The 72,089-nt window shown below is 43.8% G+C and overlaps 5 protein-coding genes across 7 annotated transcripts in view; 2 read left to right on the top strand and 3 right to left on the bottom strand.

The window, feature by feature from the left end:
* Positions 1-35,450, top strand: part of lclat1 (lysocardiolipin acyltransferase 1) — a 36,061-nt gene extending 611 nt beyond the window's left edge. Inside the window, exons 2-6 of one of the 2 annotated variants that reach the window (XM_082153462.1) lie at positions 23,227-23,405; positions 23,787-23,985; positions 26,728-26,874; positions 30,424-30,540; positions 33,614-35,450. In XM_082153462.1, coding sequence (XP_082009588.1) covers positions 23,235-23,405; positions 23,787-23,985; positions 26,728-26,874; positions 30,424-30,540; positions 33,614-34,116 — 1,137 coding nt within the window. In that variant the 5' untranslated portion in view covers positions 23,227-23,234 and the 3' untranslated portion in view covers positions 34,117-35,450. Of the gene's footprint in view, positions 1-23,210; positions 23,406-23,786; positions 23,986-26,727; positions 26,875-30,423; positions 30,541-33,613 lie in introns of those variants that run through there. The other variant, XM_082153463.1, reaches the window with a different exon arrangement.
* Positions 1,725-3,092, top strand: LOC309486218 (uncharacterized protein). Its single transcript, XM_082153476.1, has 2 exons — positions 1,725-1,992; positions 2,070-3,092. Exon 2 carries the CDS (start codon positions 2,140-2,142, stop codon positions 3,058-3,060), a length of 921 nt encoding a protein of 306 aa, XP_082009602.1. The 5' UTR covers positions 1,725-1,992; positions 2,070-2,139; the 3' UTR covers positions 3,061-3,092.
* Positions 35,451-39,189: 3,739 nt separating the features above from the next.
* On the bottom strand, positions 39,190-46,409 carry slc30a10 (solute carrier family 30 member 10). The gene is made up of 5 exons (XM_082153430.1): positions 44,622-46,409; positions 43,113-43,163; positions 42,793-43,032; positions 40,605-42,148; positions 39,190-40,499 (listed from the first exon to the last, which is right to left on the bottom strand). The coding sequence occupies exons 1-4, from the start codon at positions 45,106-45,108 to the stop codon at positions 41,628-41,630; spliced, it is 1,299 nt and encodes a 432-aa protein (XP_082009556.1). The 5' UTR covers positions 45,109-46,409; the 3' UTR covers positions 39,190-40,499; positions 40,605-41,627.
* Positions 46,410-48,680: 2,271 nt separating this feature from the next.
* ypel5 (yippee-like 5) lies at positions 48,681-63,308 on the bottom strand. Of its 2 annotated transcripts, none has more exons than XM_082153520.1 (3): positions 63,176-63,308; positions 62,277-62,422; positions 48,681-50,568 (listed from the first exon to the last, which is right to left on the bottom strand). In XM_082153520.1, exons 2-3 carry the CDS (start codon positions 62,415-62,417, stop codon positions 50,344-50,346), a joined length of 366 nt encoding a protein of 121 aa, XP_082009646.1. In that variant the 5' UTR covers positions 62,418-62,422; positions 63,176-63,308; the 3' UTR covers positions 48,681-50,343. The 2 variants fall into 2 exon arrangements, with proteins under 2 accessions (XP_082009646.1, XP_082009647.1); XM_082153521.1 differs by having other exon boundaries at positions 62,277-62,459; positions 63,176-63,245.
* LOC309486316 (uncharacterized protein) lies at positions 53,849-56,871 on the bottom strand (the record flags this gene model as incomplete). Its single annotated transcript, XM_082153560.1, has 3 exons — positions 56,749-56,871; positions 55,971-56,716; positions 53,849-53,864 (listed from the first exon to the last, which is right to left on the bottom strand). Exons 2-3 carry the CDS (start codon positions 56,555-56,557, stop codon positions 53,849-53,851), a joined length of 603 nt encoding a protein of 200 aa, XP_082009686.1. The 5' UTR covers positions 56,558-56,716; positions 56,749-56,871.
* Positions 63,309-72,089: the final 8,781 nt, after the last annotated feature.

Genomic DNA, 72,089 nt, shown 5'->3' with positions numbered 1-72,089 from the left:
TATTATCCATATATCATATAAGCTGTTCATGATTCTGTGCTCGATCTGATTCAGCATTGATGATCCAGACTGTAGTTTATGATGTTGTACAGTATTATTCTCTTCTGGTTTGTGTTCTGGGCCTCTGTAATAGAATATCATATCAACGACATTAAAGGCCACTTAAGTGCACTTACATCGACTAAGTTACACTTGTTTCTTAACACACTTAACTACACTTTTTAAAAGTGCACTTTGCAATAATATCAAATTAATAGTATTTTAATAAGAAATATTTTGTCATGCTTTAGAGAAGTGCACTTGTTTTGATGTGTTGACTAACGTACATGATTAACTGTATATCACAATTAAAGTTAATATATTTAAACTCCACTAAATTGCTTCATTACAAATGTCTAATTACAAATATGTTTACAAGTTTAAGTAGAAATGACAATAAAGTATATATTATTTCACCATAAATGCTAGTCAGGACATTCTGTACACTTCAGTAATATTTCACAAGACAATACATGTAATAATTAACTGACTTATTGTATTATATGCTGATGTGTTGCTGTAACTGATGCCTGTGATTCTGCTCTTCTTCATCCGGCTGAAATATTCATTATTTATTTCTTGGTTAAAAGCATTTCGTATAGGAAGATGTGTTGAGGGTTTGATTTCTCAATAATCATGATTGAATCTGTAGAATTATAGACACATTTGTTCCCTTCTAATGGTTCAGAGTCTCTTCAGGTACAAATGTTTTCGCAATTGGCAATTCACAATTAATTACACTTATGAAAGTCCACTTGTCAGTGTTCACTAATGTATGATCCTTGAGAAGTGGCATATAGTAGATCTGTGAAGGAATGCAAGAAACAGACCTGATCACAGAAACACTGATCTCATGGAGTCTTTAGCCTGGTAATCTTCTTTAATGTCTTTAAATCCCAAGCTTGTTGTCAGGCTAGCATTGATGCTAGCACCGTAGAGCCGTACTCCTGATGCTTTGGCTGATGGATCATATTTTCATTAATACTTTTTGATACCGACTGATATCAGTCTCTTCATTACATTGAACACTCATGAGATATTTCATATTCCTGCGACACAGAATAGATAGTTAGATCTAAATCTGGAGGATCGTTCATATTATTACAATATTCCCAGCAAACACTGAGCTCTGGTTCCACAGACAGGGTTTAGATTAACCCAGGATTAGCTCTGGTTTCACAGACAGGGTTTAGATTAACCCAGGATTAGTTTTAGATATTTAAGGTTAGGCTTTTATAAACATGTCTAGGGACGCACCGATATTAACATTTTGGCCGATACCGATAACCGATAATTCTTTACATTTGAAAGCCAATAACCGATATATTGACCGATAAATCTGAATCCAAATTTTTATTTAATATTTGCGAGCCTGATTACAGAAACAGGAGTCTCACCATTAACAGCCTCGACCCAAACACACATCTATGATGTTCTCATTATAATTCTATGTAGGCTACAGTGGGGAGAACCAGTATTTGATACACTGCAGATTTTGCAGGTTTTCCCACTTACAAAGCATGTAGAAGTCTGTAATGTTTATCATAGGTACTCTTCAACTGTGAGTGACGAAATCTAGAACAAAAATCCAGAAAATCACATTTGTATGATTTTTAAATAATTAATTTGCATTTTATTGCATGACATAAGTATTTGATACATCAAAATACTGATGTATCTGAACGCGTTGTCGTTTTTGGAGCTCTATCGATTTGATTTATAATTCTTGATTTTTCTCTTTAAACTCACTTACAACGAACATTTTCTACTTTTCCTCACTGAGAAGCACTAACGTTACTGCTCAAACCTCATAGTTACAACGCGGACTGTTGAGCAGACGCGTCTCAAGCCTATTAGTGATCCAACGCTGCATACTCTTAAAGGTTACGTCCGTGGATCACGGCTGAACGCGTCTTCTCCACACTCACTTACAAACAAACGGTTTTTTTTTTTGTTTTTTTTTTGCCTATCGTGCGTCTACTCTACACTCCTACCACAAAAAAAAAACCGGATTATATCCAAGACTTCAGTCATAAATTAGTATTAATATTGATAGCATCACTGGTAGCTTCGTTGCTAACTCACTGTCCATCTGTTAAAATGGCGAATATATCAGATGTAAGTAGTCTACCGCTTGGTGCAGGTGAGGACACATTTGAGCTGCACGCACTGCAGTCTGAGCTGGAAGCTGTTGAGAAACAGATCCACAACCTTTTATTGAGACAGGCCGAGCTGAGAGACCGGTGTTTGGCTCTTGAAACATCACGCGCCGATGCACACAAATCAGTGTTTAACGTTACTAACCCGCTGACTCCGACCGCGTCTACTCCGTGCGTTCCTCAGCATCGGTCGCGATCAGCCATGGTCTCGTTCACTCCGGCTCCAACACGCCACCACGAAGCCTGGGTGGTTCCGCAGCGGAAGACGCGAGTCAGGTTTAGACCAAGACTTTCTCCGACCCTCCCGGTTTTCGAGTTATCCACACAAAACCGCTTCTCCCCTCTTCGCGAAACAGAACGTGATGCTGTGATCCTCGGCGATTCCATCGTTCGGCACGTACACGCTACGTTAGGTAAAAGTAAGGTGCAAAGTCACTGCTTTCCTGGTGCTCGTGTTTCTGAAATCGCTGCTCGCGTTCCCGAGATCCTGAATGGTGACGAGCGCGTCGGAACTGTGGTCCTGCACGCGGGAGTGAACGACATCAGGCTGCACCAGACGGAGATTCTGAAGAAAGACTTCAGGAATCTGATCGATACGGTACGCAGCACATCGCCTGAAACAACGATCATTGTGTCAGGACCGCTTCCCACGTACCGACTAGGGCATGAAAAGTTCAGCAGATTATTTGCGCTAAATGAATGGTTAATGTCATGGTGCAATGAGCAGAAACTGCTCTTTGTAAATAATTGGAATCTGTTTTGGGAGCGTCCTAGGCTTTTCCGTGCTGATGGCTTACACCCAAGCAGATTCGGAGCGGATATTCTGTCCGATAACATCTCCAAAATGTTAAATACCCTTTGACTAGTAACCAAAAGTCCAAATCATAGTCTCTGCTGCACCAATTCAACTGATATAAATATTAGTGTAGAACATTGAATAGAAACCGTGTCTATTCCTCGTTTAGTGAGATCAAATAATAAATCTAATGCAGGATCTAGGAAAAATCTAATTGTTATTAAAACAGAAAATGTTGCTATTAGTAAACAAAAACTATTTCTAAAGCTTCTAAACATTAGATCACTCACATCTAAGGCAGTTATTGTAAATGAAATAGTCACAGATAATAGCTTCGATGTACTTTGCCTTACTGAAACCTGGCTTAAACCAAATGATTATTTCGGTATTAATGAGTCTACTCCTCCTGGATACTGTTATAAGCATGAGCCCCGTCTGATTGGTCGTGGCGGCGGTGTTGCAACCATCTATAGAGATATTCTCAAAGTTACTCAGAAAACGGGTTATAAGTTTATTTCATTTGAAGTACTTGTACTAAATGTTACGCTCTTAGATGTTAGAAAAACATCCCTATTATCTCTAGCCTTGGCTACCGTATATAGACCGCCAGGGCCTTACGCTGATTTCCTAAAAGAGTTTGCAGATTTTCTCTCAGACCTATTAGTCAATGTCGATAAAGCATTAATTGTTGGAGATTTTAACATACACGTAGATAATCCAAATGATGCGTTAGGAGCTGCGTTTACAGATTTATTAAATTCATTTGGGGTCAAGCAAAACATCACCGGACCAACTCATCGTCTTAATCATACACTCGATTTAATTATATCACATGGAACCGATCCAACCGATATAGATATCATTCCACGAAGTGATGATGTCACTGATCACTACATGGTAACTTGCATATTACGTACTGCTGTAATATGTCATGCGGCGTCGCGTTATCAACCAGGCAGAACAATCCTTCCATCCACCATAGATAATTTCTCAAATTGCTTATCTAATCTGTCTCAGCTGCTGCCTGAACCCAAACAAACAGATGAACTAGAAGAACTAACTAGCACTATGAGCACCATTCTCTCTAGAACATTGGATGTGGTTGCACCTATTAAATTAAAAAAGGTCAGAGAGAAAAATAAAGCACCATGGTATAACAATACTACGCATGTTTTAAAGAGAGAAACCCGTATTTTAGAGCGTAAATGGAAACAAACTAATTTAGAGGTCTTTAGAATCGCGTGGAAAGACAGTATGTCGCGTTATAAAAAGTCCCTAAAAGTTGCCAGGGCTGAGCACCTCCGCAAACTAATAGAAAACAACCAAAACAATCCAAGGTTTCTATTTAACACCGTGGCTAGACTAACAAATAAACAGACGTCACCCGAACAAAATATCCCGTTACAGTTCAGTAGTAATGATTTCATGAACTTCTTCACTGAGAAAATAGAAAGCATCAGAACTAGGGATGGGCATTCGATTAAATTTTCTTAGTCGATCGTCGGGAGAATTAACGATCGACTATCGATTAATCATTAATATTTTTATATTGAAATTCATTATTTCTTTAACTTTTTATAAATTAAAAATGCAATGAAAATACAAAAATACAGTTTGTTTGTCCTCGATGAGATCTTTATTACAAGAAGATCAACTTGTGGCAGTGAAACTGGACGTTCGGTAGACTTGAAGATTCCTGCGGTGCTCTAAACCAGCGGAACCTGCAGCTGCGAGCCGGCGTTCTTAAACAGAGACCCATGGCCACTTCATCCGCTTTCTGTGATCGGATAGCTATCCGGTCGTGAAAAGACCAAATCTACCCATAGATAGATCCAAGATGGCGCCGCGGATGGCTGCCTCGGTGTTGAGCTCTCCAGTTGTTACACTGTTTTTGTTAGTTTGTCCTGTTTTATGTTTGTCATTCGCTATCAGTTATACCAGGGACGAACTGCTGAACATTCGGCAGTGCACACCAACTGATCACCAACCAGTTTTTGATTCTTCTGGCGTTTTGCGGAACATTGTCGTCGGTTGCGCCGCTGCACTGTGGAAACAGTATAAGACGCGCAGGCGTGGGAAGCGAGCCGGCACACTCGTGAAGCTCAGGCAGCGCGGATTCAGAACGGCGCTGCCTAGCATCCATCTGGCGAATGTCCGCTCTCTCCCTAACAAAATGGACGAACTACTTCTGCTCTCACGCAAAAACAAGGACTTTACCAACTCTGCTGCTCTGTGTTTCACGGAAACCTGGCTGAACGAAGCCATTCCGGACAGCGCGTTACATCTACCGGACTTTCAGCTGTTCAGAGCGGATCGCGATATGGAGTCAACGGGGAAAACGCGCGGTGGTGGGACATGCTTTTACATCAACAGAAGGTGGTGTACTGATGTAACTGTGTTAAGGAAGATGTGCTGTCCTGATGTGGAAGTGCTTTTCATTAACTGTAAGCCGTTCTACTCGCCGCGGGAGTTTTCCTCGCTCGTTCTCATCAGTGTTTACATTCCACCGCAAGCACACGTGAGTACGGCGCTGCAACAGCTGGCTGATCTGATCACAGAAACAGAACAACAACACCCGGACTCTGTTCTTATCATTCTCGGAGACTTTAATCAGGCAAAACTCACACGTGAACTGCCTAAATTCAAACAGCACATTACATGCCCCACCAGAGACAATAATATTTTGGACCATTGCTACACCACAACAAAGGATGCATATCGCTCCGTCGCCAGAGCAGCTCTAGGACTTTCCGATCACTGCCTGGTTCATCTTCTACCAACTTACAGGCAAAAACTTAAAACTGCTAAGCCAGTAATAAGGACTGTAAAGAGATGGACCAACGACACAGAGCAGGTCTTACAAGCCTGTTTTGAATGCACTGACTGGAGTGTTTTTGAAGCTGCTGCCAGCGATCTGGACGAGCTCACAGAGACTGTAACATCATACATCAGTTTCTGTGAGGATTTATGCATCCCTACCAGGACTTACTTATCATTCAACAATGATAAACCATGGTTCACACCAAAACTCAGACAGCTTCGTCAGGTCAAAGAAGATGCCTACAGGAGTGGGGATAGGATCTTGTATAATCAGGCCAGGAACACATTGACAAAGGAGATTGAAGTGGCTAAGAAGAGCTATGCCAAAAAGCTGGAAAACCAGTTTTCCTCCAACGACCCTGCATCAGTGTGGAAAGGCCTGAAAGACATTACCAACTACAAGACACCATCCCCCAGCATCGACAGCAACAAGCATCTTGCGAACGAGCTGAATGTCTTTTACTGTAGATTTGAGACCCCCGATCAGACACCCCATACCCGCCCTGACCATCTCTCTACACAGCCATCAACACCTCCAGCCATCCCCCTCCCCTCCCCCCCTGCACTTCAGATCAGTGAGGATAATGTGCGTCAGATCTTCAGGAAACAGAAGAGAAGGAAAGCACCAGGCCCAGACGGTGTTTCACCAGCCTGTCTGAAAACCTGCGCTGACCAGCTGGCCTCTATCTTCTCACTGATCTTCAACAGATCACTGGAGCAGTGCAAAGTCCCTCTCTGCTTTAAACGCTCCACCATCATCCCAATCCCGAAGAAACCAAAGATCACAGGACTCAATGACTACAGACCTGTTGCCTTAACATCTGTGGCCATGAAGTCATTCGAAAGACTGGTGTTAGCATATCTGAAGGACATCACTGGACCCTTGCTGGACCCCCTGCAGTTTGCCTACAGAGCAAACCGGTCTGTGGATGATGTGGTCAATATGGGACTGCATTACACCCTACAACATCTGGACAAACCAGGGACCTATGCAAGGATTCTGTTCGTGGACTTTAGTTCTGCCTTCAACACCATCGTCCCATCACTGCTCCAGACCAAACTGACCCAGCTCTCTGTCCCTAGCTCCATCTGTCAATGGATCACCAGCTTTCTGACAGACAGACAACAGCTAGTCAGAATGGGCAAAATCACGTCCGACAGCCGCACCATCAGCACCGGTGCTCCACAGGGATGTGTTCTCTCACCACTGCTCTTCTCCCTCTACACAAATGACTGCACCTCTAAAGACACCTCTGTCAAGCTCCTGAAGTTTGCGGACGACACTACTGTTATCGGACTCATCCGGAACGGTGACGAGTCTGCGTACAGACAGGAGGTGGAGCAGCTGGCTCTTTGGTGCAGTTATAACAACCTGGAGCTGAACACGCTCAAAACAGTGGAGATGATCGTGGACTTCAGGAGAAACCCCCCTGCACTCCCTTCACTCACCATCATGGACAGCACTGTGACTGCAGTAGAGTCATTCAGGTTCCTGGGCACCACCATCTCTCAGGATCTGAAGTGGGACACTCACATAGACTCTATTGTGAAGAAAGCCCAACAGAGACTGTACTTCCTGCGTCAGCTGAGGAAATTCAACCTGCCACAGGAGCTGCTCGTACAGTTCTACTCAGCTGTCATCCAGTCCATCCTCTGCACTTCCATCACCGTCTGGTTCGGCTCTGCTACCAAAACCGACCTCCGTAGACTACAGCGGATAGTTCGGACTGCTGAGCGAATCACTGGCACTACCCTTCCCACACTCAAAGTACTGCACTCATCCAGAGTGAGTAAAAGGGCTCGCAAAATCACTCTGGACCCGTCACACCCAGCACACTTTCTGTTTGAACTGTTACCGTCTGGTCGACGCTACAGAGCACCGAGCACAAAAACAACCAGACACAGGAAAAGTTTCTTTCCCCAGGCCATCTACCTCATGAACACTTAAATGTTCCCCTACTGTGGAACAAACATGTGCAATACTTCCCTCAGACATTTCATTATAGCACCTTATAACTTTATATATATTTATAATTTATAATCTTTTATTTTTATTTTATTTTTATTTTTTCTATTTTTTATTTATACCTATGTTACTTGTCACTTGTCTTGTCACTTTATATTGTATGTGTACTGGAAGCTACTGTCACCAAGACAAATTCCTCGTATGCGCAAGCATACTTGGCAATAAAGCTCTTTCTGATTCTGATTCTGATTCTGATCTAAATGCCCTCCGAAACGCATTCGAGACGGATTTAAATCCGATCGCTCAAACCACTTCAGGAGGAGATCTGAGACGTATTCCAGACGAGACTGGACAAGAGTAAATGCATCTGGTTGTTGAAACCACATATGTAAATTTGACTTATCCCAAAAATGATAAGAAATAAACGTGTGAGAGCGTGTTATAGGCTATATGTCATGTTATATCCAGATATGACGACGCTACTTCAACACGCATCACCACAGATGAGCATCTATTCATCAAGCCAACGTGCAAACTATCGCAAATCAAAGTGAAAGTCATTCATCAACACACAATCATCTTCATTAAAAGTAAAGAACCGAAATGATCTTACCAGGGCTGTTGCCGCAATATCTTGTTGCGGTCTTTGATTTAGAAATTTTCGCTGATGATCAATAAAATGCAGCTCATATCAGTTGCTTTCGATTCGATGACGTGCAACAATTTAAATCTGCATATAGCGCGGGAATTCAAGATCGGATTTATATCCGTTTTGCAAAAACACATTTATGTGACCAGGTGTAAATGGAATCGTTTTGATAAATCAGATAGCTATCCGATCTGAGAAAACGCATGAAGTTCCCATAGAACTTCTGCACCAGTCTACTGATTTCTGTTGAGAAAGATAAGCATGTTGACATGATCTGGGATCAGACGCGACCGCAACCTGGTGACAGCCAGTCCAGCCGCCGAAAACATCCGCTCTGAGGGGACTGACGTTGCCGGGATGCACAGGTACCTCCGCGCTAAAATTAATTCCATTGCTTCAAGACTCACACTACGCAACGCAACCTGCATTAGTTTAATCGATAACAAATAAACGTGATCGACGAAATTCTTAACGATCAATTATCGATCGTCGATTAATCATGCCCATCCCTAATCAGAACCACAATTATAAACGTTCAATCTTCAATCGCGCCTTATAATTCAGCTTCAATTATCACCCCGAAAGAACAATTACAGTGCTTTACAACTATAGAACAAAAAGAGTTAAATAAACTTATCACTTCATCTAAAACAACAACATGTTTATTAGATCCTATACCAACTAAACTACTGAAAGAAGTGTTACCTGTAGTGGAAGAGCCTCTCCTCAATATTATTAACTCGTCTTTATCTCTAGGTCATGTTCCAAGAACATTTAAACTGGCAGTTATAAAACCTCTCATTAAGAAACCGCAATTAGATCATAATAATCTAGCAAATTATAGACCCATTTCAAATCTTCCATTTATGTCTAAAATATTAGAAAAAGTGGTGTCCGCTCAACTGGGCTCTTTCTTGCAACAAAATGATATCTATGAAAAGTTTCAGTCTGGATTCAGACCGCATCATAGCACTGAAACTGCGCTCGTTAAAATCACAAATGATTTACTTTTAGCTTCTGACCAAGGCTGTATCTCAATACTAGTTTTACTTGATCTTAGTGCTGCGTTCGATACTATAGATCACACATTACTCTTAGATCGACTACAAAATTATACTGGTGTTCAAGGACAAGCACTAAGCTGGTTCAAATCATACCTATCTGACCGCTACCATTATAGGAAATGCAAAGGGAAACAATAATTCTCTCTGGAAATACTTAAATAACTTGACTAATAAAACAACTAAACACAAAGGAATTCGGGGACTTACTCTGGATGGAAAAAATATAAATGACGCTGCCATAATGGCAAACGAATTTAACTCATATTTTGTGCAATCAGTAGAAGACTTGTGTAAAGATTTTTCAACAACTGAAAACTTAAATCGTCCAGCTCCTTCTGCTTCTGCAGATTGTTTCTACATCCAAACAGTTGATGAAACAAAAGTGACATCAATTATTGCAAAATTAGTTGATTCTAAATCAAATGACATTTTTAATATTGATTGTTGCTTTCTGAAAAAATACAGCAGTGTCCTGATAAGACCATTGACACATCTAGTTAATCTGTCAATAAGAACGTGTAAATTTCCCTCAGATTGGAAAAAGTCTGTTATCATACCAATATTCAAATCAGGAAGTTTGGACAGTATGTGCAATTATCGGCCTATATCCATTTTGCCTATTTTATCAAAAGTACTTGAGAAAGTAGTAGCTGCACAATTGATTGACCACTTGGAAACCAATCAGCTCCTCCACCCACAGCAGTTTGGTTTTAGACCAGGTTATTCAACCGAAATTGCAAACTGCTGTTTGATTGAAAATCTAAAACAGTCCATGGACAGGAGTCAGGTGGTAGGAGCGGTGTTTTTAGATCTAAAAAAGGCTTTCGAAACGGTCAGTCATAGCCTACTACTATCCAAGATGACATCCTTTAACTTTTCTGCCGAGACAGTTAGCTGGTTCACATCTTATCTTCAAGACAGGCATCAGTGTGTTAAAGTTGGTCAGGATAAGTCACCACTCTTACGCATTCAAAGGGGTATACCACAGGGCTCTATGCTGGGACCTTTGATGTTTAGTCTTTTTATAAATGATTTGCCACAAATCTGTCCAGATGTAAATTGCCAACTTTATGCGGACGATGCTGTTTTTTATGCACCCGCTAAGTCACCGGAACAGTCAGCAGAGGTTTTGACCACTTGTATGGCTGAGGTCAGTAAATGGCTCATTCAAAATCAGTTGGTGCTAAATTCAACTAAAACTGTAGCAATGTGTTTTTCTATTAAAAGACAAGATGTGGAACAAAATTTTCTGATTAATTTGCAAGATACAACTATAAAATTGGTAACAGATTTTAAATACCTTGGATTGATCCTTGACCCCCAATTAAAATTTGACAAACATCTTAAGAAAATCTCAAAAACTATACAAAGTAACCTAAACTGTTTCAAACTAATTAGACAATATATTCCAAAGCAAGCCGCCCTCCTGTACTTGCACGCTATGATATTCTCTCATATATCATACTGGATGACAGCTTGGGCACAGGCCACGCTCGCAGCAACTAAACATATCAGGTCATTATATAATCAAACTATAAAGATTATGGACAAGAAGCCAATTCGCTACCATCATTGCAATATTCTCCAGAAGTATAGATTGTTAAGCTTTGAAAGCTTTAGTGATTTATGTTTTCTCAAACTAACTTTCAAATGTCTCAATAATATAGCACCTGAGCCACTCAGTTCATTTGTGCAGAGACAAAACATCAACAGAGTCACCAGAGGTTCTATCAATAACAACTGTATAGTTCCGTACCGTAAGACTTCATTTGGTCAGTCTGCTTTTTCATATAAAAGTGCAAAGTTGTGGAATTCATTACCCACTGAATTTAAAACCATGACTGAGTTTAAAATGTTCACTTCTCGAGTTAAGTCTTGGATGAAAACGAAACAGGAATGTACCCATTTGTAGATAGCTGGTTTGTGTATGTAAGTGATTTATATGGTGTGTCTGTAGATATGTTTTTAAGATGAAATAGAAAATGTTGTAGTGTAAAGGCCCAACCATGGACTGGAGTTGAAAATTAGCAAGCGCTATAAACTCTTTTTGCATAGCATTAGTTACAAACTTGTTTTGTACTATGTTTAATTGCAATGTCCATGTCAAATAAATGAATAAATAAATAAAAAATACAATTTTGTCTATTTAAATGGAGAAAAATCGATCATAACTCCAGTAAACTATGGAGTGCCGCAGGGATCTGTATTAGGCCCTCTGTTATTTTCCATATATATATGATGCCACTTGGAAATATTATAAGGAAACATGGAATTAGTTTCCATTGTTATGCTGATGACACTCAAATATATATTTCATCACGGCCGGATGAAAACGCTAAATTTTCCAAATTGACAGAGTGTGTTAAAGATATAAAAGATTGGATGACGCGTAATTTTCTTTTATTAAATCCAGACAAGACAGAGGTAATACTTATCGGTTCAAAAAACCGCCCACAAAACCTCTCACAATACAACTTTAACATCATAGGATGTCCTGTTACTTTATCCTCTACAGTAAAAGACCTGGGTGTTATACTCGATTGCAACCTGTCTTTTGAAAATCATATTTCATATGTTACAAAAACAGCCTTTTTCCACCTTAGAAACATTGCTAAGCTACGTAATATGCTATCAGTTTCTGATGCAGAAAAGTTAGTTCATGCATTCATGACCTCAAGACTGGATTACTCTAATGCTTTATTAACTGGTTGTCCTGCATCCTCAATAAACAAGCTACAGTTAGTCCAAAATGCCGCCGCTAGAGTTCTTACGAGATCAAGAAAATATGATCATATAACACCGATTTTATCATCACTGCATTGGTTACCTATAAAGTTCCGTATTAATTACAAGGTATTGCTACTGACTTATAAAGCCCTAAACGGCTTAGCTCCAGTCTATTTAACGGATCTTCTATCGCCCTATAATCCATCGCGCTCTTTAAGATCACTAAATTCAAGGCTTTTGGTCATACCTAGGATATCCAGAACCACCAAAGGAGGGAGAGCATTTTCACATTTGGCTCCAAAACTCTGGAATAGTCTTCCTGATACTGTTCGTTGCTCAGACTCGCTCTCCCAGTTTAAAACTAGATTAAAGTCGCATCTCTTCAGCCAGGCATTCATATAATCCTACAGATCAAACTACAATCCGGCCTCTAGCTCATAAATGCCAGAGGAGAACTGGCCCCCGACTGAGCCTGGGTTCTCCCAAGGTTTTTTTTCTCCATTAGGTCACCTGATGGAGTTTTAGGACACCATTAGGTCACTTGATGGAGTTTTTCGGTTCCTTGCCACTGTTGCCTTTGGCTTGCTCAGTTGGGGATATTTTGGGGATATTTAATTTAATTTTATCAATCAATAAATTCCTCTTGAAACAAACTTTGTTGTATTATTTTAATTTAATACTGTGAAGCTGCTTTGATACAATCTGTATTGTGAAAAGCGCTATACAAATAAACTTGACTTGACTTGACTTGACATCAGAAAAGCAGAACTTAATATTTGGTACAGAAACCTTTGTTTGCAATTACAGAGATGCACACACTGCAGCAGGGCTTCTGGCCCACTCCTCCATACAGACCTTCTCCAGATCCTTCAGGTTTCGGGGCTGTCGCTGGGCAATACGGACTTTCAGCTCCCTCCAAAGATTTTCTATTGGGTTCAGGTCTGGAGACTGGCTAGGCCACTCCAGGACCTTGAGATGCTTCTTACGGAGCCACTCCTTAGTTGCCCTGGCTGTGTGTTTCGGGTCGTTGTCATGCTGGAAGACCCAGCCACGACCCATCTTCAATGCTCTTACTGAGGGAAGGAGGTTGTTGGCCAAGATCTCGCGATACATGGCCCCATCCATCCTCCCCTCAATACGGTGCAGTTGTCCTGTCCCCTTTGCAGAAAAGCATCCCCAAAGAATGATGTTTCCACCTCCATGCTTCACGGTTGGGATGGTGTTCTTGGGGTTGTACTCATCCTTCGTCTTCCTCCAAACACGGCGAGAGGAGTTTAGACCAAAAAGATCTATTTTTGTCTCATCAGACCACATGATATGACCTTCTCCCATTCCTCCTCTGGATCATCCAGACGGTCATTGGCAAACTTCAGACGGGCCTGGACATGCGCTGGCTTGAGCAGGGGGACCTTGCGTGCGCTGCAGGATTTTAATCCATGATGGCGTAGTGTGTTACTAATGGTTTTCTTTGAGACTGTGGTCCCAGCTCTCTTCAGGTCATTGACCAGGTCCTGCCGTGTAGTTCTGGGCTGATCCCTCACCTTCCTCATGATCATTGATGCCCCACGAGGTGAGATCTTGCATGGTGCCCCAGACCGAGGGAGATTGACCGTCATCTTGAACTTCTTCCATTTTCTAATAATTGCACCAACACTTGTTGCCTTCTCACCAAGCTGCTTGCCTATTGTCCTGTAGCCCATCCCAGCCTTGTGCAGGTCTACAGTTTTATCCCTGATGTCCTTACACAGCTCTCTGGTCTTGGCCATTGTGGAGAGGTTGGAGTCTGTTTGATTGAGTGTGTGGACAGGTGTCTTTTATACAGGTAACTATAGGTGTGAACCTACACTGGTCTCACGGTTCGGTTCGATTACGATTATCAAGTCATCGATTCAGTTCGATTCGATTATCTCGATGCATCACGATGCATTGATGATGCACTGCATCCTTATTTTTCAATTTATTATCAATTCAATTTCAATTTTCAATGTACAATTTTGTCAATAAATACAAATAGTCAGATATATGAACTGAACCTTTAATTTTACCTTAAACACGCTTCTTGAATGTATCAAACATCAAATAAAACTCAAGTCTGGGCACAGAAGACAACAGCAGCATTAGATTAGAACACACAAATGTAAGTACTAAAAGTGCATAATGCAGGGAGTGTACTTAAATACTTATATAGTGCTATATAGTGTACTTTCTTGTAAAACATTTAAATATTTACAAATGTATACATGAAATTAAATTACAAACCAAAATAAACAAGAGGCCAAACCTACTTGAATATAATCAATATACAAAAAACTAAATCTGCACTTCAGCAGTGTTTTTTAATACACAAAATAAAAGAAAACAAAATAACAGCACTGGGCACTGGAACTTCCTGAAACATCACAAACTGCTCAGCATGTAGGAATTTGTACATTTTTCTTTAAGAACACTAACTGGTCCACATGCTCTGGTTTAAGAGTGCTTCTTTTAGCAGTGACCACATCTCCTGCTGTGGAGAAAACTCGCTCTGCAGACACGCTTGTGCCTGGGATACCTCCTGCATATTTTATTTTTGCGTGACATGATTTGCACACAGCGTGTGTCTTGTCAAGGTCGGGCTTACCGTGTTGTTGATAAAAGCCGAAATGTGCCCAAATGTCGGCTTTTAAAGTGGTTGGAGCATTTTTTATTGCACGCTCTGGCGTTTCGCCTTCCTCTGCCATTGTATGCCGCGACTAAGCACGCGGTGCTGACGTCAGAAATGCGTCAGTACATTATAACCGGTTATGGGCTATTACTGAACCAAAACCGAATCGTCCTCGTCTGCATCGCGATGCACCGTAGAAACGATTAATTTTGACACCCCTACAGGTAACGAGGTCAAACCAGTGCAGTTAATACAGGTAATGAGTGGAGAACAGGAGGGCTTCTTAAAGAAAAACTAACAGGTCTGTGAGAGCCGGAAATCTTACTGGTTGGTAGGTGATCAAATACTTATGTCATTCAATAAAATGCAAATTAATTATTTAAAAATCATACAATGTGATTTTCTGGATTTTTGTTCTAGATTCCGTCACTCACAGTTGAAGAGTACCTATGATAAACATTACAGACCTCTACATGCTTTGTAAGTGGGAAAACCTGCAAAATCGGCAGTGTAGTGTTGTCACGATACTAGAATTTCTATCTTCGATACGATACCTTGAAAAATATCGATATTCGATACCATTTTCTATACCACGGAGAAAAAAACTGCCACAATATTAAGTTTTTATTTATTTATTTAAAGCTAAATATAACAAGTCTAGAACATGACAATGAGGTATATTTTACATGGACAAAAATGTCCTGAGGTAGTGCACTGGTTCAAAAGCATTAATGCTGGTTAATACATTAACGTTATTTGATGAACAGATTTAAACGCAAACGTGCGTGCATTACACGCGAAAACAATGCTATTAGTGCTTTTAACAATACAGATTGTGTCAAAGCACTTAACAGTATCAAATTGGAGGATAGAGTGTCAGTAATGTATAATAATAAGATAAAACATTAAATTTTCAGTTAAAGGCATTTCATTATTGAATTCAAAGATGTCATTCAATAGCTCAGTTTAGTTTAATTAGTATCTGTGTAATCAAATTGATGATAAGATATGAAGGCAAATTGCAGAATTAAATACAAATTTTTGAATAAAGTTAAATAAGCACAAGTTAATTTACATTTGACCACAGTTAAAATATTTAACGTTACTTGTCTAAGATCTCTCAGTCAGATTATATTAACTTCAAGAATTACGGTGAAAAAACGAGACAACACACTCATATCAACAACAATACTAGGCCATCTTGGTTAATGTTTCAGAAATGTTAAAATGAGAAGAGTTACCAACCTCTCGAAATTATTTATATAGATCCCGGTGTCAGTCTTTCAGGTGTTTTGCTATATTAGCCCCGATCACACCTAACGCGTTTTTCAGGTTCGAAAACGTGAGGTGCACAGCACTTACCAACCCCGATCACACCTGACGGCACACAGCACTTACCATCACACAGAACGAGCAGTGCGCTGCGTTTGTTATGTTGCTCGGCAACCACTGAAACAGCTGTCCTGTCAGTCAAGTACACGCCAAATCAGCCTTTTATTAACTTTATTTACTTTCTGTTAACATTGTGGTAGTTACGGTTCGTGAAGTCGTTAAGCTCCTGGTAACCCGTGAGAGCACCACAAGTTTATCCTCCATCATCGCACTCTCCGGGCGTTCAAGCAACTGTAGCTTTCATAATTAAAATGGAAGGCCCGCGAGGCGCAGCAGGCGCATAACCAGCACGCAGAACACTCGCTGGAAACCAATTGAAAATAGGCGCCTCTCACTGCAAAAAAAGGCGTCAGGTGTGATCGGCCCCATTCACTTCACTTTTGCTATTTAACCAGAGCGAATGAGACGAGTGCGCGTGTGGTGTTTGTCAACGCGCCTTTGGAGAGAAGTGAAAGTGACAGCTCGGCTAGTATCGATACTTCAGGAAATTAGTATTGGTACCGTTCAGATATTTCAGTATCGATATTTATCGAAATATCGATATTTTTGACAACACTACGGCAGTGTATCAAATACTTGTTCTCCCCACTGTATGTGTTTTCCTTGAAGTTAGGGTGTACTCACACTAGCCAGTTTGAACCGTGCCCGAGTGCGTTTGACCACCAAAGCGCGGTTCGTTTGACTAGTGTGAGTGCTCCGAACCGTGCCCGGGCGCGGCTCGATTAGCCGGCCCTGGCCCGCTTGGAAGAGGTGGGCCAGAGCACGGTTCAGTTGGACTCGGGCGCGGTTCGCATGCAGTGTGAGCGCTAACCGTGCTGGACTCCATTGTGTTCAGTGAGAGCGCCGCTCTTCCTGTTTATCCCGAAACCGTCGCACCATAATGAAGTAAGCGTGCTCCGGCACGAATGCTGAAACCCTATGTGAGTGCAGGCCAGAGGGGGAGTGGGGAGGGGGGACAATCGTACTCGGGCCCGGTTCATGGCAACCGTGCCTAGTGTGAGTACACCCTTATTTCAATCAATTCAAAACCGTCATGTTGAACATCTGAAGCGTCTCAGCTGAAGGAAATATTGCGGCCGATACCGATATATCGCATCCCTGAACCTGCCTTAAACATGAGCATCTTGAGAGACAAAACAATGGCACTGACATATTTTAAGATGCGCTTCCAGTTAAAACAGCTCAACATGCACTTTAGTCTGGACTAGATTAAGCCTGGTTTGAGGAACCGGGTGTGAGAGACTGAAGCGAGTCTCTGGTGAAGAGTTTACACACACACACACACACACACACACACAGACACACAGACACAGACACAGCTGAGCATGGAGCCAGTGAAGCGATGATCACTGTCCTCATCTGTCAGATCATGAATGACTGAAGCTCTTCTTCATTAGCGCTGATGTCTGTGACGTCATGGAAAGAGATAATGATGAGTTCATGAGATCGAAGTCTCTGTGTTTCCACCGCGCTTCAGTCTGTGATTCAGTGCTCTTCATCTGGGTAAATGAAGACTATAGTACGGTAACAGGAGAGCGCTCATGTACACTGTAATAAAGCTGAGATCCGCACAGGACACATGCTAGTCATAGTTACAGTTGAGAATCACTGACACAGATTTCACCCGATCTTGATTTGATTCGGATTCATCATATCAGGGTACAGGTCCAGTACAGGTCCAGGGTCAGTACAGGTCCAGGGTCAGTACAGGTCCAGGGTCAGTACAGGTCCAGGTCCAGGGTCAGTACAGGTCAGTACAGGTCCAGGGTCAGTACAGGTCAGTACAGGTCCAGGCTCAGTACATTAACTAAATCAGTTCAACTCAATATTTGTGTAGCGCTTTTCACAAAACATGTGTTTTCAAAGCAGCTTCACATGTTTCTACATTATAATCTAATATTAAAGTCCATTTAATATGAGGTGGGGGTCTAGCTGCTCTTTTTAAAGATATCTATCAATGTAAGCAAATATCACTTGGGAACTACACGTCTTTCGAATATCTGGGTACTGTGTTAAAAGGTGCTCCACGCATTTTACTCATCATTATTTACAAGCCTCCAAAATACTCTCCAGCCTTTGCTGAGGACTTTACAGAACTGTTATCAACAATTACCTCAGAGTTTGACTGTTTTGCCATTGCTGGAGATTTTAACATTCACATAGATAATGCAGAAAACAATATGGCAAAAGAAATCAAAACTGTTTTAAAAACTTTTGATCTGACTCAGCATGTACATGGACCCACACACAATCATGGACACACTCTAGATTTACTTATCAGTAAGGGTCTAAACATCTCATCGATTGTTATTAAGGATGTAGCACTGTCTGATCATTTCTGTATTTTCTTTGATATATTGATCTCTCCTGCCACTGAAGCTAGATCTGTGTCTGTCAAGAAGAGATGCTTAAATGAGAACACCAGTGTACTATTTATGAAAGCTATATCCTTAACACCAAGCATATCTGCTGACTCTGTTGATTTTCTCCTTGATTCTTTTAACTCAAAAGTTAAAAGTGCAATTGATGATATTGCTCCTGTGAAAGTCAGGAAGAAGAGTGGCAGACAAAAAGCACCTTGGAGAAACTCAACAGCAGTGCAAAATATGAAAAGACAATGCAGAAAAGCAGAGTGCATGTGGCGGAAGACAAAACTTGTAGTCCATTATAACATCTACAAAGACAGCCTTCATGCTTTCAATATGGAACTAGGCAAAGCTCGACAGACTTTCTTCTCAAATATTATAAACTGCAATTTAAACAACACACGCACTCTTTTTGCCACTGTAGAGAGACTGACAAACCCCCCAAGCCAGATTCCCAGTGAAATGCTCTCAGACAACAACTTTCTTCTCTGACAAAATCAATAATATCAGAAAGGTGATCAGCACATCCTTGAGTTGCGCTGGGGTCAGACAGATCAGACCACCTGAGAAAGTAGTAACTTTGTCTGATTTCAAAAAAATGTATGGCAAAATTTTGGTAGAAACCGTACAGCACCTTAAAACATCAACATGCGCTCTTGACACACTTCCCACATCTTTTTTCAAAAGTGTGTTAAACAGTTTAGAAGCAGATCTTCTAGAAGTGGTAAATGCCTCACTTCTTTCTGGGAGTTTTCCAAACTCCCTGAAAACTGCAGTTGTCAAGCCCCTCCTGAAAAAGAGCAATCTGGATAAGTCAAGTCAAGTTTATTTGTATAGCGCTTTTCACAATACAGATTGCATTGCATTACCAAGCAGCTTCACAGTATTAAATTAAAATAATACAACAAAGTTTGTTTCAAGAGGAATTTATTGATTGATAAAATTAAATTAAATATCCCCAAAATATCCCCAACTGAGCAAGCCAAAGGCAACAGTGGCAAGGAACCGAAAAACTCCATCAAGTGACCTAATGGTGTCCTAAAACTCCATCAGGTGACCTAATGGAGAAAAAAACCTTGGGAGAACCCAGGCTCAGTCGGGGGCCAGTTCTCCTCTGGCATTTATGAGCTAGAGGCCGGATTGTAGTTTGAACTGTAGGATTATATGAATGCCTGGCTGAAGAGATGCGACTTTAATCTAGTTTTAAACTGGGAGAGCGAGTCTGAGCAACGAACAGTATCAGGAAGACTATTCCAGAGTTTTGGAGCCAAATGTGAAAATGCTCTCCCTCCTTTGGTGGTTCTGGATATCCTAGGTATGACCAAAAGCCTTGAATTTAGTGATCTTAAAGAGCGCGATGGATTATAGGGCGATAGAAGATCCGTTAAATAGACTGGAGCTAAGCCGTTTAGGGCTTTATAAGTCAGTAGCAATACCTTGTAATTAATACGGAACTTTATAGGCAACCAATGCAGTGATGATAAAATCGGTGTTATATGATCATATTTTCTTGATCTCGTAAGAACTCTAGCGGCGGCATTTTGGACTAACTGTAGCTTGTTTATTGAGGATGCAGGACAACCAGCTAGTAAAGCATTACAGTAATCCAGTCTCGAGGTCATGAATGCATGAACTAACTTTTCTGCATCAGAAACTGATAGCATATTACGTAGCTTAGCAATGTTTCTAAGGTGGAAAAAGGCTGTTTTTGTAACATATGAAATATGATTTTCAAAAGACAGGTTGCAATCTAGTATAACACCCAGGTCTTTTACTGTAGAGGATAAAGTAACAGGACATCCTATGATGTTAAAGTTGTATTGTGAGAGGTTTTGTGGGCGGTTTTTTGAACCGATAAGTATTACCTCTGTCTTGTCTGGATTTAATAAATGAAAATTACGCGTCATCCAATCTTTTATATCTTTAACACACTCTGTCAATTTGGAAAATTTAGCGTTTTCATTCGGCCGTGATGAAATATATATTTGAGTGTCATTAGCATAACAATGGAAACTAATTTCATGTTTCCTTATAATATTTCCAAGTGGCATCATATATATTGAGAATAACAGAGGGCCTAACACAGATCCCTGCGGCACTCCATAGTTTACTGGAGTTATGATCAATTTTTCTCCATTTAAATAGACAAAATGGTAGCGGTCAGATAGGTATGATTTGAACCAGCTTAGTGCTTGTCCTTGAACACCAGTATAATTTTGTAGTCGATCTAAGAGTAATGTGTGTAAGATCAAGTAAAACTAGTATTGAGATACAGCCTTGGTCAGAAGCTAAAAGTAAATCATTTGTGATTTTAACGAGCGCAGTTTCAGTGCTATGATGCGGTCTGAATCCAGACTGAAACTTTTCATAGATATCATTTTGTTGCAAGAAAGAGCCCAGTTGAGCGGACACCACTTTTTCTAATATTTTAGACATAAATGGAAGATTTGAAATGGGTCTATAATTTGCTAGATTATTATGATCTAATTGTGGTTTCTTAATGAGAGGTTTTATAACTGCCAGTTTAAATGTTCTTGGAACATGACCTAGAGATAAAGACGAGTTAATAATATTGAGGAGAGGCTCTTCCACTACAGGTAACACTTCTTTCAGTAGTTTAGTTGGTATAGGATCTAATAAACATGTTGTTGTTTTAGATGAAGTGATACGTTTATTTAACTCTTTTTGTTCTATAGTTGTAAAGCACTGTAATTGTTCTTTCGGGGTGATAATTGAAGCTGAATTATAAGGCGCGATTGAAGATTGAACGTTTACAATTGTGGTTCTGATGCTTTCTATTTTCTCAGTGAAGAAGTTCATGAAATCATTACTACTGAACTGTAACGGGATATTTTGTTCGGGTGACGTCTGTTTATTTGTTAGTCTAGCCACGGTGTTAAATAAAAACCTTGGATTGTTTTGGTTGTTTTCTATTAGTTTGCGGAGATGCTCAGCCCTGGCCGCTTTTGGATATGGATAAGACCATATTAAGCAACTATAGACCGATCTCGAATCTTCCTTTCATAGGCAAGATCATTGAAAAAGTTATCTTCAATCAGCTGAACAAATTCTTAAGCTCGAATGGATACTTTGACAATTTTCAAGCTGGTTTCCGACCGCACCACAGCACAGAGACAGCGCTCATAAAGATAATAAACGATATTCGCTTAAATACTGATTCAGGCAAATGATCAGTGCTGGTACTACTCGACCTCAGTGCTGCATTTGACACTGTCGATCATAACATACTTCTTGACAGGCTGGAAAACTGGGTGGGGCTTTCTGGGATAGTCCTAAAATGGTTCAGGTCATACTTAGATGGGAGAGGTTATTATGTGAGTATAGGAGACCATAAGTCTGAGTGGACATCCATGACATGCGGAGTCCCTCAAGGCTCAATTCTTGCGCCACTCCTGTTCAACCTGTATATGCTCCCAATGAGCCAAATAATGAGAAACAACCAAATTGCTTACCACAGCTATGCAGACGATACACAGCTGTACTTAGCCCTATCGCCTAACAATTACAGCCCCATTGACTCCCTGTGCCGATTCATTGATGAAGTCAACAGTTGGATGTGCCAAAACTTTCTTCAGTTAAACAAAGATAAAACTGAAGTCATTGCGTTTGGAAACAAAGATGAAGTTCTCAAGGTGAACGCATACCTTCACTCTAGGGGTCAAACAACTAAACATCAAGTCAGGAATCTTGGTGTGACACTAGAGTCAGACCTTAGTTTCAGTAGTCATGTCAAAGCAATAACTAAATCAGCATACTATCATCTGAAAAATATTGCAAGAATTAGATGCTTTGTTTCCAGACAAGACTTAGAGAAACTTGTGCATGCTTTCATCACCAGCAGGGTAGATTATTGTAATGGACTCCTCACTGGCCTTCCCAAAAAGACCATAAGACAGTTGCAGCTCATACAGAACGCTGCCGCCAGGATTCTGAGCAGAACCAGAAAATATGAACATATCACACCAGTCCTCAGGTCTTTACACTGGCTCCCAGTTAGATTTAGGATTGATTTTAAAGTATTATTACTGGTATATAAATCATTCAATGGCCTAGGACCTCAATACATTGCAGATATGCTCACTGAATATAAACCCAACAGATCACTCAGATCATTAGGATCATATCAGCTAGAAATACCAAGGGTTCACTCTAAACATGGTGAGTCTGCTTTTAGCTATTATGCTGGAACCAGCTTCCAGAAGAGATCAGATGTGCTCCTACAGTGGTCACATTCAAATCCAGAACACTTCTGTTTAGCTGTGCATTTACTGAATGAGCACTGTGCCACTGTTCGTCCGACTGTACTGTGTTTCATTTTATTTTTCTAAACTGTTTTAATTATTCTTATTTCTTTTTATTATTTTAATTTCTTCTATGTAAAGCACTTTGAATTGCCATTGTGTATGAAATGTGCTATATAAATAAACTTGCCTTGCCTTGCCTTGCCTTGCCATATGTCAGAAATGACCTGGTCACCTGTTTAATGGTTGTGTTGTGTTTGCAGGAGTGTTGTCGTGTTAATGGTTGTGTTGTGTTCGCAGTTGTGTGAGTGTGTTAATGGTTGTGTTGTGTTGTGTTGACAGGAGCCGGGATGACGCCGGTGTCCGTCAGAGGCCTGTGTTTCCTCCTCACGCTGTTCCTGGGCAGCTTCTTTGGGAGTGTGTTCATGCTGGGTCCGGTTCTGCCGCTCATGCTGGTGTCGCCGGCCTGGTACCGCTGGATCACGGACCGTATCGTGGCCACATGGCTCACGCTCCCCGTGGTACGGCACTGCACTGCATCATGGGAATCACCTCATCCGATTACTAACAGTCCAGGGGTACAGTTATAAACCTGTGCGTGGGATCCTTACTAGAAGTGTGTGTGTGTGTGCGTGTGTGTGTGCGTGTGTGTGTGCGTGTGTGTGTGCGTGTGTGTGTGCGTGTGTGCGTGCGTGCGTGCGTGTGTGTGTGTGTGCGTGTGTGTGTGCGTGTGTGTGTGCGTGTGTGTGTGCGTGTGTGCGCGTGTGTGTGTGCGCGTGTGCGTGCGTGCGTGTGTGTGTGCGTGCGTGTGTGTGTGTGTGCATGTGTGTGTGCATGTGTGCGTGCGCGTGTGCGTGCGTGCGTGTGTGTGTGTGTGTGTGTGTGTGTGTGTGTGCGTGCAGGCGCTGCTGGAGCTGGTGTTCGGGGTGAAGGTGGTCATCACGGGTGACGGGTTCGTTCCCGGCGAGCGCAGCGTGATCATCATGAACCACCGCACGCGTCTGGACTGGATGTTCCTGTGGTGTTGTCTCCTGCGCTTCAGTTACCTGCGTCTGGAGAAGATCTGCCTCAAGGCCGCGCTCAAGGCCGTGCCCGGGTTCGGTGAGTGCCAGCTCACCCACTTACACTACGCCTTAAACTCTTTCTGTGAAGAAAAGTACATACTTTTGAGTGTGTAGCAATAGAATACGCATGCTCCAAACTGAGCTGTCAATCATCCCGTCACAGTTAAAATCCTCCATTCAATCGAATTTGATTTGCTAGAGAGATGTTGTGGACTGTAGATTTGCAGTGGCGGGTCTGTCATGCGAATATTTGAATATAATGAATATAATGATGCATTTAAAAGCTAATGGCTAAACGTATCTTTACTGAAAATCACAGATGAAATATAATGTGGACAACACTGAATAAATATCTTTTGGTCAGGTTAGATACTGATAATGAATCACTCAAACCCCTTTATCTAATAATAATAATAATAATATGTTTATTTTCTATAGCGCCTTTCAAGAACCCAAGGTCGCTTCACAATGCAGTACAAATAGCAAACAAACAGCAAGCAAACAGATGCAAAGGCCATCTGCTTATAACGGACAAACAGATGGAAACAAGCATACACTAATTGACATGAATCAAAGAAGAACATATTGTACTATTTATCAAAATATAAAATTACGACAAAGTATGTAGCAAATAGAGCTGAGAAAGTGGAGAACAGAGAAAACAGTGTTGAGGATGATTTAATGGGCAAGCTTGAAAATATGAGTTTTAAGTTGTTTTTTGAAGGTCCTGTAAGGCCCGCTATATTGGCCCAATCTCCGGTTCGCCAATACACGGGGAAGGTTGTCACGTGTTCTGTCCTCACTCATGCAAAGTATTTGTTGGTTAAATTTGCAATACATTAATCATGTACTCACTCGTTAATTCATCTGACTCCATAAATGAAAGGTTTTAATAATCTGCCTCACTAAAAGTGAACGAATGTTTGACTATTCCTTTAACCATTAAATGAACAATGTCAAAATCAGTTATAATAATCACATGTAACAATTTAATATTTCAGATATCAGAGATCAATTCCACAATCAATTCAAATATCTAGAACATGGTTATACATTGGTTACACCAAAGAATCTTACCCAGCTTGTACCTGAGATAGAGAGAGAGAAAGGGAAAGAGAGAGAGAGAGAGAGAGAGAGAGAGAGAGAGAAACCACCTATCCAATTCCACGTCCAGCCAAGAAGAAGAGACAGAGAGAGCCAGAACACCTTCCTTTATCCTCTGACCAGGTGAGAAGGGGGATGGGGTGAGATCACCCTCAAATGGCTTCTATCCCACAGAAGGGGGGTTGCCTTATCTGGCCTTATCTCTAAACCAGTTTTCTATGAACTTCTATAAACCTTATTTCCTTTTATTTTATCTATCTGGATATGAGATATCTGTACCACTCACTTTGAGACATTTCAAATGACACCAAAAACATAACAGTCAATGATAAACATTCACATTAAACCATGCTCTTGTGTGGGTTCTTTGTTGTTAGTTCGTGCTTCTGTGAGTTCAAATGTTAATTAGCCAGCCGGGCCCTTTTGTCCCATAAATCAGGCCTCAACCAGTATTTTCAGTCTTACAGTCCGGATGTTGTCGGTCGCACGAAGATTCGGGGGCAGCTTATTCCATAGCTTGGGGCCAACAACACTAAAAGCCCTACCGCCCACCGTAGAGAGTCTGACCTGGGGTACCACGAGTAGGTTTTCAGTGCTAGACCTAAGGGCCCGAGTTGGAACATATGGCTGTACCAAATCAACAAGGTATTTGGGTGCCGGGCCATGTGACAGGAAGCCAGTGCAGTTGGTGAAAGATAGGAGTGATATGGGCAGATTTTTTATTATATGTGAGGGCTCGTGCAGCAGAGTTTTGTACCATTTGAAGGCGATGTATTGCTTTGGCTTTGGTATCTAACCCTCTCTGCATAACCGCCGGACTCGCGCGTCCTCCATGTCTAGTTTTTTAACACTTTTTACTTGTGTTTGTAGTTCTAATCAAATCCTCTCGTCCACAGCGCACAGTGGGTTGTGGGTAATATTAGCCATTAGCGTGTTTACGGATCTGCACTTCACGGGTGTCTTTGGAATACTCATTTCAACATACTACGATTTGGGACGTACTAATTCTATTTTCGAATCCCATTTAGGACAGATAGTGTGCGGATTGGGACGCACCGAAGGGCATAAATGAGGCAAGGGTGTCGAGTTACAGTCAAGATATTTTAAGGCATGAAGACATTCTTTTCAAGGAAAAACGTTTAAATATGTCATTATGGTGATCAGAGATGAGTTTGAGCAAGCGGCAACCTTCCGATCTCTCTCCTGAATCAACACTGAAGTGATTAAACTGCAGTTCATCCACTGGCCACTACAGACAGAAGAGAGTTAATCCCATAATCCCCCATGTTAAAATGCCCAACATTACAGCAGAAATAAACATGTTCACAGACTGGTACAAAAAGTGGTTTTGGTCTATATCTCTAATGTTGCTCTTCATGACGACTGTGAGGGGGTGAATATTTTTATAACTCATCCGTTTAAATTATATTAAGCCTTAAAGTTCTGCATAATTAAGGGCGTGGCCACTTGAGTGACAGGTGGATTGCCGTTGATGTAAATTCTAGCCGTTTGTCTGCTAGCGTTAGCATCACGTCACCTCAGCTAATCCTCGCTGAAGATTTTCGTTTATCCGGGAGTGACGCGCAAACAAGATGGCGACGGCCGTCACAGATTTTTTACAGTTTATGGTCTAGGTTGCTATAGAGTGTGTGTGTGTGTGTGTGTGTGTGTGCAGGCTGGGCGATGCAGGTCGCCTCCTTCATCTTCATCCACCGCCGCTGGGAGGAAGATCGCACACACATGTCCAACATGCTGCAGTATTTCTGCCACATCAAGGAGCCGCTGCAGCTCCTGCTGTTCCCCGAGGGCACCGACCTCACCGGTGAGACACACACACACACACACACACACACACACACACACACACACACACACACCGCATCACCGACCTCACCGGTGAGACACACACACACACACACACACACACACACACACACACACACCGCATCACCGACCTCACCAGTGAGACACACACACACACCGCATCACCGACCTCACCGGTGAGACACACACACACACACACACACACCGCATCACCGACCTCACCGGTGAGACACACACACACACACACACACCGCATCACCGACCTCACCGGTGAGACACACACACACACACACACCGCATCACCGACCTCACCGGTGAGACACACACACACACACACCGCATCACCGACCTCACCAGTGAGACACACACACACACACCGCAGCACCGACCTCACCGGTGAGACACACACACACACACACACACACACACCGCAGCACCGACCTCACCGGTGAGACACACACACACACACACACACACACACCGCAGCACCGACCTCACCGGTGAGACACACACACACACACACACACACACACACACCGCATCACCGACCTCACCAGTGAGACACACACACACACCGCATCACCGACCTCACCAGTGAGACACACACACACACACACACACACCGCATCACCGACCTCACCGGTGAGACACACACACACACACACACACACCGCATCACCGACCTCACCAGTGAGACACACACACACACCGCATCACCGACCTCACCGGTGAGACACACACACACACACACACACACCGCATCACCGACCTCACCAGTGAGACACACACACACACCGCATCACCGACCTCACCAGTGAGACACACACACACACACACACACACCGCATCACCGACCTCACCGGTGAGACACACACACACACACACACACACCGCATCACCGACCTCACCAGTGAGACACACACACACACACCGCATCACCGACCTCACCGGTGAGACACACACACACACACACACACACCGCATCACCGACCTCACCGGTGAGACACACACACACACCGCATCACCGACCTCACTGGTGAGACACACACACACACACACACACACACACCGCATCACCGACCTCACCAGTGAGACACACACACACACACACACACACCGCAGCACCGACCTCACCAGTGAGACACACACACACACACACACACACCGCATCACCGACCTCACCAGTGAGACACACACACACACACACCGCATCACCGACCTCACCGGTGAGACACACACACACACACACACACACACACACACACACACACACCGCAGCACCGACCTCACCGGTGAGACACACACACACACACACACACACACACACACCGCATCACCGACCTCTCCAGTGAGACACACACACACACACCGCATCACCGACCTCACCGGTGAGACACACACACACACACACACACACACACACCGCAGCACCGACCTCACCAGTGAGACACACACACACACACACACACACACACACACACCGCATCACCGACCTCACCGGTGAGACACACACACACACACACACACACACCGCATCACCGACCTCACCAGTGAGACACACACACCGCAGCACCGACCTCACCGGTGAGACACACACACACACACACACACACACACACACATACACCGCAGCACCGACCTCACCGGTGAGACACACACACACACACACACACACCGCATCACCGACCTCACCGGTGAGACACACACACACACACACACACACACACACACCGCAGCACCGACCTCACCAGTGAGACACACACACACACACACACACACACACACACACACACACACCGCAGCACCGACCTCACCGGTGAGACACACACACACACACACACACACACACACACACACACACCGCATCACCGACCTCTCCAGTGAGACACACACACACACACACACCGCATCACCGACCTCACCGGTGAGACACACACACACACCGCAGCACCGACCTCACCAGTGAGACACACACACACACACACACACACACACCGCAGCACCGACCTCACCGGTGAGACACACACACACACACACACACACACACACACCGCAGCACCGACCTCACCAGTGAGACACACACACACACACACACACACACACACACACACCGCAGCACCGACCTCACCAGTGAGACACACACACACACACACACACACACACACACCGCATCACCGACCTCACCGGTGAGACACACACACACACACACACACACACACACACCGCATCACCGACCTCACCAGTGAGACACACACACACACACACCGCAGCACCGACCTCACCAGTGAGACACACACACACACACACACCGCATCACCGACCTCACCAGTGAGACACACACACACACACACCGCAGCACCGACCTCACCGGTGAGACACACACACACACACACACACACACACACACACACACACCGCATCACCGACCTCTCCAGTGAGACACACACACACACACACACCGCATCACCGACCTCACCGGTGAGACACACACACACACCGCAGCACCGACCTCACCAGTGAGACACACACACACACACACACACACACACCGCAGCACCGACCTCACCGGTGAGACACACACACACACACACACACACACACACACCGCAGCACCGACCTCACCAGTGAGACACACACACACACACACACACACACACACACACACCGCAGCACCGACCTCACCAGTGAGACACACACACACACACACACACACACACACACCGCATCACCGACCTCACCGGTGAGACACACACACACACACACACACACACACACACACCGCAGCACTGACCTCACCGGTGAGACACACACACACACCGTTTAAAAGTTTTGCATCGGTAAGATTTTTTATGTTTTTAGTGTTTTTAAAGAGTCTCTTCTGCTCATCAAAGCTGCATTTATTTGATTAAAAATACAGTAAAAATTTGAAATATTGTCATGATGTAAATCATCTGTTTTCTATGTGAATATACAGTAAAGTGTAATTTATTCCTGTGATCAAAGCTGAATTTTCAGCATCATTACTCCAGTCTTCAGTGTCACATGATCCTTCACAAATCACTCTAATATGATGATTTGATGATCAAGAAACATTTATGATTATTATCAATGTTGAACACAGTTGTGTACGATTTTCTTTCAGGATTCTTTGATGAATATAAAGTTCAGAAGAACAGCCTTTATCTGAAACAGATCATTTTGCTGTTTTTAAGCATCAACTCACTTAATTTTGATTAATTCCCCCGGAAAACAAGACATATTATCTTATGGCATTTACTACTGTAGTAAAAAATCTTGATTTTAATTTATGAAGATATTTGGACTGGAAACAAGACAAAAATACTGAGTAAGGAAAGCATATTTGCAGAGATGAAACAGCTGTAATCTCTATATGACTCTGTAATGCTTTAGACTTGTGCAGGAGTGATGTGAAGTCGCAGAGAGGATGTTTAACTCTATATGTGACTCAGATCATGTGACTCAGATCATGTGATTACTGAAGTTTATGATCCTGGATTCATCTTCGGCTCTTCATTGTTCCGTGCAGAAAACACTCGCGCCAGGAGTGACGAGTTTGCTGAGAAAAACGGTCTTCCGAAGTACGAGTACGTTCTTCATCCTCGCACCACCGGCTTCACCTTCATCGTGGACACGCTGCGGAAAGGTCAGAGGTCATCATATATACACACATGTTCTAAATATAATTCTAGGGGCTTCCTTACTGCAAAAACAGCATTCTGTAGAGTTTTTATCAAACATAGATTTGCTGTTTTCATCACAGTGTGGGTCAGTGTCCATCCTAACTGATAGAGGTAGAGTACAGTAGAGGCGGAGTACAGTAGAGGTGGAGTACAGTAGAGGTGGAGTACAGTAGAGGTGGAGTACAGTAGAGGTGGAGTACAGTAGAGGCGGAGTACAGTAGAGGCGGAGTACAGTAGAGGCGGAGTACAGTAGAGGCGGAGTACAGTAGAGGCGGAGTACAGTAGAGGCGGAGTACAGTAGAGGCGGAGTACAGTAGAGGCGGAGTACAGTAGAGGCAGTACAGTAGAGGCAGTACAGTAGAGGCGGAGTACAGTAGAGGCACAGTACAGTAGAGGTACAGTAGAGGTACAGTACAGCAGTGTACAGTAGAGGTGGAGTACAGTAGAGGTACAGTACATCGGTGTACAGTACATCGGTGTACAGTAGAGGTACAGTAGAGGCACAGTACAGCAGTGTACAGTAGATGTACAGTAGAGGTAGAGTACAGTAGAGGTAGAGTACAGTAGAGGCACAGTACAGTAGAGGCACAGTGCAGTAGAGGTATAGTACAGTAGAGGTGCAGTAGAGGCACAGTACAGCAGTGTACAGTAGATGTACAGTAGAGGTAGAGTACAGTAGAGGTAGAGTACAGTAGAGGTAGAGTACAGTAGAGGTAGAGTACAGTAGAGGTAGAGTACAGTAGAGGTAGAGTACAGTAGAGGTAGAGTACAGTAGAGGTAGAGTACAGTAGAGGTACAGTACAGTAGAGGTACAGTACAGTAGAGCACAGTAACGGTAGAGGGCAGTAGTGTACAGTAGAGGTAGAGTAGAGGTAGAGTAGAGGTACAGTACAGCAGTGTACCGTATAGTACAGTACAGCAGTGTACAGTAGAGGTTCAGTACAGTAGAGGTAGAGTATAGTAGTGGTACAGTACAGCAGAGGCAGAGTACAGCAGAGGCAGAGTACAGTAGAGGCAGAGTACAGTAGAGGTACAGTACAGTAGAGGTTCAGTACAGTAGAGGTAGAGTATAGTAGTGGTACAGTACAGTAGAGGTAGAGTACAGCAGAGGCAGAGTACAGTAGAGCACAGTAGCGGTAGAGGGCAGTAGTGTACAGTAGAGGTAGAGTACAGTAGAGTTAGAGTAAAGTAGTGTACAGTAGAGTTAGAGTACAGTAGAGGTAGAGTACAGTAGTGTACAGTAGAGATACAGTACAGTAGAGGTAGAGTACAGTAGTGCACAGTAGAGGTAGAGTACAGCAGAGGTAGAGTACAGTAGTGCACAGTAGAGGTAGAGTACAGCAGAGGTAGAGTACAGTAGTGCACAGTAGAGGTAGAGTACAGTAGAGGTACAGTACAGTAGTGCACAGTAGAGGTAGAGTACAGTAGAGGTACAGTACAGTAGAGGTACAGTAGAGGTAGAGTACAGTAGAGGTAGAGTACAGTAGTGCACAGTAGAGGTAGAGTACAGTAGTGCACAGTAGAGGTAGAGTACAGTAGTGCACAGTAGAGGTAGAGTACAGTAGAGGTAGAGTACAGTAGAGGTACAGTACAGTAGCGGTAGAGTGCAGTAGTGTACAGTAGAGGTACAGTAGAGGTAGAGGTACAGCACAACAGAGGTAGAGTACAGTGGTGTACAGCAGAGGTAGAGTACAGCAGAGGTAGAGTACAGCAGAGGTAGAGTACAGCAGAGGTAGAGTACAGTAGAGGTAGAGAACAGTAGAGTACAGTAGAGGTAGAGAACAGTAGAGTACAGCAGAGGTAGAGTACAGCAGAGGTAGAGTACAGCAGAGGTAGAGTACAGCAGAGGTGCACAGTAGAGGTAGAGTACAGTAGAGCACAGTAGCGGTAGAGTGCAGTAGTGTACAGTAGATGTACAGTACAACAGAGGTAGAGTACAGTGGTGTACAGTAGAGGTAGAGGTAGAGTTAGAGGTAGAGTTCAGCAGAGGTAGAGTACAGCAGAGTACAGTAGAGGTACAGTACAGTAGAGGTAGAGTACAGTAGTGCACAGTAGAGGTACAGTACAGTAGAGGTAGAGTACAGCAGAGGTGCTCAGTAGAGGTAGAGTACAGTAGAGCACAGTAGCGGTAGAGTGCAGTAGTGTACAGTAGAGGTACAGTAGATGTACAGTACAACAGAGGTAGAGTACAGTGGTGTACAGTAGAGGTAGAGTTAGAGGTAGAGTACAGTAGAGGTACAGTACAGTAGAGGTAGAGTACAGTAGAGGTACAGTACAGTAGAGCACAGTAGCGGTAGAGTGCAGTAGTGTACAGTAGAGGTACAGTAGAGGTACAGTAGAGGTACAGTACAACAGAGGTAGAGTACAGTGGTGTACAGTAGAGGTAGAGGTAGAGTACAGCAGAGGTAGAGGTAGAGAACAGTAGAGTACAGTAGTGTACAGTAGGGGCTCAAACAAACCTTTCAGCTATTCTGGATTAAAGATCAATAGGAGACTGGAGAAGTTGTTCAACACTCTTATTTCCAAATCTAATCTAAAGTCATTTTTGCTTATTAGTATGGTTGAATTAGATAATTGAAGGTCAGCAGCAAAGACATTGGTTAATAAAGTGAGATTAAATTCATAAAGTATATTTGTGTAATTTAATATAGTTAATTATACATTTTGGGTACAATTCTGAGATTGCATTTTACTGTTTTTATTCATTTTAAGGAACACTTAATGTTTTCGTAAATGCATGTTCACGCTTAGTCTAGAACTACAATAACCATCATGTTTACACACACACACACACACACACACACACACACCTCCTCACTTTATTTCTCTCAACATGAGCACAGGAGAGCTGTCAGTCAATAAATGTGAAAAAGTAACGAGTGTTACGTTTTTGAAAAAGCAACTTAGATATTTTGTTGTAAATTGAAAAAGTAATGCGTTACTTTACTAGTTACTTTGAAAAGTAATCTGATTACATAACTCAAGTTACTTGTAATGAGTTCCACACAACTCTGATTAAATTATTTCCCCTGGCAGGAGATAACCTGGACGCGGTCCACGATATAACGGTGGCGTATCCGCAGAACATCCCTCAGACGGAGCGGCACCTGGTCCTGGGCCTGTTCCCCCGCGAGATCCACTTCCACGTGCGCCGCTACGCTGTGTCGGTTCTGCCCAGATGTTCACCGGACCTCCAGCTGTGGTGTCAGGAGCGCTGGCGGGAGAAGGAGAACCGGCTCAGCGAGTTCTACCGGGCCGACCCGCGCCGCTTCGACGAGCCAGAGGCCCGCGTGCCGCCCTGTAAGAGCCAGCTCAGGGTGTCCCTCATCAAAGCCGGCTCGCTGGTGTTCTGGACCGGCATCATCAGCGCCTCCTGCCTCAGCCTGTGGCTCTGGGTTCCTGTACGCATCTACTTCCTGCTCATGGTGGTCTTCTTCCTGGGTCAGCAGAGGGTCACGGGGGGGGTGGAGCTGATGGAGCTGGCGTGCCACCGCTACTGGAGCTCGCGGGGAGGAGGAGTGGAGGAGAAGGAGGAGTGAGGAGACGCTTGCGTGTGTGTTAGCATGTTAGCGATCGGCCACAGCGCCTCCTGCTGGCGAGAGGAAGAAGCGCAGCTCCTAATGTGACAGAGGGATTCCACTCATTCTCTGGCATTATACACACATCATGCGAGCGCTACATTTATCACTGTGCGAACGAATGTCATGCCTGTGAAAGCTTGTTCCACCATGGAGTTAAAAAAAAGGTTATTGCAACTTTTTATCTCATAAGATATAAAACGTGATTTGCAATTGCGAGATAAAAAGTCACAATTACCTTGATTCTGTGTTGAAAGCAAGATAACAGGATTGCGAGACAAAGTCAAAATTGCAAAATGTAAACGCAATTCTGAGAAAAAATGTTGTAAGATATAAACGCGCAGTTGTGAGAAAATTTCCGATTATCGTTGTTATTTTTTATTCAGTGGCAGAAACAAGCTTCCATACGTACCTGAGGACTCTCTGCTAGCGTCTCTAATGCCCTCCTCTCTCTCAGTCTCGTTAGTCTCCTGGTGTTTTAGCAGCTCAGTCCAGCCGCGCACGACATGCGGACACAAATATAGATATCGTGGCCTCAATAATCTTTCCCTCGTTTTAGTTTGAAGTACATTGTGCACATGATATGATAATTTGTTCCCTCCTTTTACTAAATCAAACGAATTATTATATCGTGCGCACGATTTCACATAAGTCGAGGGCATGAAATAGTAAAACGAGCTGACGCACTATTAAGTAGTGGGAACTAATTGTTGATATACATATTTTCCTTATGTCACGTGTGGCTCTGTATGTTTTAATCACGAGCTACAGCTTTATTTTAAAGAGGTATTGTGTTTAATTTTCTGTTTTCTTTGAATTATTTATTTATTTTATAGTAATGGATCACAGCCGAGCACATCATTAGCTTTGAGTGCTCGTGGAGAGTAATGTTGAAGTGTTGTTAACATCAGGAGTGTGTTCTCACAGCTCTCGCGGCTCTTACACACATACACACACACACACACACACACACACACACACACCATCAACAGAACGAAGGCTTTCTTCAGCTGGAGGGAAGATTCAGACAATCCGCATTTATATCAGGGCAAACGCTGACTTACCAATTCACTAGATTACAGAACAACTGGCCAAACCTGAGTCCCGTCAGCCTGACCTTTGACCTCTGGTGTTCCTCCTCTGTCCTGGTGTGTGATGGAGGAAGACCAGCTCACTGTGATCAGTTCACACACACATAATGCACATGTACAACCCTCACGATCACTCAGGTATATTCAATCACTGTAATCTATAATCAATACTCCAATAAATCAATGGTCTGTGTTTCTTTTCAATATTTTGTCCAGTTCAGTTTATCTGCACATGTAGAATGTGTGTCTGTGTATAAAACGTGTGGAGTTTCTATATCATATACATTTTGCAATATATCACATTGCAATATATATATATATATATATGATATATTATATACAGTGGGGAGAACAAGTATTTGATACACTGCCGATTTTGCAGGTTTTCCCACTTATGTATGTATGCATGTAGAAGTCTGTAATGTTTATCATAGGTACTCTTCAACTGTGAGTGACAGAATCTAAAACAAAAATCCAGAAAATCACATTGTATGAATTTTAAATAATTAATTTGCATTTTATTGCATGACATAAGTATTTGATCACCTTTAAGAAGCCCTCCTGTTCTCCACTCATTACCTGTATTAACTGCACTGGTTTGACCTCGTTACCTGTATAAAAGACACCTGTCCACACACTCAATCAAACAGACTCCAACCTCTCCACAATGGCCAAGACCAGAGAGCTGTGTAAGGACATCAGGGATAAAACTGTAGACCTGCACAAGGCTGGGATGGGCTACAGGACAATAGGCAAGCAGCTTGGTGAGAAGGCAACAAGTGTTGGTGCAATTATTAGAAAATGGAAGAAGTTCAAGATGACGGTCAATCTCCCTCGGTCTGGGGCACCATGCAAGATCTCACCTCGTGGGGCATCAATGATCATGAGGAAGGTGAGGGATCAGCCCAGAACTACACGGCAGGACCTGGTCAATGACCTGAAGAGAGCTGGGACCACAGTCTCAAAGAAAACCATTAGTAACACACTACGCCATCATGGATTAAAATCCTGCAGCGCACGCAAGGTCCCCCTGCTCAAGCCAGCGCATGTCCAGGCCCGTCTGAAGTTTGTCAATGACCGTCTGGATGATCCAGAGGAGGAATGGGAGAAGGTCATGTGGTCTGATGAGACAAAAATAGAGCTTTTTGGTCTAAACTCCTCTCGCCGTGTTTGGAGGAAGAAGAAGGATGAGTACAACCCCAAGAACACCATCCCAACCGTGAAGCATGGAGGTGGAAACATCATTCTTTGGGGATGCTTTTCTGCAAAGGGGACAGGACAACTGCACCGTATTGAGGGGAGGATGGATGGGGCCATGTATCGCCAGATCTTGGCCAACAACCTCCTTCCCTCAGTAAGAGCATTGAAGATGGGTCGTGGCTGGGTCTTCCAGCATGGTGTATCTGATGTATCAAATACTTATGTCATGCAATAAAATGCAAATTAATTATTTAAAAATCATACATTGTGATTTTCTGGATTTTTGTTTTAGATTCGGTCACTCACAGTTGAAGAGTACCTATGATAAACATTACAGACTTCTACATGCTTTGTAAGTGGGAAAACCTGCAAAATCTGCAGTGTATCAAATACTGGTTCGTTCTCCCCACTGTATAGAGACATGCTTTAAGAGCACTGTGTCTTCATGCACTGCTCAGGTTTGAGCTGAATTAAATAGCTTATTTCAGACTAGTGGAAAGAAAACATCCAAAAAAGTTTCTTTTTTGCATCTGTAAGTTGGATTTAATCTGTAAAGGATCAGTTTCTGTTTGAGTCAGAAATCTGCACGAGTATGATGATATCTATATTCTTTTTTTTTACCGTTCATGCAGGATGATGAATGAGGCACGTGACGCTGAAGCAGACACTGGTGTTTGAAGGTGAAGTGGGGTTGCCTTGACAACAAACAGTGCTTTAGTGGTTGCTTAGTAACATGATGTAGAAGATGTCCATGCTGACGGAGTTCACGCGCATGCGCGGTTTGTGCTCCGGGGTTCAATTATAATAAAGGTCCCTTTAGTCTTTGTTATAATTCAGTTTTCTGCTGAGATCAGGTGAAGTTCTAGCGCTCATCTGAAGAAGGCTGAGTAGTTTTAATCAAATTTTCTTCCTCTGTAATCTAAAACCAGTAGGATCAGGATAACACCGCTTTATTATGATTAAAATAAATGTAATCATACACCAGAAACTGTAAATTCGAGGCAGTCACGTGGTCATGTGTGTTTACACAGCAGTGGCTCAAACTCCTCTGACTTGATATTCACTGATGTGTGTAACTGAGAGTTAGATCTGTGTTTTATTGATTCTTGTGTTTGAGACCAGCCCCTCTTTCCACATCAGTGTGTGTGTGCAGGTCATAACAGCTGTCAGTCAATCACTCACTAGCGCCTCCCGTCGGCCATCAGTGTGTGCGTGCGTGTGTGTGTGTGCGCGTGCGAGTTTGTGTGTGTGTGTGTGTGATGCTTCTGCTTCCAGGAAGCTTTAATTGTTTCTCTGGATTGCAGAGTTCGTGTGACACAGCATGGAAAGAGTGACACCTTCAGCTCCTCCATGTTTAATCGTCGCTGTGTTCCTCTGTAATGATCTCAGGTGTAAGAGATGAACTAAGCTTTTGGAAAGTTAAAAAATAACTGACAGAGAAGCAGAAAGTAGAGAAGTGCTTCATCATGTGTCACATCATGACTGGTGTTCATCTACAGGTGTGTGTGTGTGTGTGTGTGTGTGTGAGAGAGAGAGAGAGAGAGAATGAGTGTGTCTGTATGAGTGAGTGTGTGTGAGAGAGAGTGAGTGAGTGAGTGTGTGTGTGAGTGAGTGAATGAGTGTGTGTGTGTGTGTGTGTGTGTGTGAGAGAGAGAGAGAATGAGTGTGTGTGTGTCTGTATGAGTGTGTGTGTGTGTGTGTGTGTGTGTGTGTGTGAGAGAGTGAGTGAGTGAATGAATGAGTGTGTGTGTGTGTGTGTGTGTGTGTGTGTGTGTGTGTGAGAGAGTGAGTGAGTGAATGAGTGTGTCTGTATGAGTGAGTGTGTGTGTGAGTGAGTGTGTGAGTGTGTGCGTGAGTGTGTGTGTGTGTGTGTGTGTGTGTGTGTGAGAGAGAGTGAGTGAGTGAATGAATGAGTGTGTCTGTGTGTGTGTGTGTGTGTGTGTGTGTGTGTGTGTGTGTGTGTGTGTGAGAGAGTGAGTGAGTGAATGAATGAGTGTGTCTGTGTGTCTGTGTGTGTGTGTGTGTGTGTGTGTGTGAGAGTGAGTGAGTGAGTGAGTGAATGAGTGTGTCTGTATTGAGTGAGTGAGTGAGTGTGTGTGTGTGTGTGTGTGTGTGAGAGAGAGTGAGTGAGTGAATGAATGAGTGTGTCTGTGTGTGTGTGTGTGTGTGTGTGTGTGTGTGTGTGTGTGTGTGAGAGAGTGAGTGAGTGAGTGAGTGAATGAGTGTGTCTGTATTGAGTGAGTGAGTGAGTGAGTGTGTGTGTGTGTGTGTGTGTGTGTGAGAGAGAGTGAGTGAGTGAGTGAATGAATGAGTGTGTCTGTGTGTGTGTGTGAGAGAGTGAGTGAGTGAGTGAGTGAATGAGTGTGTGAGTGAGTGTGTGAGAGAGAGTGAGTGAGTGAGTGAGTGAATGAATGAGTGTCTGAGTGAGTGAGTGAGTGAGTGAATGAGTGTGTCTGTATGATTGAGTGTGTGTGTGTGTGAGTGAGTGTGTGCGTGAGTGAGTGAGTGAATGAATGAGTGTGTCTGTATTGAGTGAGTGAGTGAGTGAGTGTGTGTGTGTGTGTGTGTGTGTGTGTGTGTGTCTGCTGCCCTCTAGTGCTGTATCTCTGTCTGTTCTTGAGTCTGTGAGGTCTGAAACACTCGTCAATTCAGAGATGTTTTGCATCATCACGGGAATCTTCAGCTCAATAAATAGACACATAATAGTATAATAATATAATAAATAGACACATGAAGTCACAAATCATGTCCATTCAAATCTGTTTACTTATAAAGGCTACATCATAATTTAACCAGGATGTTTGCTATTAGTGTATACAGTTTACATTCGATTGTCTCTCTCTCTCACACACACACACACACACACACACACACACACACACACACACACACACACACACACACACACACACACACACACACACACCACTATGACCTAAATATCAGTTAATTCTGTGTTTCCCTGAATCATCAAACAGTTAAGAAGATTATTAAGACAAAAGAAACGATAAATAAGAAGAAGAAATATGCTTATTTTGTTATGAATCTCATAAAACAATGTCCAGGTCTAATTTCATCCCGAAAAATAAGAAACTACATTTGTTGCATTCCAGCAGTGAAGCGCATTTACCGCAAATTAAACTGTTATAATGCGTCAAGATTTATAATAATTCCATATCACTGTAATACAAATTATTATTTGTTTTATTTAAAGAAGTGAAAGCATTAGAGACACTAAGACAAATACTACATGCATACTTTACAATTTACATATTCATATTTTTCATATTACAGTCATGGGAATTTTGCTTGATTATCAGACACTTTATTTTAAGGTGTCATTGTTACAGTGTAATTATATATTTAAATACTGAGTGATATTAAGCAACTACATGTACTTACATTATGGTTAGGATTAGGGTTTGATTTGGTTGAGGGTTAGTTGCATGTAATTATGCATAATTTATAGTTATTACTATAGTAACTACATGTAACATAACAATGATGGTGTAAAATAAAGTGTTACGGAATCTTTTTATCTTGGGCTGAAACATGAGCTGGACGTGTCGAGAGATTCACTCATTCAAACAATAAATTAGCAGCGGATTGTTTGAGTTGATGAAGGAGTTTCAGTCAGGCACCGTGTCGGACAGCATGATGAGTTTCAGTCAGGCACCGTGTCGGACAGCATGATGAGTTTCAGTCAGGCACCGTGTCGGACAGCATGATGAGTTTCAGTCAGGCACCGTGTCGGACAGCATGATGAGTTTCAGTCAGGCACCGTGTCGGACAGCATGATGAGTTTCATGAGTTTCAGTCAGGCACCGTGTCGGACAGCATGATGAGTTTCATGAGTTTCAGTCAGGCACCGTGTCAGACAGCATGATGAGTTTCAGTCAGGCACCGTGTCGGACAGCATGATGAGTTTCAGTCAGGCACCGTGTCGGACAGCATGATGAGTTTCAGTCAGGCACCGTGTCGGACAGCATGATGAGTTTCATGAGTTTCAGTCAGGCACCGTGTCGGACAGCATGATGAGTTTCAGTCAGGCACCTTGTCGGACAGCATGATGAGTTTCAGTCAGGCACCGTGTCGGACAGCATGATGAGTTTCAGTCAGGCACCGTGTCGGACAGCATGATGAGTTTCAGTCAGGCACCGTGTCGGACAGCATGATGAGTTTCAGTCAGGCACCGTGTCGGACAGCATGATGAGTTTCATGAGTTTCAGTCAGGCACTGTGTCGGACAGCATGATGAGTTTCAGTCAGGCACCGTGTCGGACAGCATGATGAGTTTCAGTCAGGCACCGTGTCGGACAGCATGATGAGTTTCATGAGTTTCAGTCAGGCACCGTGTCGGACAGCATGATGAGTTTCAGTCAGGCACCGTGTCGGACAGCATGATGAGTTTCAGTCAGGCACCGTGTCGGACAGCATGATGAGTTTCAGTCAGGCACCGTGTCGGACAGCATGATGAGTTTCATGAGTTTCAGTCAGGCACCGTGTCAGACAGCATGATGAGTTTCAGTCAGGCACCGTGTCGGACAGCATGATGAGTTTCAGTCAGGCACCGTGTCGGACAGCATGATGAGTTTCAGGAGCGACTCAAACGAAGAGAACGACCCAGAATCATTAGCTGGAGTCTGAAGGCACAGACGTGCGGAGGAATTAAACGGGTAGTTCACCACAAAATGAAAATTAGCCCATGATTTACTCATTTACTGCCGGAAGCTAGTTATTATAGTGATGGATAGACGCACTTTTATGATGGATAGATGCACTTTTATGATGATAGACGCACTTTTATGATGGATAGACACACTTTTATGATGGACAGATGCACTTTTATGATGAATAGATGCACTTTTATGGACTTCAAAACAGATGGCCATTCACTGCCATTATAAAGCTTGGAAGAGCCAGGACATTTTTTAATATAACTGATTGTATTCGTCTGACAGAAGAATGTCATATACACCTAGGATGGCTTGAGGGCGAGTAAATCATGGGCTAATTTTCCTTTGTGGGTGAACTATCCCTTTAAACAGTCTTTTGTGTTCTGCAGAATATCACAGGACTGTTCCTCAGATCCGGCTGGGATTCAGTCTCAGACTAAAAAATTGTGGGTTTTTAGTCCAGGACAAAAATCTTTCGCGCTTCTGAAAAACCAGCCTTTTTAGCTTTAAAACTTGGTGCTTTCGGTGCACTTGTCAGGTGTGTTCAGGCTGTGTGTGTCTGTGTGTGTGTCTCTCAGCAGGGCGGATCCAGCGTTCAGCATGTCAACAGCCACGTCCCCCGAGGGCGAGGAGGGGTTTCCATCACACACACTCAGTGAGGGCTTTCCGTCACACACACTCAGTGAGGGCTTTCCGTCACACACACTCACTAAGGTGGAACCGGCAGGACAGCAGGAGAGCTTGACGCAGGCGGGCGACACACACACTCCGCTGCAGTGCCCGGTGTCCGTCTCTCCCTCGGCCCGCTCCAGCTGCACCGTCACGCTGTGGACCCCGGCCCGGTGGAACACCTGCAGGATCTGGCCGTGGAGCCCGACCCGCCCCGACGGCCCAGCCGCCCAGCTCAGATCCGCCAGCTCCGGACATACTCGCACGTGCAGCGTCGCCACGTTACGCCCTTTAGCCAGTTCCCACACGTGAGCCTCGTGAACGCTCGTCACGCCGGGGAGTTTGCACACACTCTCCACTGGGACACACACACAAAAACAAGCGTCATGAGTGGGAAGCTTTTCCATTAATGTCAGCATGAAACCACAATAGACATTTATGGAATATCTCAGTGTTTATTCTAAATGATTCATCAGTGTTTTAAACTCCTGTTCCTGGTAATCTTGAATGAGAATAAGTTCCTCTTGCAGCATCTCTTCTCTGACGACGAGGGCGGGGCTTTAACCTGTCACTCACATGAGATCAGCCAATAGCAAACCACAACTATCCAATCATCCAATCAATTACCCACAGACACAATCAAGCCCCGCCCACATTTGTTCTTGGCTCAGCCGCAGGTCAGCTGGACTCATCAGTGTGTGTGTGTGTGTGTGTGTGTGCTGGTGAACTCACGGACGGGGCTCAGCCGCAGGTCAGCCGGACTCATCAGAGTGTGTGTGTGTGTGTGTGTGTGTGTGTGTGTGCTGGTGAACTCACGGACGGGGCTCAGCCGCAGGTCAGCCGGACTCATCAGAGTGTGTGTGTGTGTGTGTGTGTGTGTGTGTGTGCTGGTGAACTCACGGACGGGGCTCAGCCGCAGGTCAGCCGGACTCATCAGAGTGTGTGTGTGTGTGTGTGTGTGTGTGTGTGTGTGTGTGAGTGTGTGTGTGCTGGTGAACTCACGGACAGGGCTCAGCCGCAGGTCAGCCGGACTCATCTGCAACAGGATTCCAGCGGTTTCTTTGACCAGTGGAATGGCGGTGGACATGATGATGGCCACCATGACGAGGGTCAGACTGGGGTCCACGTAACACTGCCAGTTGCACGGGCTCTCAGGGGCCAGGGGCCACACATAGAACAGAGCCGACGCCACGACCACCACCACCGACCCCAGAGCGTCATTCAGCACGTGCAGAAGAACACCTGCAGAGACGAGGGACAACACTGACCCTCAGAGAGACGAGATCCACACGCGGACCAACACTCAAACGCAGGAGACTCACCTCGGATGTTCAGAGGAGGACCTTCTCTCTCAGGCTTCTGGTCCTGGAGGCCTGTGGATGCATAATGGACAAGTGTGGAGTGCAGAACTGAAGATCCACAAGCATGTTTGGTTCTGAGGGTCAAACATCACAGCTGAACGATCAGAGGTCATGGACTAGAGCTCGTTCACACAGAATGCGTGTTTCTCTAACATGAGCTGACCGCTGCGCTCGTGTGAAGCCTTGTCTCCGCAGCGCGAGCCTCCACAAACGCATGAGATGTTCATCCCTGACGCGCTCGCCGTTGTGCTAAACTCGAGACTCGAGTGATTGTCATCTAGGGTTAGGTTAGGGCTACCTTAAAGCAACACTAAAGAACTTAAAATAATGTTTCCAACGTAACAGGGTGAAAGGCACTTCTGCAGCCGAGCTCGGAGTTCGGCCTAAACCCAGAGTTAGGACTAGAGGTGTGGAGAAGGGGTGGTGGAGGGATGCTGCTAAACTGTCAATAAATTGAGGTGAGACTGCTGAATATATATACACCTCTTTTCGTCGATTGCTGAGTGTTCTCCACTCATGTTAATATCTGAACGTGCTCCTCCCGAACTTTGTTAATAAAACATCATTTCGAATGAGATATAAGAAACTACAAACTTGACTTGCTTTACGGCAAGCGTTACAATAGTCATTATTTTGTTTTTCTTCGTTTCTGATGTCACAATACATCATACTTTCATAAAATCATGCAACATACTGTATCTACCTTGTCTGTGGACATCGTTCATTCCGAAGCCGGTGCTGGATGAACAGAGCTCTAGCGTGTGTGCGACGGTAGGCTAAATTATTTACGACAGCAGTAATGGACAATTCCGCTTCCAACCTGTAGGGCGACCGAAGAGGAAAAGTTCTTTAGTGTTGCTTTAACATTTTCATTTAGTTTCGTGAACATGTTTATAAAACATGGACCTTTATTTTTATTAAATGGGCTTATGTCTGCTATCGTAAGGTCCTTTTGTAAATGTAAACTTATTTAGACTCACAAACTGGGTGCCAGTGTGATGAGAACATGCAGCCAGATTCGGCTCGAAGTCGTGCATCTTCGGAAGCGGAGCCGTGCGGAAAGTTACAAAAAATGCCGTGCACACCGCCATGCACTAAACGCGCAGGACCGCCCACTCAGCGATGACGTCATTTTTGCCGTGCGCACCTTCGCGCTCGTGCGGACGCGGCGAGTATAAACCAAGCTAAAAGTTAATCTTTTAAACAACTAGATCTTTATTCCAGTCGCTTTTGTTACACCTTCTGTTCTGTGTGAATGGCCTCTTTCATTGCAGATTATTAGTTCAAAGTACAAGTAAACAGTCAATACTGTACTAATAATTCATGCATGATCTGTTTACAACAACTCATCACACACACTCTCTCTCTCTCTCTCTCTCTCTCTCTCTCTCTCTCTCTCTCTCTCTCTCTCTCTCTCACACACACACACACACACACAGACACACTATGAAGCGTTGTGATGATCAGCACCTGCTTCTTCCTCCGCCGCGTCCCCGTCCTCTTTGCGCGACGCCCCTTCGTCCTTCTGCCGCCCCGCGCACAGGCACCGGTAGTCCTGGAACACCGCGAGCCCGAGCACGTTCACTGCGAGCCCGAGCGCGCCCACGATCAGCACCAGGGTTGGGTCATCGATGGCCTGCGGCAACGCGAGCCTCTTCAGCGACTCCATGGACACGGAGAAGCAGAGCGCCGCGAGGAACACCGCGTTGGCCAACGCGCCCACCACCTCCGCGCGGCCCATGCCGTAGGTGAAACGCCCCGAGCCGACGCGCCGCGACACGCGCGCCGCCGTCAACCCGACGCACAGCGACAGTATATCCGACAGCATGTTGAAGGAGTCGGACACCAGCGCGATGGAGTTCCCCATGTAACCCGCCACGATCTCGGCCACGAAGAAGATCACGGTGATGACGAGCATCAGGATCAGGCGGCACGTCTTCCCGCTGTAGCGGCCCATGATGGAGTGTGTGTGTGTGATGGAGAGAGTGTGTGAGAAGCAGGTGTGCTCGTCTATCGCGCGCGTTCAGGTGTGTGTGAGCTGCAGGTGTGTGTGTGATGGTGTGTGAGCTGCAGGTGTGCTTGTCTCTGCTCATCACCTGGAGTCTCACGTTGCCGAGCATGAGTTGGCAGTTTTACACACACACACACACACACACACACACACACACACACACACACACACACACACACACACACACACACACACACACACACACACACAGCGATGATTCAGCGCGCGCGTCTCAAGTCAAGTCCCCTTTATTTATACAGCGCTTTTTACAGCACAGAGTGTTTCACAGCAGCTTTACAGAGATATCAGGAGAATAATGCAACAGAGTTTGTTTCCAGAAGAAAATAGCGTCACAGTCCGGCTGAAGTAAGTTCAGTGATGATTCATTTAAATTTAAATAAAATTAATAAAAAAAAGTTATTATTAATTTAGTTCATTTATATATATATATATATATCCTCTCTGGAGAAAGCCATGATGTCATCGTCCAGCTCAGTTCAGTTCTCATATAATGGAGGCAGAGCAATAATACTGTTGAATATTAAATTAAATGGCGTCGCGCGCTGTTGTGCTGCTGGATTCCTCTCACTGTCACCTTTGGACACTCTCACACACACACACACACACCCGGCGGGTTTCTGTCCTGCTTACACTCAGTGTTTCAGGGTTAGTTAGTGAGTTCAGGTCAGCCGGGTTACTGTTCTCCGTGCTCAGCGCTTCTGCTCACTGTAAAAACAGTCAGATAATAAATCATCTGCGATAAAATGAGCGTGATAAGAGTCTGCTGACTGACAGCTTTCATCTCGGGTCATAAAGCCTCTATATATAATCAGCTATTTCACCTTTATATTCTCTCTCGTGTCCTCAAACAACTCACACATGCACTCTCAGAAATAAGGCTCTTTACCTTCCAATCTGTTTATTCCACAAAAGGTTCTTTAGATGAAGAACAATATTTTAATAAAGGTTCCAAAAAGGGGTTTTCAGAAGAAGAACCATTTCAGCAATCAGTCCTTAAAAGAACCATTTCTTTCTTAGTGTGAAGTACATCTTAATAATCTGAAGAAACGTTTGTGCAATGGAAAGATTCAATGGATGTTTAAGTCGAGTCAGCTTTACCTCTACAGCGCTTTCTACAGTACAGGTGTTTCAGGGCATCTCTACAGTACAGGTGTTTCAGGGCATCTCTACAGTACAGGTGTTTCAGGGCATCTCTACAGTACAGGTGTTTCAGGGCATCTCTACAGTACAGGTGTTTCAGGGCATCTCTACAGTACAGGTGTTTCAGAGCATCTCTACAGTACAGGTGTTTCAGAGCATCTCTACAGTACAGGTGTTTCAGGGCATCTCTACAGTACAGGTGTTTCAGAGCATCTCTACAGTACAGGTGTTTCAGGGCATCTCTTCAGAGCATCTCTACAGTACAGGTGTTTCAGGGCATCTCTACGGTACAGGTGTTTCAGGGCATCTCTACGGTACAGGTGTTTCAGGGCATCTCTACGGTACAGGTGTTTCAGGGCATCTCTACAGTACAGGTGTTTCAGGGCATCTCTACAGTACAGGTGTTTCAGAGCATCTCTACAGTACAGGTGTTTCAGGGCATCTCTACGGTACAGGTGTTTCAGGGCATCTCTACAGTACAGGTGTTTCAGAGCATCTCTACAGTACAGGTGTTTCAGGGCATCTCTACGGTACAGGTGTTTCAGGGCATCTCTACAGTACAGGTGTTTCAGGGCATCTCTACAGTACAGGTGTTTCAGGGCATCTCTACAGTACAGGTGTTTCAGAGCATCTCCACAGTACAGGTGTTTCACAGTACAGGTGTTTCAGAGCATCTCTACAGTACAGGTGTTTCAGGGCATCTCTACGGTACAGGTGTTTCAGGGCATCTCTACAGTACAGGTGTTTCAGAGCATCTCTACAGTACAGGTGTTTCAGGGCATCTCTACAGTACAGGTGTTTCAGGGCATCTCTACAGTACAGGTGTTTCAGGGCATCTCTACAGTACAGGTGTTTCAGGGCATCTCTACGGTACAGGTGTTTCAGGGCATCTCTACAGTACAGGTGTTTCAGAGCATCTCTACAGTACAGGTGTTTCAGGGCATCTCTACGGTACAGGTGTTTCAGGGCATCTCTACAGTACAGGTGTTTCAGGGCATCTCTACAGTACAGGTGTTTCAGGGCATCTCTACAGTACAGGTGTTTCAGGGCATCTCTACAGTACAGGTGTTTCAGGGCATCTCTACGGTACAGGTGTTTCAGGGCATCTCTACGGTACAGGTGTTTCAGGGCATCTCTACAGTACAGGTGTTTCAGGGCATCTCTACAGTACAGGTGTTTCAGGGCATCTCTACAGTACAGGTGTTTCAGGGCATCTCTACGGTACAGGTGTTTCAGGGCATCTCTACGGTACAGGTGTTTCAGGGCATCTCTACAGTACAGGTGTTTCAGGGCATCTCTACAGTACAGGTGTTTAAGAGCATCTCTACAGTACAGGTGTTTCAGGGCATCTCTACAGTACAGGTGTTTCAGAGCATCTCTACAGTACAGGTGTTTCAGAGCATCTCTACAGTACAGGTGTTTCAGGGCATCTCTACGGTACAGGTGTTTCAGGGCATCTCTACGGTACAGGTGTTTCAGGGCATCTCTACGGTACAGGTGTTTCAGAGCATCTCTACAGTACAGGTGTTTCAGAGCATCTCTACAGTACAGGTGTTTCAGGGCATCTCTACGGTACAGGTGTTTCAGAGCATCTCTACAGTACAGGTGTTTCAGAGCATCTCTACAGTACAGGTGTTTCAGAGCATCTCTACAGTACAGGTGTTTCAGGGCATCTCTACAGTACAGGTGTTTCAGAGCATCTCTACAGTACAGGTGTTTCAGGGCATCTCTACAGCGATGAACATGTGTGTGTTCTGTTGTTCAGCTGAAGTCAGTTCAGTTCCACTGTGAAGATCATCCATTATCAAATGAGTTTATTTCATCTATAAAGCAGTTTTGTAGAAATATTGTTGAATATTAAGTGACCTCAAGGTTAAATGTTCTTTACTGGAACCATCACTGTCACTGAAAGGTTTGTTGGGGAACCAGAAATGGTTCTTCTATGGAAACCCTAACCCTATTTCTAAGAGTAAGAAGCAGTTTCTTTTAACATTCTGATTTGTGTGGTGTCAGTAAACATGTGTTTGACCAGCAGAAATTAGGTTTTGTTCCAGTGTACGTGACCAGGGCTTGAATGACAGCAGATGTAAGATAAAACCCTTCCGTCACCTCTAGTTAATACTCAAACACACACACACACACACACACACACACACAGAACAGAAGATGATCCTCTGTGATGTTTGATGAAGTCGAGCACATTCTCCTCCAGACTGCAGAACACTGAGCTTCACTGCCCTCTGCTGGAGAAACCCAGCACACATCTTCATCTTCAGGAAGTGTTTATTCCCCAGTCCGACATCATATTCAACAACATGAAGCTCAAGCTAAACACAACTGAGACGCTGCAAACATAATGAACAGAAAATGCTTTAATGAAAGGATAAATATAGAGAAGCAGAAAACGGTCTTGCTGGTCACACTTTTACATCACACACAAACGAACACTAAAGAGAAACGATCATAAGCATGTGAGGAATTTGCTGAGAATTACAGAACAATAAAGTTTCAGACGCAGAACTGAGGAGCTTTAGGAACAAATCCAGCTGTGAACACGCCAGTAATCGCTTCACACACACTCAACGCTCCTCTGAACGCCAAACTAGGGAAAGAGCAACTCAACTAGAACAAACCATTCCTAACAAAGGCAGAACGTGTGTGATGGAGAACTATAGGGATCTTTAGTGTGTGTGTGTGTGTGTGTGTGGTGAACAGGCTGGTGTATGGGGATCTTTAGAGAGTGTGTGATCGAGAACTATCAGGATCTTTAGAGTGTGTGTGTGTGTGTGTTCTCTTCACTCAGAGCAATGCCTTCATCACAGCGCTGACAGAAACCTGTTCAACCAGAAGAGAAGCTTCAGATCCTCCAGTCATGAATCCTGAACCGGTTTGTTTAGCTCTCGCACAGATGATGATGAGCTGTTATTACAGCCTCACACTCCTCATCGCTATCAGCGATCTAACCCTAACCCTCATCTATAAACTATCAAGGACACAGTGAGTTTGGAGAAATCAGTGGAGTAGTGATTCATCATCTTTAACTCCTGTGATCCTGACAGCAGGAACGAGAGCCACTCTCACACACACACACACACACACACACACACACACACACACACACACACACACACACACACACACACACACACACACACTGCTGTGGTTTGACTGTCTTCAGCTCAGCTTCTGCTCTCAGAGAACGAGATGAAACACAATCCACTATTTTCAGATGTATGAATCTTTCTGTTCTGTTCAGGTTTCATCATATCGAATTTTGGAAAGATGGTGAGAAAACTCATTATTGAACTAATGTAATCAGTATCTACAAATGTGTTGCATAACGTTGACTGAGAATAACATTGACATAAAGGTGAGCTGAAGACACACAGTACTGGCCCAGACACACACAGCACTGGCCCAGACACACACAGCACTGGCCCAGACACACACAGCACTGGCCCAGACACACACAGCACTGGCCCAGACACACACAGTACTGGCCCAGACACACACAGCACTGGCACAGACACACACAGCACTGGCCCAGACACACACAGTACTGGCCCAGACACACACAGCACTGGCCCAGACACACACAGCACTGGCCCAGACACACACAGCACGAAGCAGTGGCTCTAACACTCACAGAGAGGAAAGATGCTTATGAATCTCTGTCAGTGTTTATAGCAGTAATATGGATTCACATTCCTTCATGAGCCTCATCATTTCTGTAGTTGCAGCCAATTAAAGAGGAGATTTCTCAGCATCAAATGTGTTTATTTGTAAATCTATCTAGATAAGACCATGTTTCTCTGCGAGGAGGCGGGCTGATGGAGGTCACGTGACCATGTGACCGGGCTGACGGAGGTCACGTGACTCAGGAGGCGTCTGATGAAGGTCATGTGATCAGGAGGCGTCTGATGAAGGTCACGTGACTGGGCTGATGAAGGTCATGTGATCACGTGACCGGGCTGACGGAGGTCACGTGACTCAGGAGGCGTCTGATGAAGGTCACGTGACTCAGGAGGCGTCTGACGGCACGTGCTCCTCGAAGCCCTCGCTCTCCCGCACCAGCGCTCGCTCCAGGATCACTCGGCCCTCTTTATAGCGCTGGCTGTCCTCTGTGGCGAACTCGTAGATCCAGCCCAGTTTACTGTTGCAGTTCTTACAGCTCACGTCCCGAACCATGTGTCTGCCCGTCAACATCACCCGGTCCTGCACCTCACTGTACTGCAGGTTCACCACCTGAGGACACACACACACACACACGTTACACACGGTCCTGCTCCTCACTGTACTGCAGGTTCACCACCTGAGGACACACACACACACACACACACACACGTTACACACGGTCCTGCTCCTCACTGTACTGCAGGTTCACCACCTGAGGACACACACACACACACACACACACGTTACACACGGTCCTGCTCCTCACTGTACTGCAGGTTCACCACCTGAGGACACACACACACACACACGTTACACACGGTCCTGCTCCTCACTGTACTGCAGGTTCACCACCTGAGGACACACACACACACACACGTTACACACGGTCCTGCTCCTCACTGTACTGCAGGTTCACCACCTGAGGACACACACACACACACACGTTACACACGGTCCTGCTCCTCACTGTACTGCAGGTTCATCACCTGAGGACACACACACACACACACACGTTACACACGGTCCTGCTCCTCACTGTACTGCAGGTTCACCACCTGAGGACACACACACACACACACACACACACACACACACACACACACACACACACACACACACACACACACACACACACACACACACACACACACACACACAGTTCTGGCTGCAGATAAAGTACTAATTGTTGGTGATTTTAATATACATGTAGATAACGAAAAAGATGCATTGGCATTTAAAGACATTCTGAACTCTACTGGAGTTAGACAACACGTGTCAGGACCGACTCATTCTCGAAATCATACTCTAGATCTAATATTATCACACGGAATAGATGTTGATGCCGTTGAAATTCTGCAGCAGAGCGATGACATCTCCGATCATTATCTAGTCTCGTGTAAACTTCATTTAGCCAAGGCTGCAAAGCCGACTCCGTGTTACAAATATGTTAGACCTATCACTTCTGCCACTAAAGATTGCTTTATTAATAATCTTCCTGATCAGTTTCACCATCTCAGCATCCCAGATAGCTTAGAAGAACTCGATATTGCAACAGAAACTTTTAACTCTCTCTTTTCCAGCACTTTAGACACAGTTGCTCCTTTGCGCTTAAAGAAGATTAAAGAAAATAGTCCAACGCTGTGGTACAACGAGCACACTCAGGCCCTTAAGAGAGCAGCCAGAGAGATGGAGCGTTGCTGGAAGAAAACAAAACTAGAGGTATTTCGCATCTCATGGAAGGAGAGTTCGACTGCATACAGAGAGGCTTTAAAAGCTGCTGGATCTGCTTATTTTTCAAACCTATTAGAAGAAAATAAACACAACCCTAGGTATTTATTTGAAACAGTGGCTAAACTAACGAAAAATAAAGCTTCAAGCCCAGAAGTTTCCAAGCAGCACAGCAGTAATGACTTTATGAACTTCTTCACTTATAAGATTGATAATATCAGGGAGAAAATGATAACCATGCAACCGTCTACTACAGTATCACATCAGGCAGTGCATTGTAGTCTCCCTAAGGAAAAATTCAATTCATTCGTTGCTATTGGAGAGGAAGAATTTACTACATTTACATTTTACATTTATGCATTTGGCAGACGCTTTTATCCAAAGCGACTTACATTGCGTTATCCTATACATTTATACATAGGTATGTGCGATCCCCTGGGATCGAACCCACAACCTTGCGTTGTTAACGCAATGCTCTTACCACTGAGCTACAGGAAACTCTACTAAACTCGTTAAATCATCTAAACCGACAACATGTATGTTAGACCCTATACCGACTAAGCTACTGAAAGAGATGCTCCCAGAGGTCACAGATCCTCTTCTTAATATCATTAATTCATCTTTGTCACTAGGATACGCACCAAAAAATTTTAAGCTGGCTATGATTAAACCGCTTGTTAAAAAACGCAACTTGATCGTACAGAATTAGTCAATTACAGGCCAATCTCGAATCTGCCTTTTCTGTCAAAGATACTAGAAAAGGCAGTATCCTCACAACTATGTTCCTTTTTAGAAAGAAATGATATCTGGAGGATTTCCAATCAGGATTTAGACCGCACCATAGTACCGAGACAGCTCTCATTAGAGTCACACATGATCTGCTCTTATCATCCGATCGTGGTTGTATCTCTCTATTAGTGTTACTCGATCTTAGTGCTGCATTTGACACTATTGACCACAACATTCTTTTAAATAGACTCGAAAATTATGTTGGCATTAGTGGAATTGCAATAGCATGGTTTAAATCATACTTATCTGACCGTTATCAGTTTGTAGCAGTAAATGAAGAGATGTCTCATCAATCACAAGTTCAGTATGGCGTACCACAAGGCTCAGTACTAGGACCGCTGCTGTTCACTCTGTACATGCTACCCTCACACACACACACTGGCCCTCATTTATCATTCTTGCGTAGAAACGGGCGTATATGTTGGCGTAAGATTATGCTTACACTCCTCTCACCGCCTGATTTATGAAGCTGTGCGTACCTTTAAAATCCAGGTGTACGCAATACCTGCCCTTGATAAATGCCGCGGCTGAAAACGATCGTCATTAGAATAACACGCCCCTATATATTACAGTTTTTTTCGATTGCTAAACGACAGTGAGCACAACTGGAGCTACATGTGCAAAACTCTAACTACAGTCTGCACTACCAACAGTCCCCTGAGCTAAACAGTTCACATCACCTGCAAAACTCATTCCAAGCAACACAACTCTTAACACACGGCTCAAAACAGCCTCAGTGCAGCCAAACACTACACACAACCCTCACTGAGATAACACACACTGTCACTCAGAACACACTGAGAGGAAACACACTACACACAACCCTCACTGAGATAACACACACTGTCACTCAGAACACACTGAGAGGAAACACACTACACACAACCCTCACTGAGATAACACACACTGTCACTCAGAACACACTGAGAGGAAACACACTACACACAACCCTCACTGAGATAACACACACTGTCACTCAGAACACACTGAGGAAACACACTACACACACCCCTCACTGAGATAACACACACTGTCACTCAGAACACACTGAGAGGAAACACACTCGCATCAAACACCAATACAGAAAATACTAACTTTTCATCTTTACAGTTTGAACAATTTCAGTGACTTCATACAAAGTAATATTTTCTTCAAAGAAAAGAGTGACATTCTTTCACATGATTTATTTAAATTTTTAGAACATAATTCTTTAAGGTAAATGAACATTAGCAGTTTGCTTCAATAGTCTGTAGTAATTTACGGAATTACAGTAATGAGAAAAAAAGGTCGAAACTAAAAGTACATACTGTAATTCGAACAAATAATTGAGGGGCTAATCCTGCCTCTCTCTAGCATCAGGACACAGGTTTACATCAACATCACATCTAATGTTCTCTCTTGCCATGAGAACCTTCTGGAGTGCCTTATCCATCCCTGGCAGTCCTCTGGACTCGTGTCCTCACATCCGGCACGCATCCGCCCTCTCCCTGCCACCCTTCTCCCTCCACCAACCCGTCTTCCTTGTTCCATTTCCAAAATTAGTCTTTCTGAGCTCTACCTATATATATATATATATATATATATATATATATATATGTGTGTGTGTGTGTGTGTGTGTGTGTGTGTGTGTGTGTGTGTTCACTAACAAGTCTAAAACAAGACCCCTGCTTAGCCTTTCAGCTGAAACTGCACTCATCAGTGTTTGAAAGGCACAAGGCTGAAATCTATTCTGTTTTGAATGTGTGGTTCACAGTTTTGACAGCAGTGTGTTAGCATTTGAACAAAGTGCTGTAAATCCACAGTGTTGTGCAGGTTGTGGTTAAAGTCATGGGATAAGGGTGTAGAGTTTTGAAAACTGTGTTCAAGCAATGAAAAACGAACTAGAGTTTGGTCCTCATGAACTGCTGCTGTGCAGACTGTAGTTAGAGTTTTGCACATGTGACTCCAGTTGTGCCCAATGTCGTTTAGCAATCGAAAAAAACTGTAAAGTCTCCGCTTCCCCCACGCCCTCATTTTACGCCATGGACACACGGAAGACGGCAAAGAAGAGAAACTTGGATGAGCAAATGACCTATCACAATGCATTATTTTACAGCACGTGTTTTGAAACAATTAGCATTTAATTTCGTATCACCTCACATGTATTGGGGTGTACAATAGTGATGATGATGTGATGTGGAGTACCATTCATTCACATGAATAATTGCATGACAATTTGTAATATTCTTATTATTCTTATTATGATTTTTATTATTAATGACGCTTATTGTTATTTAGAAGAAGAATGTCGTTATTATTATTTGTATTATTATTATTATTATTATTATTTAAAAGAAGAAGAATGTCATTTTTATTATTTTGTCAGTCTGAATTATTTTTTGGTCATTGAAAGCCTTTCATTACTGAACCCAGTCCGTGCGCACCTGCCGGGCCTAACCCTGGCCTAACCATCGTTTCAAAGAATAGTACGACGGTGAGCGCGTCGAGTATAGAGTATCTCGTCCGTTTGGGGAGGTGCGCGCGCAGTCTGCGGAGACTCGCGCTGCGGAGCCAGGCCAAAGTATAAACAACGTCAGGTAAAGCGCACAGGCTCGCAACTGAAGGAATACATATGCCTACAAATCAAATGCTTTGGTAAAGTCACACAAATTAACCATTGAAGTTCATGTTGCACAAAAATAAACACTAAAGTTTATAATTACTATATTTTTTTATTTTTTTTACAGTGGGTCATAATATATCATAACTTTTAGTTTGTCAGTGCGTTTTGTGGTGTTAAGAATTGTTTTTCTGCGCATTTCCGCTCTAACTCAAAACGTGCGTACATGTACACCACCTCCTGAGCTGGCGTAGGGTTAGAGCATGAGTACATGTACACCACCTCCTGAGCTGGCGTAGGATTAGAGCGTGCGTACATGTACACCACCTCCTGAGCTGGCGTAGGATTAGAGCGTGCGTACATGTACACCACCTCCTGAGCTGGCGTAGGATTAGAGCGTGCGTACATGTACACCACCTCCTGAGCTGGCGTAGGATTAGAGCGTGCGTACATGTACACCACCTCCTGAGCTGGCGTAGGATTAGAGCGTGCGTACATGTACACCACCTCCTGAGCTGGCGTAGGATTAGAGCGTGCGTACATTAACACCACCTCCTGAGCTGGCGTAGGATTAGAGCGTGCGTACATGTACACCACCTCCTGAGCTGGTGTAGGATTAGAGCGTGCGTACATGTACACCACCTCCTGAGCTGGCGTAGGATTAGAGCGTGCGTACATTAACACCACCTCCTGAGCTGGCGTAGGATTTGAGCGTGCGTACATGTACACCACCTCCTGAGCTGGCGTAGGATTTGAGCGTGCGTACATGTACACCACCTCCTGAGCTGGCGTAGGATTAGAGCGTGCGTACATTAACACCACCTCCTGAGCTGGCGTAGGATTAGAGCGTGCGTACATGTACACCACCTCCTGAGCTGGCGTAGGATTTGAGCGTGCGTACATGTACACCACCTCCTGAGCTGGTGTAGGATTAGAGCGTGCGTACATGTACACCACCTCCTGAGCTGGCGTAGGATTAGAGCGTGCGTACATGTACACCACCTCCTGAGCTGGCGTAGGATTAGAGCGTGCGTACATGTACACCACCTCCTGAGCTGGCGTAGGATTAGAGCGTGCGTACATGTACACCACCTCCTGAGCTGGTGTAGGATTAGAGCGTGCGTACATGTACACCACCTCCTGAGCTGGCGTAGGATTAGAGCGTGCGTACATGTACACCACCTCCTGAGCTGGCGTAGGATTAGAGCGTGCGTACATGTACACCACCTCCTGAGCTGGCGTAGGATTAGAGCGTGCGTACATGTACACCACCTCCTGAGCTGGCGTAGGATTAGAGCGTGCGTACATGTACACCACCTCCTGAGCTGGCGTAGGATTAGAGCGTGCGTACATGTACACCACCTCCTGAGCTGGCGTAGGATTAGAGCGTGCGTACATGTACACCACCTCCTGAGCTGGCGTAGGATTAGAGCGTGCGTACATGTACACCACCTCCTGAGCTGGCGTAGGATTTGAGCGTGCCGTACGCCAACGTCCATATTGATAAATCTCAAAGTCACCGTGGTTTTGGGTGTACGCCAGGTGTACGCTGGAAATTTGGTGTACGCACTTTTGATAAATGAGGGCCAATCTGTGTACATGCTACCCTCACACACACACACACACACACACACACACACACACACACACACACATAACACACACAACCATTAGGAGATATCATTATGAAGCATGGCATTAGTTTTCACTGTTATGCTGATGATACTCAGCTCTATATTTCTTCACGCCCTGACGAAACTTACTAATTCACAAAATTAACGGAATGCACAGCTGATATAAAAAACTGGATGACTAATTTCCTACTACTAAACTCTGAAAAAACAGAGATTCTAATTATTGGACAAAAAACGTCCTCACGTAATAACCTAGAATACTGTCTAACACTTGATGGCTGCTCTGTCAAGTCTTCGTCGTCGGTTAGGAACCTGGGTGTGTGTGTGTGTGTGTGTGTGTGTGTGTGTGTGAGTGTGTGTGTGTATGTAAGTGAGTGTGTGAGTGAGTGTGTGTGTGTGTGTGTGTGTGTGTGTGTGTGTGTGTGTGTGTGTGTGTGTGTGAGTGAGTATGTTAAAGGTACGTCCGTGGATCACGGCTGAACACGTCTTCTCCACACTCATTTACAAACAAACATTTTTTTTTTTTTTGCCTATCGTGCGTCTACTCTACACTCCTACCACTAAAAAAAAAACGGATTATATCCAAGACTTCAGTCATAAATTTGTATTAATATTGATAGCATCACTGGTAGCTTCGTTGCTAACTCACTGTCCATCTGTTAAAATGGTGAATATATCAGATGTAAGTAGTCTACCTTTTGGTGCAGGTGAGGACACATTTGAGCTGCACGCACTGCAGTCTGAGCTGGAAGCTGTTGAGAAACAGATCCACAACCTTTTATTGAGACAGGCCGAGCTGAGAGACCGGTGTTTGGCTCTTGAAACATCACGCGCCGATGCACACAAATCAGTGTTTAACGTTACTAACCCGCTGACTCCGACCGCGTCTACTCCGTGCGTTCCTCAGCATCGGTCGCGATCAGCCATGGTCTCGTTCACTCCGGCTCCAACACGCCACCACGAAGCCTGGGTGGTTCCGCAGCGGAAGACGCGAGTCAGGTTTAGACCAAGACTTTCTCCGACCCTCCCGGTTTTCGAGTTATCCACACAAAACCGCTTCTCCCCTCTTCGCGAAACAGAACGTGATGCTGTGATCCTCGGCGATTCCATCGTTCGGCACGTACACGCTACGTTAGGTAAAAGTAAGGTGCAAAGTCACTGCTTTCCTGGTGCTCGTGTTTCTGAAATCGCTGCTCGCGTTCCCGAGATCCTGAATGGTGACGAGCGCGTCGGAACTGTGGTCCTGCACGCGGGAGTGAACGACATCAGGCTGCACCAGACGGAGATTCTGAAGAAAGACTTCAGGAATCTGATCGATACGGTACGCAGCACATCGCCTGAAACAACGATCATTGTGTCAGGACCGCTTCCCACGTACCGACTAGGGCATGAAAAGTTCAGCAGATTATTTGCGCTAAATGAATGGTTAATGTCATGGTGCAATGAGCAGAAACTGCTCTTTGTAAATAATTGGAATATGTTTTGGGAGCGTCCTAGGCTTTTCCGTGCTGATGGCTTACACCCAAGCAGATTCGGAGCGGATCTTCTGTCGGATAACATCTCCAAAATGTTAAATACCCTTTGACTAGTAACCAAAAGTCCAAATCATAGTCTCTGCTGCACCAATTCAACTGATATAAATACTAGTGTAGAACATTGCATAGAAACCGTGTCTATTCCTCGTTTAGTGAGATCAAATAATAAATCTAATGCAGGATCTAGGAAAAATCTAATTGTTATTAAAACAGAAAATGTTGCTATTAGTAAACAAAAACTATTTCTAAAGCTAGGTCTTCTAAACATTAGATCACTCACACCTAAGGCAGTTATTGTAAATGAAATAGTCACAGATAATAGCTTCGATGTACTTTGCCTTACTGAAACCTGGCTTAAACCAAATGATTATTTCGGTATTAATGAGTCTACTCCTCCTGGATACTGTTATAAGCATGAGCCCCGTCTGATTGGTCGTGGCGGCGGTGTTGCAACCATCTATTCATGGCTTTCATCAGGTCCCTTTCCACAGGTGTATTAAAGGTCCCATGACATGAATTTTCACTTTCTGAGGTTTTTTAACATTAATATGAGTTCCCCTAGCCTGTATATGGTCCCCAAGTTTCTAAAAATTTTAATCGGTGTAAATCGAGCTTTTGCTCTCTTTCTCTGCCTTTGAGAAAATGGAGGCTCATATGCGCTGATCTTGAATCTCCTCCTTATGACGTCATAAGGAGGAAATGTTACCTCCCCTGTCTCTGCTTTGCCCGCCCAGAGAATATTTTCCGCCCATGAGAAAATGAGCTAGGAAGTCGAAACGCGCGCGCGATTTTAGTTTGTCCACGAGAGATATCATGGCTTTTGAGCGAGCGAAGCATAACAATTGCTCAATAATTGGATGTACAAATGAACACCGAAGGGTCAATACAGAGCTGGGCTTGCTGAACGTCTGAAACTAAAGTCTGGATCACTCTCTTTGGCTCAGTTACACACCTCGGACAAAAATGTCAACTAATGATATATAAGTGTGTTGCTTTACTGTTTATGGTTACCTAGATTTTACACGTAGAATGTGGCTGTAACATTAGCTATGCAGTTTATGTGTGTGAATACACACACTGTAACGCGAGTGTTGTACACTTCTTTGTTATTTGGATAACCGTTTCCCTGTTGGTTATATGGCGCGCGCGATATCCGCATTTCAAGATCGCAGAGCTTGATGTAATTGTAATAAGATAAATACAGACGTTACAGATCTCTCATGAAAAGGCAACAGTAGGTTCGCGTAAGATACATGATGATAACTGTAAACCATCCGAATAAAGTACCGTATCCAGACATAATATTTTAAACTAACCATTCGGAAACGTCCTGCTGGAGCCGCTGAGTTGCAACTTCTTCATCCGTTGCTTCTCCATCTGGATCAGATTCTGGGTCAAACTGAAATGTTTGAAAGACTGCGTGTCTTCGTGCCATTGCTATATCCAACGTAAACATGCACGCCACGGTACCGTTGCGCAAGATGGTCAAGGCCACACCCACCCTCCACCTTGCGCCGCCTTTCTCCTCCTCATTAGTATTTAAAGCTACAGACACCGAAACGGCCCGTCTGAAGGAAGCTCATTCTGGGACTGGCTTGTAGTGGCTATAATTCTGCACTGAGGCTGAATTTTTGGAAAGAGATTTCAGATACAGTACTAGGGACCACTAATGCCTATATTAAAGCCTACAAAAAGTAGCATGTCATGGGACCTTTAATCAAGCACAATGCAGTCTGCATTCATAATCTAGGTGCTTGATTTTATACACCTGTGGAAAGGGACCTGATGAAACCCATGAATAGAAATATTCTCAATGTTACTCAGAAAACGGGTTATAAGTTTATTTCATTTGAAGTACTTGTACTAAATGTTACGCTCTTAGATGTTAGAAAAACATCCCTATTATCTCTAGCCTTGGCTACCGTATATAGACCGCCAGGGCCTTACGCTGATTTCCTAAAAGAGTTTGCAGATTTTCTCTCAGACCTATTAGTCAATGTCGATAAAGCATTAATTGTTGGAGATTTTAACATACACGTAGATAATCCAAATGATGCGTTAGGAGCTGCGTTTACAGATTTATTAAATTCATTTGGGGTCAAGCAAAACGTCACCGGACCAACACATCGTCTTAATCATACACTCGATTTAATTATATCACACGGAACCGATCCAACCGATATAGATATCATTCCACAAAGTGATGATGTCACTGATCATTACATGGTAACTTGCATATTACGTACTGCTGTAATATGTCATGCAGCGCCGCGTTATCAACCAGGCAGAACAATCCTCCCATCCACCATAGATAATTATATATGATGCCACTTGGAAATATTATAAGGAAACATGGAATTAGTTTCCATTGTTATGCTGATGACACTCAAATATATATTTCATCACGGCCGGATGAAAACGCTAAATTTTCCAAATTGACAGAGTGTGTAAAAGATATAAAAGATTGGATGACGCGTAATTTTCTTTTATTAAATCCAGACAAGACAGAGGTAATACTTATCGGTTCAAAAAACCGCCCACAAAATCTCGCACAATACAACTTTAACATCATAGGATGTCCTGTTACTTTATCCTCTACAGTAAAAGACCTGGGTGTTATACTCGATTGCAACCTGTCTTTTGAAAATCATATTTCATATGTTACAAAAACAGCATTTTTTCACCTTAGAAACATTGCTAAGCTACGTAATATGCTATCAGTTTCTGATGCAGAAAAGTTAGTTCATGCATTCATGACCTCGAGACTGGATTACTGTAATGCTTTACTAGCTGGTTGTCCTGCATCCTCAATAAACAAGCTACAGTTAGTCCAAAATGCCGCCGCTAGAGTTCTTACTAGATCAAGAAAATATGATCATATAACACAGATTTTATCATCACTGCATTGGTTACCTATAAAGCTCCGTATTAATTATAAGGTATTGCTACTGACTTATAAAGCCCTAAACGGCTTAGCTCCAGTCTATTTAACGGATCTTCTATCGCCCTATAATCCATCGCGCTCTTTAAGATCACTAAATTCAAGGCTTTTGGTCATACCTAGGATATCCAGAACCACCAAAGGAGGGAGAGCATTTTCACATTTGGCTCCAAAACTCTGGAATAGTCTTCCTGATACTGTTCGTTGCTCAGACTCGCTCTCCCAGTTTAAAACTAGATTAAAGTCGCATCTCTTCAGCCAGGCATTCATATAATCCTACAGTTCAAACTACAATCCGGCCTCTAGCTCATAAATGCCAGAGGAGAACTGGCCCCCGACTGAGCCTGGGTTCTCCCAAGGTTTCTTTTTTCTCCATTAGGTCACCTGATGGAGTTTTAGGACACCATTAGGTCACCTGATGGAGTTTTAGGACACCATTAGGTCACTTGATGGAGTTTTTCGGTTCCTTGCCACTGTTGCCTTTGGCTTGCTCAGTTGGGGATATTTTGGGGATATTTAATTTAATTTTATCAATCAATAAATTCCTCTTGAAACAAACTTTGTTGTATTATTTTAATTTAATACTGTGAAGCTGCTATACAAATAAACTTGACTTGAGTGTGTGTGTGTGAGTGAGTAAGAATGTGAGTGAGTGTGTGTGTGTGTGTGTGTGTGTGTGTGTGTGAGTGAGTATGTGTGTGTGTGTGTGTGTGTGTGTGTGTGAGTATGTGAGTGAGTGAGTGTGTGTGTGTGTGTGAGTGAGTGAGTATGTGAGTGAGTGAGTGAGTGTGTGTGTGTGTGTGTGTGTGTGTGTGTGTGTGTGTGTGTGTGTGTGTGTGTGAGTGAGTATGTGTGTGTGTGTGTGAGTGTGTGTGTGTGTGTGTGTGTGTGTATGTGTGAGAGAGAATCTGTGAGTGAGTGTGTGAGTGAGTGAGTGTGTGTGTGTGTGTGTGTGTGTGTGTGTGTGTGTGTGTGTGTGTGTGTGTATGTGTGAGAGAGAATCTGTGAGTGAGTGTGTGTGTGTATGTGTGAGTGAGTGTGTGTACACATGCCTTGTTGAAGAGGAAGGCTCTCCCTGTGGCTCCAGTAAAGCGGGTTGAGATCAGCTCTGAGCGGTTTGTCAGGATCGTGTCACAGTTTGCACAGGAAAACAGGCGCGTCCCACCGATGTGATCCAAGAAGATCCGGCCCATGATTCCTGCGACACACACACACACACACACACACACACACACCTGTGAGGAGAGACGAGCACCGTTGTAACGGCAGTATTCAGTCACAGTGAGTGAGTGGAGAACAACAGCTGTTCAGAACACAGGCTTCTGGGATTGATAGAACAACACTATAAACATGTGTGTCGCCTCTCTCTTCTTCATCTTTTTCTCTCTCTTCTTCATATGTCACACACTCATATATCACTCTCTCTCTCTCTCTCTCTTCTTCATGTCACCCTTTCTCTCTCTCTCTCTCTCTCTTCTTCATGTCACCCTTTCTCTCTCTCTCTCTCTCTCTCTCTTCTTCATGTCACCCTTTCTCTCTCTCTCTCTCTCTCTCTCTCTCTCTTCTTCATGTCACCCTTTCTCTCTCTCTCTCTCTCTCTCTCTCTCTCTCTTCTTCATGTCACCCTTTCTCTCTCTCTCTCTCTCTCTCTCTCTCTCTCTCTCTCAATTCAATTCAAATGTGCTTTATTGGCATGACAATTATTTCAATGTATTGCCAAAGTACTTCCAATCATCATACATATACATACATAAAATAAATGGCATAGATAAATAAAAATTAAAAAGGTAAGTAGAACAATTCTCTCTCTCTCGTCTGTCGCTCAGCGTCACACAACAACAACAACAACAACAACAATATGATCAGATGTGCTTGAAAACGGTTATGGCGATTAATGGTCGAAATAAAAGCAAATCTCGCCGTTAAGGGTTAGTATGATTAAAACTCTTACCAGCAGATTTAGATCGAGTGTTTGTTTATTTCCGTACAGCTCGCGCTGCTGTTTCCTTTCTGCGCTTTCGCCAGACTTTATATCAACATCCGGTTCGGTGACGCGCGCGATGACGTCACGCGCACTGGCGCACGTGTCATGACAACAGCTGTCGGGAGTGTTTTCTTCTACTATTCTTAATATTTCTGTTATTATTAAGTTGGCTGAGAAAGCCAACTTACTGATATTGTACTTAAACTTATTATTAAGTTGGCTTGAGAAAGCCAACATATTGAAATCCTATTTAAACTTATTATTATTATTAAGTTGGCTTGAGAGAGCCAACATATTGAAATCCTATTTAAACTTATTATTATTATTATTAATATTATTATTATTATTCTTCTGTGAAAAACTATTGACTCAAACTCGCCCTAGAGCTTTAACTCTACATACTCCAAACTCGGCTCAGACACTCAAACTGATCTGAAGTTTTATGCTATATCTTTTCAGACTGATCGGACTTACGGTTTTCCTACAAATGACGATCAAAACTCGGAAAAAGTCCCATTGACTTAACATTGGGCATTCTAAAAAAATTCAAACTCACCAACCGACAAAAATTCAAATCTAAATCCCTTGAAAACTAAATCAAACTGCCATTCTATATATATTAGCCAATGAAACTCATTTAAACTAATAAACTCTAATTTCATACACTTATAAACTAATTAACTTAAATTGAATAACTAATTAACTAATAAACTCATGAATTCATAGACTTATGAACTCTTAAACTCATAAATTAATAAACTCTGAACTCTAAACTCATTTAAACTTATAAACTCTAAACTCAAAAACTTGTACACTTATAAACTCATCAATTTATACACTTATAAACTCTAAACTCATAAACTCTGAGTGTGTGTGTGTGTGTGTGTGTGTGTCTATCTATCTACCGCTCTGAATACCATAGCAACCACCCAGAACACCCTAGCAACAACCTAGCAACCACCCAGAACACCCTAGCAACCACCCAAAAGACCCTAGCAACCACCCAAAATATCCTAGCAACCACCCAAAAGACCCTAGCAACCACCCAAAACACCCTAGCAACCACCCAAATGACCATAGCAACCACCCAAAAGACCCTAGCAACCATCCAAAACACCCTAGCAACCGCCTAGCAACCACCCAAAAGACCCTAGCAACCACCCAAAACACCCTAGCAACCGCCTAGCAACCACCCAAAAGACCCTAGCAACCACCCAAAACACCCTAGCAACCGCCTAGCAACCACCCAAAAGACCCTAGCAACCACCCAAAATATCCTAGCAACCACCCAAAAGACCCTAGCAACCACCCAAAACACCCTAGCAACCGCCTAGCAACCACCCAAAAGACCCTAGCAACCACCCAAAACACCCTAGCAACCGCCTAGCAACCACCCAAAAGACCCTAGCAACCACCCAGAACACCCTAGCAACCGCCTAGCAACCACCCAAAACACCCTAGCAACCGCCTAGCAACCACCCAAAAGACCATAGCAACCACCCAAAACACCCTAGCAACCGCCTAGCAACCACCCAAAAAACCCTAGCAACCACCCAGAACACCCTAGCAACCGCCTAGCAACCACCCAAAAGACCCTAGCAACCACCTAGCAACCACCCAAAAGACCCTAGCAACCACCCAGGACACCCTAGCAACCACCTAGCAACCACCCAGAACACCCTAGCAACCTCCCAAAATACCCTAGGAACACCATAGCAACCACCCATAAAATCCTAGCAACCGCCTAGCAAAAAACTTTCTGGTCCAAACTTTCTCAAGCCAACTTAAAGTTTGTCTCGACGAACTTTCGCATCTAGTTAAGTTGGCTTGAGAAAGCCAACATATTGAAATCCTATTTAAACTTATTATTAATATTATTATTATTCTTCTGTGGAAACTATTGACTCAAACTCGCCCTAGAGCTTTAACTCTACATACTCCAAACTCGGCTCAGACACTCAAACTGATCTGAAGTTTTATGCTATATCTTTTCAGACTGATCGGACTTACGGTTTTCCTACAAATGACGATCAAAACTCGGAAAAAGTCCCATTGACTTAACATTGGGCATTCTAAAAAAATTCAAACTCACCAACCGACAAAAATTCAAATCTAAATCCCTTGAAAACTAAATCAAACTGCCATTCTATATATATTAGCCAATGAAACTCATTTAAACTAATAAACTCTAATTTCATACACTTATAAACTAATTAACTTAAATTGAATAACTAATTAACTAATAAACTCATGAATTCATAGACTTATGAACTCTTAAACTCATAAATTAATAAACTCTGAACTCTAAACTCATTTAAACTTATAAACTCTAAACTCAAAAACTTGTACACTTATAAACTCATCAATTTATACACTTATAAACTCTAAACTCATAAACTCTGAGTGTGTGTGTGTGTGTGTGTGTGTGTCTATCTATCTACCGCTCTGAATACCATAGCAACCACCCAGAACACCCTAGCAACCACCCAAAAGACCCTAGCAACCACCCAAAATATCCTAGCAACCACCCAAAAGACCCTAGCAACCACCCAAAACACCCTAGCAACCACCCAAAAGACCATAGCAACCACCCAAAACACCCTAGCAACCACCCAAAACACCCTAGCAACCGCCTAGCAACCACCCAAAAGACCCTAGCAACCACCCAAAATACCCTAGCAACACCATAGCAACCACACAAAACATCCTAGTAACCACCCAAAACACCCTAGCAACCGCCTAGCAACCACCCAAAAGACCCTAGCAACCACCCAAAACACCCTAGCAACCGCCTAGCAACCACCCAAAAGACCATAGCAACCACCCAAAACACCCTAGCAACCACCCAAAACACCCTAGCAACCGCCTAGCAACCACCCAAAAGACCCTAGCAACCACCCAGAACACCATAGCAAGCGCCTAGCAATCACCCAAAAGACCCTAGCAACCGCCTAGCAACCACCCAAAAGACCCTAGCAACCACCCAAAATACCCTAGCAACCACCCAGAACACCCTAGCAACCGCCTAGCAACCACCCAAAAGACCCTAGCAACCACCTAGCAACCACCCAAAAGACCCTAGCAACCACCCAAAACACCGTAGCAACCACCCAGAACACCCTAGCAACCGCCTAGCAACCACCCAAAAGACCCTAGCAACCACCCAGGACACCCTAGCAACCACCTAGCAACCACCCAGAACACCCTAGCAACCACCCAAAAGACCCTAGCAACCACCCAAAATATCCTAGCAACCGCCTAGCAACCACCCAGAATACCCTAGCAACCACCCAAAAAACCCTAGCAACCACCCAGAACACCCTAGCAACCGCCTAGCAACCACCTAAAAGACCCTAGCAACCACCTAGCAACCACCCAAAAGACCCTAGCAACCACCCAGGACACACTAGCAACCACCTAGCAACCACCCAGAACACCCTAGCAACCTCCCAAAATACCCTAGGAACACCATAGCAACCACCCATAAAATCCTAGCAACCGCCTAGCAAAAAACGTTCTGGTCCAAACTTTCTCAAGCCAACTTAAAGTTTGTCTCGACGAACTTTCGCATCTAGTTAAGTTGGCTTGAGAAAGCCAACATATTGAAATCCTATTTAAACTTATTATTATTAATATTATTATTATTCTTCTGTGGAAACCGTTGACTCAAACTCGCCCTAGAGCTTTAACTCTACATACTCCAAACTCGGCTCAGACAATCAAACTGATCTGAAGTTAGTTGCTATATCTTTTCAGACTGATCGGACTTACGGTTTTCCTACAAATGACGATCAAAACTCGGAAAAACTCCCATTGACTTAACATTGGGCATTCTAAAAAAAATTCAAACTCACTAACCGACAAAAATTCAAATCTAAATCCCTTGAAAACTAAATCAAACTGCCATTCTATATATATTAGCCAATGAAACTCATTTAAACTAATAAACTCTAATCTCATACACTTATAAACTAATTAACTTAAATTTAATAACTAATTAACTAATAAACTCATGAATTCATAGACTTATGAACTCTTAAACTCATAAATTAATAAACTCTGAACTCTAAACTCATTTAAACTTATAAACTCTAAACTCAAAATCTTGTACACTTATAAACTCATACATTTATACACTTATAAACTCTAAACTCATAAACTCTGAGTGTGTGTGTGTCTGAGTGAGTGTGTGAGGGAGGTAGTCTGTTTGTGTGTGTGTGTGTGTGTGTGTGTATCTATCTATCCACCGCTCTGAATACCATAGCAACCACCCAGAACACCCTAGCAACAACCTAGCAACCACCCAGAACACCCTAGCAACCACCCAAAAGACCCTAGCAACCACCCAAAATATCCTAGCAACCACCCAAAAGACCCTAGCAACCACCCAAAACACCCTAGCAACCACCCAAATGACCATAGCAACCACCCAAAAGACCCTAGCAACCATCCAAAACACCCTAGCAACCGCCTAGCAACCACCCAAAAGACCCTAGCAACCACCCAAAACACCCTAGCAACCGCCTAGCAACCACCCAAAAGACCCTAGCAACCACCCAAAACACCCTAGCAACCGCCTAGCAACCACCCAAAAGACCCTAGCAACCACCCAAAATATCCTAGCAACCACCCAAAAGACCCTAGCAACCACCCAAAACACCCTAGCAACCGCCTAGCAACCACCCAAAAGACCCTAGCAACCACCCAAAACACCCTAGCAACCGCCTAGCAACCACCCAAAAGACCCTAGCAACCACCCAGAACACCCTAGCAACCGCCTAGCAACCACCCAAAACACCCTAGCAACCGCCTAGCAACCACCCAAAAGACCATAGCAACCACCCAAAACACCCTAGCAACCGCCTAGCAACCACCCAAAAAACCCTAGCAACCACCCAGAACACCCTAGCAACCGCCTAGCAACCACCCAAAAGACCCTAGCAACCACCTAGCAACCACCCAAAAGACCCTAGCAACCACCCAGGACACCCTAGCAACCACCTAGCAACCACCCAGAACACCCTAGCAACCTCCCAAAATACCCTAGGAACACCATAGCAACCACCCATAAAATCCTAGCAACCGCCTAGCAAAAAACTTTCTGGTCCAAACTTTCTCAAGCCAACTTAAAGTTTGTCTCGACGAACTTTCGCATCTAGTTAAGTTGGCTTGAGAAAGCCAACATATTGAAATCCTATTTAAACTTATTATTAATATTATTATTATTCTTCTGTGGAAACTATTGACTCAAACTCGCCCTAGAGCTTTAACTCTACATACTCCAAACTCGGCTCAGACACTCAAACTGATCTGAAGTTTTATGCTATATCTTTTCAGACTGATCGGACTTACGGTTTTCCTACAAATGACGATCAAAACTCGGAAAAAGTCCCATTGACTTAACATTGGGCATTCTAAAAAAATTCAAACTCACCAACCGACAAAAATTCAAATCTAAATCCCTTGAAAACTAAATCAAACTGCCATTCTATATATATTAGCCAATGAAACTCATTTAAACTAATAAACTCTAATTTCATACACTTATAAACTAATTAACTTAAATTGAATAACTAATTAACTAATAAACTCATGAATTCATAGACTTATGAACTCTTAAACTCATAAATTAATAAACTCTGAACTCTAAACTCATTTAAACTTATAAACTCTAAACTCAAAAACTTGTACACTTATAAACTCATCAATTTATACACTTATAAACTCTAAACTCATAAACTCTGAGTGTGTGTGTGTGTGTGTGTGTGTGTGTGTATCTATCTATCTACCGCTCTGAATACCATAGCAACCACCCAGAACACCCTAGCAACCACCTAGCAACCACCCAGAACACCCTAGCAACCACCCAAAATATCCTAGCAACCACCCAAAACACCCTAGCAACCGCCTAGCAACCACCTTAAAAGACCATAGCAACCACCCAAAACACCCTAGCAACCACCCAAAACACCCTAGCAACCGCCTAGCAACCACCCAAAATACCCTAGCAACCACCCAAAATACCCTAGCAACACCATAGCAACCACACAAAACATCCTAGTAACCACCCAAAACACCCTAGCAACCGCCTAGCAACCACCCAAAAGACCCTAGCAACCACCCAAAATACCCTAGCAACACCATAGCAACCACACAAAACATCCTAGTAACCACCCATAACACCCTAGCAACCGCCTAGCAACCACCCAGAACACCCTAGCAACCACCCAAAACACCCTAGCAACCACCCAAAATATCCTAGCAACCGCCTAGCAACCACCCAGAATACCCTAGCAACCACCCAAAACACCCTAGCAACCACCCAAAACACCCTAGCAACCGCCTAGCAACCACCCAAAAGACCCTAGCAACCACCCAGAATACCATAGCAACCACCCAAAATACCCTAGCAACCGCCTAGCAACCACCCAAAAGACCCTAGCAACCACCCAAAATAGCCTAGCAACCACCCAAAACACCCTAGCAACCACCCAGAAAACCCTAGCAACCGCCTAGCAACCACCCAAAAGACCCTAGCAACCACCCAAATTATCCTAGCAACCGCCTAGCAACCACCCAAAATACCCTAGCAACCACCCAAAAGACCCTAGCAACCACCCAGGACACCCTAGCAACCACCCAGAACACCCTAGCAACCTCCCAAAATACCCTAGCAACACCATAGCAACATCCTAGCAACCGCCTAGCAAAAAACGTTCTGGTCCAAACTTTCTCAAGCCAACTTAAAGTTTGTCTCGACGAACTTTCGCATCTAGTTATTATTATTATTCTTCTTACTAAAACTGTTGACTCAAACTCACCCTAGAGCTTTAACTCTACATACTCCAAACTTGGCTCAGACACTCAAACTGATCTGCAGCTATATGCTATATATTTTCAGACTGATCGGACTTACGGTTTTCCTACAAATGACGATCAAAACTCGGAAAAACTCCCATTGACTTAACATTGGGCATTCTAAAAAAATTCAAACTCACCAACCGACAAAAATTCAAATCTAAATCCCTTGAAAACTAAATCAAACTGCCATTCTATATATATTAGCCAATGAAACTCATTTAAACTAATAAACTCTAATCTCATACACTTATAAACTAATTAACTTAAATTTAATAACTAATTAACTAATAAACTCATTAATTCATAGACTTATGAACTCTTAAACTCATAAATTAATAAACTCTGAACTCTAAACTCATTTAAACTTATAAACTCTAAACTCAAAAACTTGTACACTTATAAACTCATCAATTTATACACTTATAAACTCTAAACTCATAAACTCTGAGTGTGTGTGTGTGTGTGTGTGTGTGTGTGTGTGTGTGTGTGTGTGTGTGTGTGTGTGTGTGTGTGTGTGTCTGAGTGTCTGAGTGAGTGTGTGAGCGAGGTAGTCTGTTTGAGTGTGTGTGTGTGTGTGTGTGTGTGTATCTATCTATCTACCGCTCTGAATACCATAGCAACCACCCAGAACACCCTAGCAACCACCCAAAACACCCTAGCAACCACCCAAAAGACTCTAGCAACCACCCAAAATACCCTAGCAACACCATAGCAACCACACAAAACATCCTAGTAACCACCCATAACACCCTAGCAACCGCCTAGCAACCACCCAGAACACCCTAGCAACCACCCAAAACACCCTAGCAACCACCCAAAATACCCTAGCAACCGCCTAGCAACAACCCAGAACACCCTAGCAACCACCCAAAAGACCCTAGCAACCACCCAAAAGACCATAGCAACCGCCTAGCAACCACCCAGAACACCCTAGCAACCACCCAAAAGACCCTAGCAACCACCCAAAAGACCCTAGCAACCGCCTAGCAACCACCCAGAATACCCTAGCAACCACCCAAAACACCCTAGCAACCACCCAGAACACCCTAGCAACCGCCTAGCAACCACCCAGAATACCCTAGCAACCACCCAAAACACCCTAGCAACCACCCAGAACACCATAGCAACTGCCTAGCAACCACCCAAAACACCCTAGCAACCACCCAGAACACCCTAGCAACCGCCTAGCAACCACCCAGAATACCCTAGCAACCACCCAAAACACCCTAGCAACCACCCAGAACACCCTAGCAACCGCCTAGCAACCACCCAAAAGACCCTAGCAACCACCCAGAATACCATAGAACCACCCAAAATACCCTAGCAACCGCCTGGCAACCACCCAAAAGACCCTAGCAACCACCCAAAATAGCCTAGCAACCACCCAAAATACCCTAGCAACCACCCAAAACACCCTAGCAACCACCCAGAACACCATAGCAACTGCCTAGCAACCACCCAAAAGACCCTAGCAACCGCCTAGCAACCACCCAAAACACCCTAGCAACCACCCAAAAGACCCTAGCAACCGCCTAGCAACCACCCAAAAGACCCTAGCAACCACCCAAAACACCCTAGCAACAGCCTAGCAACCACTCAAAAGACCCTAGCAACCACCCAGAACACCCTAGCAACCGCCTAGCAACCACCCAAAAGACCCTAGCAACCACCCAAAATATCCTAGCAACCACCCAGAATACCCTAGCAACCACCCAAAACACCCTAGCAACCACCCAGAACACCCTAGCAACCGCCTAGCAACCACCCAAAAGACCCTAGCAACCACCTAGCAACCACCCAAAAGACCCTAGCAACCACCCAAAACACCCTAGCAACCGCCTAGCAACCACCCAAAAGACCCTAGCAACCACCCAGGACACCCTAGCAACCACCTAGCAACCACCCAGAAGACCCTAGCAACCACCCAAAAGACCCTAGCAACCACCCAAAATATCCTAGCAACCGCCTAGCAACCACCCAGAATACCCTAGCAACCACCCAAAAAACCCTAGCAACCACC

The sequence above is a fragment of the Leuciscus leuciscus genome (assembly GCF_965113295.1).
Source record: "Leuciscus leuciscus genome assembly, chromosome: 22".
Taxonomy (NCBI): Eukaryota; Metazoa; Chordata; class Actinopteri; order Cypriniformes; family Leuciscidae; genus Leuciscus; species Leuciscus leuciscus.
This window is presented reverse-complemented; position numbering and strand designations above follow the sequence as displayed.

Excerpts from the sequence above, each read along its gene's own strand:
- slc30a10 (XM_082153430.1), bottom strand. The coding sequence starts at position 45,108 with ATGGGCCGCTACAGCGGGAAGACGTGCCGCCTGATCCTGATGCTCGTC. Across the intron at positions 43,033-43,112 it reads TCCTCCTCTGAACATCCGAG|GTGTTCTTCTGCACGTGCTG; the intron begins GTGAGTCTCCTG and ends TCGTCTCTGCAG. Across the intron at positions 42,149-42,792 it reads CCTGCGGCTGAGCCCTGTCC|TGGAGAGTGTGTGCAAACTC; the intron begins GTGAGTTCACCA and ends TGTGTGTCCCAG.
- LOC309486218 (XM_082153476.1), top strand. The coding sequence starts at position 2,140 with ATGGCGAATATATCAGATGTAAGTAGTCTACCGCTTGGTGCAGGTGAG.
- ypel5 (XM_082153520.1), bottom strand. The coding sequence starts at position 62,417 with ATGGGCCGGATCTTCTTGGATCACATCGGTGGGACGCGCCTGTTTTCC. Across the intron at positions 50,569-62,276 it reads GAGCCTTCCTCTTCAACAAG|GTGGTGAACCTGCAGTACAG; the intron begins GCATGTGTACAC and ends GTGTGTCCTCAG.